The sequence below is a fragment of the Citrus clementina genome, unplaced genomic scaffold, assembly GCF_000493195.1.
Source record: "Citrus clementina cultivar Clemenules unplaced genomic scaffold, Citrus_clementina_v1.0 scaffold_6, whole genome shotgun sequence".
NCBI lineage: Eukaryota > Viridiplantae > Streptophyta > Magnoliopsida > Sapindales > Rutaceae > Citrus > Citrus x clementina.
The window spans coordinates 13,604,993-13,659,458 of record NW_006262139.1 but is presented as its reverse complement, the minus strand read 5'-3'; the positions used below and the strand labels follow the sequence as shown (position 1 = coordinate 13,659,458).

Below are 54,466 nucleotides of genomic sequence, written 5' to 3'. Positions count from 1 at the left end.
ACGAGACATGGGATCTATTTGACATGATGCTTGTCAATGGCACCAAAGTCATCAACTATGTGTATCAAAATTTGCAATTATGCCCGCATGAGACTCTGCGTGTGTGTGCGTGTGCTTCTACTGTTGCTTCCACTAATTTTCTCATTATACAAATCAAACAATTTGACTAATTAATTACTCTATTTGTACTTAATCTAGAAAGCCCAAAAAAAAAGCGTCATCACCCGTCCGCTTTTCTAAATGGAGCAAACATCCATTTCATGCCCTGCTGGCACTAATGAGTGGGTACGTGCACTCCACGCGTTTAGAAAACCGCGTGGGACGGTTTACAAAGTTGCGTTCGCTTTTTGATGATGAAAACCATGCACCCTGTTCCAACTTCGGTTCCCCGCTTTGTACTCAAAGTATGATTCAGGCTTCTCGTCTCGTCAATATGTCATCTCGCGGTAAATTCACGTTTCTTTTTCTATTTCTTTCTTTCTTTTTTTTGTCCCCTTTGATTTCGCTAATTAATGGGTAAACGAAGATAGATTAACTAATAAATGGAGGATTGAGCGACTGATGTGAGGAGTTGGTTGAATCTGGAAGCTTACCAAATCTCAACAGCTTCCATTTTCAGTGGAGGAATCCAAAGCTACTAATACCAGAAACGGTGCGTCTCACTTACTCAATCCACCGCAAGAAATTTTGCCCTAGGGACCATACGTATTATGCAAATATAATTATCATTCACTATAATAATTACTATTATAAGTAATTATGAAAATCAAAATCCTTCAATTTTCTTTGCTTTCAATTGTGTCTCGTGACGAAGTGGTTGATATCATTTAGAACTAATTATTGAAAGGATGAGCTTACCGTTCAAGTTGGTTTTGTGGCTTTGATCTTCAATTAATGCAGCCAACACATTTTGATGAAAATTCTTTAAGGCACACAATAAAAACTAATACGGATTGGGTGATTTTGGATGGTGAGTGGTGAAGTGGGGGTAGATTTCTCATTGATGATTTTGCTTTGAAGACATTGTTGTGGTTGTGCCATCCGTTAGGATTTAATATGTACATACATAGTAGTAATTACACAAAAATTATAATGTAGCTAATCAATTAAAACATGGCAGAAAAATTTAAGAGAAAGCCTTTAATACATTATAAGTAACATGACCAACTAATGATTATTCAACATGTTATTTAAATTTTAAATAATTACCGCTTGTATGGTAATTTTTAAAATAAATATATATATCACAGAAAATTCTTCGAAATATTTTAAAATTTCTTGAAAATTAGATATTAACGAAATGAAAACTAATGTCATGATACATGCCCGTGATTGAATTTGGAGTCAATGCCCATGAAGAAGAAGAAAAATGACGCACATGAAACCCAGAAAGAAAAGTTTGGAGCTCGCAAATTTATAATTCAAAGTCAAATAATTTGTTGCTTACTTGTAACGTTAGAAAATTTAAAAAAAAAAAAAAAAAAGGGGGGCATCTGAGGCATCCTTAAATATCACGAGATGATAAAGAAGCAATAAATAACATTAGAGGGTAATAAAAAATGGGCCCCATGAAGCAAAGCACGTGCATGGATGCATCAAAGTTCGTAGAGAGAGTAGGAGAGAGATGATATCAAAATTTCTGAAGAAGAAATAAAGGTCAAAAAGCAAATGCCAAACAAAAAGATATTATTATTGTTATTAATATTCTAATCTATAAATGTTAATTAAATTCACAGGAGATGGAAAGACGAGTGAATGTGTTGGAGGTTCAAAGCCCTCGGCGAAGGATCCGATGCACGCATCATCAATCTTCTCATTCATTCCTCTCAGCTCAAGCTGTTAAAACCGTTTTAATTCCTTTTTTGTTTTTCATTTCTCTCTCTCTCTCAAACCCCATCAATCAAATCATTAAAGAAACACAAAAAACATTGGTGATTTGAGATGATTTAGTCAATATACACATGCCATTGTTTTCATGCATGTTCTCAGAATTGGACCAAAAATTTTCTTGCTGTGATAGCGAGCATGTCAAATTCGGAGCTTTTTCTCCTCAAAGATGATGACCAAGATGGAGTAGTGCTGGAATTCGATATTCTGAAGAGCCGTGACGTTACGGCCGCGGCTGCCTCCTCAAATGATCAAGAATCGTCATCGACGTCGTCAGCTGATGAAAATATTGCAGTTGTTAAAGATGGTGGTCGAGACACAATAAAACAAGGCGTGTGTCAGCCGCAGAACCCGAGAAGACTAGGAGAATTCCATGCTGCAGCGGATGATGATGATGATGATGATTCGGGATTCAAGACTCCATCATCAATCGATAATCAAATCCCAGAGATCAAACAGTGCCCAACTGCACCAAGAAAACCGAAGCCGCCTCCAATTACTGCTACGTCAACGAAAAGAAAATTGTCATCTTCGTCTTCGTCAGCATCATCAGTTTCATCGAACGCACGGAGACGACGGCTGGATCTATCAGAGGAGGTGAATTCTTTGTTCCCCAAGCCCATTCTTGATGATTTACACCGGAAGATCAAGAAAGCTCGAAGAGATCATCATCACCATGATCAACAACATCAAGAGGACAAGGAAAATTAATCAATCAGGTTTTACTAGCTATAATAATTAATTAATTAATTAAAATTCTTGTATCCTATTGCATTCGCAATTCATGTTCATGATAATCTGTCGGATATCGGTCTAAGGACATTATGATATGATGGTGTAAAGTTAAAGGGGGGGAGGATTCAAATGTCAAGTACAGACCAAGAAAAAGATTGTTGCTGTACTCAGCTTCTTTTGTACTCAAGGCGTTATCATGCTAATGCTAGCTATGTAGCTTCATGTTCAATTTTAAAGAAGGGAATTTGTTCTCAAAGTGAGATGTGGAATCTTTCCATAGATTAGTGGTATATTAAAGCTTCAAGTTTATACTTTATTCTCTCTTCTTTGTTCTTAATGTCGTGTGTTTAGTAGTATTCTCTTTGGATTCCATTACGGAGGATTTGTCAGAAGAATAACAATGGTCAAGGAGTGCAGCAATAGCAGGAGTTGCAGGTAATTGGCATAGTTTACCTTTGGTTCCGTGTGGTGAAATTACTATATCACCCTTGCAAGGAAGCCACTTGTTTCGAGGTACCAACTTCTGGGTCACTTGAGTTTTTACATATATTTTCATATGTAACGAGATAGCTTGTCCTTCTGTAGCCGGTATGTCTCTGTCTAGTGGCTTACTTGTGAACGGTAGTCACTTCAACTTGTAAACCACCTGAGGTGTTAGATTTTGAGGTTCGAACTGCAATCGTAGGTGCTATTATGACCAATGTTTTACCTTAATTTGTAATATTGGAATTTGACACAATGTTATTATAGCCATTTCTATCAAGGTGTAGGATTTATTTTTGGGTAAAAGCTTATTTAATCCTGATATTTTAAAATTGATATCAATTTAATCATTATATTTTTAAAAATATCTCAAAACGTTCATGCTATAAAATTATTGACACCCCTAGCACTACTTTTTGTTTCTTTTAGTTGGCTTTTACAATATTATCTTCTTACAATAATATTTTTTTTTTGAACATTAATAAAAAAATAAATTATCAATTTAACCCCAAAAAATAAAATAGAGACAAATATATATTTATTAATTTTTGTGGAACATTCTACTAAGGAGTTAATATATTAATTTTTTAATGTCCAAAAAAATTAGTAATTTAATATTTTTACAATATTATTTTTTTGGACACATGTGACCTTCCACAAAAATTAATATATATTTTATTTTTATTTTATTTTAGGTTAAATTGATAATTTTATTTTATTTTTATTAATATTCAAAAAAATTATTGTAAGAGAGTAATATTATAAAAACATGTCAAAAGGAATAAAAAATAACGATAGGGGTGTCAATAATTTATCTACAAGTATATTTTGAGATACTTTTAAAAATATAAAATCTAAACAATGCAATAATCTAATAATATAAGACTCCCTCATTTTATACAAAAATATTGACATCTAAATTGAAAATTATATGGCGTTACAGTATAAGTAAAAAATTAAAAATATTTTTCAAATAACACAATAACAATATAATATTCATTACCATTTTACTTCATACAAATAGAAGGATTATGTCATTATTTGTTGAAAGTAAGAAGTGAAGGAGGGCTATTTATTACCCAATATATTTTAAGTGAAAAGGCAATTTTGGTGTGGGAGCCTTTGAATATCATATTTTGTTGTGACCGAATCCCTATAACTCCTTTCTACTTATAGGATATCCCTTATATTTTTGTACGTATGGACTTAGGTTTCCAAGAGAGGCAAACATCCCTCATGATGAGTTCTTTCAAATAGTGAGTGTAATAGGAATATATAAAAGATATTGTAAATGAATATTTATGGGAACTGCTAACCTATTGTCTCCTATACGAGAGGCCATACATGAGTTTCAGAACCGAAGAGGATCTAAAACCTATGCTTCTCGAGATGTATTAATTCCTTTTTTTTGCACGAATAAAGTTATTACATTTCCAAATAACTTTTAAAAAATGTTATAAAAGCTATAGAAAATTGATCTCAATACTCTTTAATTTAATCGAAGTACTATACACACAATCACACATCTACGTATGGTTAGGCTATTCTAAGTTTCTAACTTGAATTTTTAATTTAAAATATTGACACAAATTTCGCACTATTGGTTTCAAAGATCAAAGCTGAATGAATAGTCACTGTTAAATACTATTTGACAGCATTCAACTACGAATATTTGCATGAAATTTCATGAGAATGTTTCTTTTTACAACATTGTAAAAAAAACATTGCAAAAGAGTTTATAATGTTATAGAAGTCTACTAGGAAAGGCAATAGAGTGCCACGTGTAAACCAATGGAATGATTCCAGCATAATCTGAGATACCCTGCACAATCTGAGGTGCCCAGCATGACTTGGGGTACCCTGCACAATCTGAGGTGTCCGGCATGACTTGAGGTACCCCGTATAAATAGAGATACCTTGCACAATTAGAGGTATCTCACACAAATAGAGGTACCCCATATAATATGAGGTACCCCATACGAATAGAGGTATCCCATAAAAATAGAGGTACCCCGCGTAATAGGGGGTACCCCACGTAACTCGAGGTACCCGGCAAAGCGGATGTAAAAGAATCCACCGAAAATATCCGCCATGAGAAACGTCTCTACCTCTTAAAAGATATTATTTGATTTTTTCAGAATTAGGAATAAAAACCGCCGCCCTAAAATGAGGGACGGCCGCTTGCGGCCTCTGCCAAAAGTGAAGGACCCTGTCCCAAGGACAGTGGTCCCCAACCGCTTATCCGACAGCTACTGCAGAGGTACCCTAGACCACTCTCCAGCGCGAGCCACATTTCCAAAAGATGAGATACGCCGCGAACATGCAGATAACAGCCCAAAAATTATAAAGAGGTAAAAGGACGTTAGCCAAAAAGGGTACGCCACGTGGCAGCTGAGGTATTCCATATATAAAGGCGCCTAGGTTTCATTCTCCATCATGTTTTTTCACTCACCATTAACACTCACACTCCAAAAAGTAGGTTTTCTTGAACCTTAAACCCTAATTTACAGAGGACTAGCCAGCTCTCTTTACCATTAAAGCTTGAGTTTGCTAACTTGAGCGTCGGAGTGTGAACGCCGGGGTACCCTGGCTTCACCTCTAACCTCTATTTCACTGTTTTACAGGCGTGAAGCTCATTTTAAGGGACACCTCTCTTGTTTCTGACCTTCCACCATTGTTACCACTCTCTCTCCCCTTCTCACCTCCCCCGGATTTCAGATACACCGCACCGCACACAATAAACTAGTGAGGTACCTCATCTCCCCCAAAAATATAATTTTATTGTTCTAGATTGGTTTGACTTTTCCTACCCCAAAATCAGTTGAAAACACTTACATTAATTTTTAGTATCAATGATTTTTGTGTAAATAATTCGTATCACTATAGTATCACCAAAATAATGACACTATAATTTTAGTATTTAATGATACTATTTTTGTGTCATTAATTTATGTTACTATAATATCACCAAAATAATGACACAATAGTGTTAGTATTTAATGATATTATTTGCATGTTAGTGATTTATATCATTTTAAATATTTAGTGTGAGAATTTAGTGATATTATGTTGCTTTTGATTAATAGTATATTTTTATTTTTATTATATTTTTCCTATTTATTTTACAATTGAATAAAACTCAAAATATATTAAATATACAAAATCTCGCAACACAATTCACATAATAAAAATCTCAAATACATTACTTAAATTAACATAATTCAACTACACCACTATTTGGAAAAAAAAAGTACGAAATTAAGTTTTCCACAAGTTCTGAACAACAACAAAGTACTAAATTAAGTTTCAACAAACATTAACCAACAAGAATAAGCACAAGAATGTCACTGAATATCCATACATAGCTTCAATTGTTTTTCACCTACAAGTACATAAAATCAATTAGTACACCACAAAAATTAAGTCTTGGATATTTAGAAGCAAAAATACTCATAAATTAGTCATTAATTACCTCATAATTGTAGGTTGTAATTAACTTGGCAACATATGTAGTCCATTGATCACAAAGTCGCGAGAGCTCTTTCATGGTGTACTCATCAATTCCTTTGAACTTTAATTTCAAAACAATATGTTATTCACAAAAAATTAAATTGTAAACTATAGTTATTCACCTAATCTCTCCAACAATATACCATATACCCATTATTATAAGTACTTTTACTTACAACATATAAAATACATACAATATATGATAAAAACATAGCAATCAAGAAGCACACATTATGTTCAAGGTACAAGGTTCTTTTTGAGGTGATTTATTTTACAGTGCATTAAAAAAATATGATACAGTATTCTAAAAATTGTTTTTGATACTTACATTATTTTTAAGAATGTTCACATTTACAACAATATCTTAAATGTATTTCATCACGTAGTAGCCACATTCAAAGTTGCTGGATTGCCTCGCACACTACAAAATAAAAATTACATAATTTATTTTTTCTGAAATAAGCAATGGATATTTTGTTTTTGGTAAAATATCATCAAAGACTGCTAACAAAGCATAAAACCCTTTATCAGACCACCCATAGTTTCCTTTCACACTATAAAGTCTCATTAATCCAGATAGCTTTGAATGTTTTGCACCCGGATACAAAGGTTTTTCAGCATCTTCAAGCATTTCTTTAAAAGAACTAGAATCTTTATCACGATGCTCATAAGCATCTTCGACCATGTCAATTATGTCACTATAGTCATGACATCTAAATCTTTGATTATGTTAATGGTCTTGACACTTTGTAGATGTAGAAACAGGGTCAGTCTCACCATGCCAAGTCCAAACTCTATATTTTGTGAGAAAATCTTTTTCAAATAAATGGTCCTTCACTTGTGGAGCAGTATGAAACTCCATATTACAACAAAAGGTGCAAGGACATCTAATTGACATTCGGTTTTCAGCATTCAAAATGGCAAAATTTAAGAAATCAGTAACTCTAGGGACAACCTATTACAAGTTATCCAAGTTATGTCCATTTCAAATACTTTTACCTGTTTATATATTATATAGTGTCAGTTTAAGTTTAATAAAATTGCATGATTAATTTCAAATATTTAAAGTTATTATTATTATAGCTTCAATAATAAATTTGTAATTAAGGAAAACCACTTACAACTCCTATACTATAAATCAATGCATTACCATAAAGTATAATAATTTTCTAGTCTAGTTATATTAATTTGAAAACATTAATAATAACATATTTTTGTTTGTGAAAATTACATGGCTTATGTATTAATTTGAAAACATTCCACTTACAGGTAATCCCGATCAAGTTTAAATCACCAGAACGTCCTCTAATTGATGCTCCACCTATAAATTTAAGGAGATGAATTAGTAAGATTGACCTTAATGAGCCGAGCTAAATTTCTAAATAATGAAGTTTATTAAATAATGATGAATTAATAAAACTAGGATTTTAGGCCCTTTTATATAATAACCTTTAATATTGTGAATTTACCAAAATAAGTAAATTTGAGATATTATTTGATAATAAAATTATCCTAATCAAAATAAAAAATCCAAAACAAACGGTGTCCAAATCCGATATCTAAAAAAAAGTTAAAAATCCTAAAAGAAACAAAAAAAAAAGAAAATATCTTAAAACCAAAAAAACAACTAAGAAAGAAACAGAATTTCAGGCTCATGTTTGGACCAGAACTGATTAAACTGTTCTGGATTTGATTCGTCTCATCTCAAGCTCGAAACGGTATATTATATGTCTCAAACAGACACTTGTAGCCCAAGTTATGCCCTTTGAAAAGTACCTTACTCGCAACACGCAACCATCCTACATTACTATGTTTAAGCACAACTATATTGCCTAAGTGGAGTTAGAGACTGCAAACACTAATTTTACTAATAAAGATTACCTTTAATTCTATCTAATTTTGCACTATTACTAAAACTAATGCAACCAAACAAAAGCTAACCTTCAACGAACTACATGTTAGAGTTTGGTTAACAGTTCTGTGTAGTAAATTATTGAACTCCAACAAAGCAGGTTGTATACATACTAGGAGTATTCAAGTTTCATTTGGCACATAGTGAGCAAAATGGTCAGAAACGAAGTACTACTGTAATTGCCAACAACAACAACGATGTTGATAGAGCTCTGATTGCTTCAAAATACTGTTGAAGGGTGAATCAGAGGCTCGATTTTTGAAATAAGAGTTTAAATAGACTGTAATTATGTTTAGGGTTTGTTTTACGCCCTTACAAGGTTAGTGAATTTCGATTGATGAGATGAGAGAAAGAGGTTCGATTAAGATTTAGGCTAGTGTAGTGAACTACCAAGAATAAGTATAAGGGTATGTCGGCCAGCATAATGAACTAAGGAAAGAAATTTTTAGGTTAGGATTGATGAGATGAGGGAAAGAGGTTCGATTGAGATTTAGGCATATTGCTTTTGCTATTATATTTTTGTTTAAATTTTTAATGACAAAATTTGTATCTTAAGTTTATATGATTTAGTGGTTTGTGTTTCAAACATAAAAATTTTAAGTTAAAAGGTCTTAGGTTCGAGTTGGTAGATTTATAAATTATAATAAATTTTTTTAACCTTTGATACTTCAGTGTCAGTGATTTCTGACGTTTAATTTACTGACACACTAATATCAATAATTTATGATACTTATTTGTTAAAAATAAAAAATAGTATACATGTACACAATTACTGACACGTTTTACAAAGTGTTAGAAAATTAAGTGTCGGTGAATGTCATTTTTGTAGTAGTGCCTTTTTAGACCACCGTCAGTGGTGGAATCAAGATTTTGATTTGAGGTTGTCAAAATGTACTTCGTTAGAGGTTATTTTGCAACAAAAATTTGGAATTTAAATTACGTATTGTATTTATTTGAATTGGAACAATAAAAATAAAATAATATTATTAAATATTAAAATATATGAAATAAACTCAAAATAAATAAAACATGAAGAAGGTAAGTCTTCACGACTTTTGAAGAGATGAAGTAGATTAAACCTTTCATAGTTAGGGGTTGCTTAATTCTTAGTGTGGTTCTAATTTTTTCTTTTTACCTAATATTATAGGGGCTGCCTGGGCCACCCTAGGCATTAAGGTGGTTTCATCTTTGCGCAAAGATGCATATTTACTTGAAATTTCACGCAAAACATGAATATGTATCTACATTATAATTATAAAACAAATCTCACATCAATAGGTGTGCTTTAAAATAAAGAAATTTTTTAGTTTATCATAGTAATACATAAATACTAAGTTTAAAAACTACAAAATCATTGTAGAAACTAACATTACGTATAAATGGGTTCTATAACATCAAAGAGGGAAAAGTCGATAAACAGCAATATTTGATTAGACATGAATTTTAGATTATAAATTTTTTAGCATTTAGGATGAGAATAAAACAAATTCTAGGCATCAAGGCTCAGCAATATCTGAACTAAAAGATCTGTTTCAATTCATACACGCATGTAAAATTTTGTCTTTTTAAATATCTTCAATTTTAAAAATCTCTCATCACTATCATTTCTGAAATTCTATAAAACATCAAGATCAAGGATAGTTGAAGAGTCTTTTGTGATCTAATTTGCCCAAAAATGTCATCGCTGCTAGCATTTTATGCTATTTTTAATTTAAACCAAAGGCACATAGGTAGATCTGCAAAGATTCATCAAAAGGCATTAATAATCGCTGATATGCTTCATAGATTTCTTTTATTGATCCAACTTGTTGCCTATCAATAACTAAATCGCCTCAAAAATTAAAAATAAATAAAAATAAAACGTGCAAATGCGTTATGAAGAATCTGAAATAAAATATAATGAAAAAAATCATCAAACAAATCCATCAATGATTGATTTTGGACTAGACCCAGGCCAAGCCCAAATGCTAGATGGGCCCATGAGCCGGTATGAAACCAAAATGTAACAATATGAATAAGAGTGGGCCCACTAGAGTTACAAGCAATGACGCTGCAATGAGGAGAGTGGCGACTTCATGTCGACGCACATCTGACTAAAGACGTGAAGGCATGTAATAACGACCCCGCTGACCGTTTCTCATACCCTTGGAGACAAAAACACAAAAACAGATAACGGTAACCAACCCCCAATCCACCCGCCAGTCCCCCTCGTTTTTCTCTCTTCCTTCCAAAAACAAAAAAACACAAAATCGAAAAAAAAAAACATAATTCACAAAACACTTCCAGGAAACGCTTTTTTTTTTTTTTTTTTGCCCCTTTCTTATCCTTTCCATGTTAATAATAAAAAATCAATAACCAAATCAAAACCAGCAACCAGAAAAGAAAAGGAAAATGGAAAAAATGGAACGCAAGCGAACGCTTACAATGACGTGGGACGGCCTCGCCGACGTGGACGACGACGACGACCGATTTTTCGAAACCTTCGATCGAATCTCCACCGCCGTGCCTCTCGACTTGGCATCTTCCGACGACGACGACGACGAAGACTTCGAAGACTCCCGCATGTCGTTTGTCTCCGCGGTGTCGTCCGCTACTCATCTTCATAAGCACCCTACCAAAAAAGAGTTTCAAAACTTCGCCAGGTCAGCACCCGGTTCAATGTCCCCGGATTACGACGTCTGGATGCTGGCCCCCGGTTCGATCACCGAACGGCGGAAGAGACTTTTCCAGGACATGGGATTGTCTCGAGACAGGGAGCTTCTCAGCTTTAAAGTTGACGACAACAATGTCAATAACAATAACAATACTAACAGCCACCATGAAGCTCCTGCAAGCGTGTCAAAAAATAAAAATAATAATAATAATTGTAATATCAAAGAGAGTGAAGAGACAAAACGGCATAATTCAAATCTGAATCCAATAACACAATCACATTCAGAGTCTCCGGTGAAAAGAGAAAATTCTCCGACTCAAGAAAATTCTCCGGAGACGACGGTGGTGCTGGTACGGTCAAGATCAGACGGGGATATTGAATCTTTATGCATCGACAAAAAGAGAAAAGAGGAAATGATTGGCTTGATCTCGAAGCAGAGATTGACAAGAACGTCATCAATGATGCTGTTGCAGCATGCAAAGGTGTGTCCGTATCAAGAATCTGTAAGGGTGGCATCTAAGGACTCGTCAGGTAATAGCGTTCGTTCTGTCCGTAGGAGTGGGAATTTTGCGTCGATTTTATCCAGTAGTAGATTAGGTGCATTTTTCTTGATAAAGAATTTGGATACTGGGAAAGAGTTTATTGTTAATGAGTATAGTGAAAATGGGATGTGGAATAAGCTTAGTGATTTGCAAACTGGGAAGCAATTAACAATGGAGGAGTTTGAGAAATCTGTTGGCCATTCCCCCGTTGTTAAGGAACTAATGAGGAGGGAAAATGTGAATAGGATCAATGATTCTGCGAGAAAATTTAGCGCAAATTCGTATCTTTCCAAGAGTTTGAGGATGAGCAAGAGAAGGGGAGCTGCATTGTTGAAGAATATTAAAGGGGTGGCTCATTCTATGAGTGTTAAGGGAGATAAAGAATGCATTAATCCTAATCCATTGCTTGGAGACCAGAGGGAGCAGAAAGAGCAGAAACAGAACAAGAATGTTTCTAATAAATGGGTTAAAGTTAGGCAGTCTGGGAAATCTTACAAGGACTTGAGTGCTTTGCATTTGTGTCAAGAGATTCAGGCTCATGAGGGGTCTATATGGACAATTAAGTTCAGTTTGGATGCACGGTTTCTTGCTAGTGCAGGTGAAGATAGGGTAATTCATGTGTGGGAAGTGCAAGAATGTGAAGTTATGTCTATGAGTGAAGGGAATTTGACACCAATTCATCCTTCGTTGTGCAATTCATCAGATAAAGCAAGTTCATTGGATGGCTCATCGCCAAATCCTCCACCGGAGAAGAAGAAGAAGGGGAAACATTCTTCCCCTGATTATGTTCATGTGCCAGAAACTGTGTTTTCGCTATCTGATAAGCCTTTTTGCTCTTTCATAGGTCATTTAGATGATGTTTTGGATCTCTCCTGGTCTAGATCTCATGTTAGTTTCTCAACTCTATCGTGATTTCTTATTAGTCAGACCATTAATTTTGACACAAGTTATAGGCCAATTTCGATGGTTTTGCAGCTGCTGCTTTCATCTTCAATGGATAAAACTGTCAGGTTATGGGACATGGAAACCAAGAGCTGTCTAAAGTTGTTTGCACACAATGATTATGGTAAGGTTTTGTATTTTCCTTTTCAGACAAGCATTAGTAATATCAATTCAGCAATATAATTTCCATCTTTTTAGTCATTTCTGATGTGTGTTTTTGTTGCAGTAACTTGCATTCAATTCAATCCTATGGATGATGATTATTTCATAAGTGGTTCACTTGATGCAAAGGTGAGAATCTGGAGCATATCTGATCGGCTTGTCGTTGATTGGACAGATCTTCATGAAATGGTCACAGCTGCTTGTTACACTCCTGATGGCCAGGTTCGTGTACATTACTTTTTCAGTCTGCATTTTGCTTGAATTTACTTAGTGTAATGCTTTTGTACTGGAAAAAAGCTCAGTTCTGTTAAACTAAGTTGTAGTCTGTTCTCAAGTTCAACATCTCAATTCTGTTTTGATCTTATTTTATATTTGATGTTCCATGTTTCAATATGAAGAATGCTCTCATTGGTTCGCATAAAGGGAGTTGTCGACTATACAGCATAGAGGGTACGAGTTTCTCTGAGTGTTTTCTTTCTTGTTGCAATGTATTTTTGTTTAAAAATGAACATCATGTAAATGTGCATTTTATTTTGGAGAACAGATGGCAAACTACATCAATTAAATCAGGTTGATTTCCAGACCAAGAAGAAGTCTAGTACCAGAAAGATCACTGGTTTCCAGGTAATTCTTCTTTTTGCCTCCAATTTATCTTATTATTGTTTCTATTCATCTCCAAGGGATAAAGGCTATAAGTTTATATCTGAACAGTTCTCCCCAAGCAATCCATCTGAAGTTCTGGTCACTTCTGCTGATTCCCGTATTCGAATTTTGGATGGTTTAGACATTGTTCATAAATTCAGAGGTATCTTTTCAGAAATTGGAAGTACATGCTTGTTTTCTCTAATACATGGATGCAGTTTTTGGTCTCTTTCCCCATTAACAATGATGCATACGTTGTATCAAAACAGGTTTCCGAAATACCAGCAGTCAAATTTCAGCTGCATTCAATGCAGATGGAAAATATATTATAAGTGCAAGTGAAGATTCTCAAGTATATGTCTGGAAGCGTGAAGAACATCGAAATGCAAGCACAGGAAAAAGAGCTATTATCACTACCAGAAATCATGAACACTTCCAGTGCAAAGATGTGTCAGTAGCAATACCTTGGCCTGGTATGGTGAAGGGTGAGCCGCCACCAACGCCAGTCCAAACCAAAAAGCACGCAAAACGTATCAGCTCAAATCCTACTTCTGCTACTAGTTCACCAACCAAGGAAGGGAGCCCTGCAGGTCACAGTAGGCGACTATTGCCACCTCTTCCAAAGAAAACCAATAAAGTAGAGCGAGTTCCAAGTCCGCCAGAAGAAGAACTCTCTTTAATTTCTCATGATCCTGGGATTAGTGAATCATTCACTTCAAATTCTTCTTCAATAAGATCTGGTGATTCACCTTCCATATCCACCGCCTCGGAAACAAACTCAAATTCTTACTCCCCGAGGCAGGATGACCCAGCTTCCATTCTTCTAGCACAGATAGGAATTCTTCCTCATTTACAAATTGGTCTTCTTGGTTTGATGTTGGAAGTCATTCAAGCCATACAGTTCAAGCAACGGCTTGGGGCTTGGTAATTGTGACAGCCACTCTAGGAGGTGAAATCAAGACTTACCAAAATTTTGGAATACCCCGTAGGTTAGGCCGTCTGTGAGACATTGTAATGCTTACATGAGTAGGAATTGAGACAATTGCGGTAACTGCAGAAGTCTTATTTACATTTTGTAAATGCGAAATTTGCTTAACAGACTTTCTCTAGATTATACAGCTAATCTACCATCTAGTTTGAATGTAAACTAAAATTTTCTTTTGCCATCATGAACTGCAGCTGCATGAAATTCTGTCGATAAAAATACTTACCAAGACTTGTCTGTTGATCAAACAAACTGGAAAAATTGATGGAAAAAGAAAATAGAAATGCTAAGAAGTACTCAGGCAGATGTTTGTTCACTTATTTTAGATTTCAGCCAATGATTACAATATCTAACAGTTTATCTTACACGTCTACAATAATTATTTTGAAACTGGCGGTAAAAAAAATTCCTGAAATCAAGTACTATATTTAATAGAGTTAAATGAAACAGAAAAAGCATACAGAAGTATAAAATTATAAAGGTAGGAGTACATTGTTTTTCTTTTGAATGACAGTAACCTTCAAATATCAAGTTTTGCAAGTTGATTCAGTTGAAATTCCAGCTTTTCCTCGCTTTTCACATAAATGGAGGTAGGATTACCCATTGTTTTGGATATTTTGGCAGACCTTCCTTCCGATCAACAAGCTGCAGATCAAGATGCATTCAAAATGAGGAAGGAGAAAACACAACTCCAAAAAGAAAATGGTAGAATTTCTTCTTTGGGTTAAGGACGATAGCCGTTTCTTTGGATCCAGGTTGAAGAGGCAGAGTAAAACGTTGGCTTGAAGGGTAGAGTTTCTTGCCTGTTGAACAAGAAGTTGCCAAATCATATCAAGGAAAAAAGATTTCAAGCTTCATATATATTCATAAAAGATTTTGATAGAAGACAAACAAATATGTGACTGGTAGCATTTCGGATAATCAAACTAAATCAGAAACAAGTTCATTAGTTGATCAGCACAAGAACAGAGAAAGTGTTCAACATCAGACAATACCACCAGTGTTCAACATCAGACAATACCACCAGTAAAGTAAAAAATAACCATCAAATTGTTACATTTAATGATCTTTGCAAATGTGGTTCTGTCCTCCAAATCAAATTTCCATACTTAAAAGCTCAGTAAAATTTGAAATATCTTTATTACACTACTATTATTTAACTTTCATCTTCTAATCAATTTTGTAGGACAAGTTTTGAACAATAGCATCAAAACATAAGCGAAATTTTAAATGAACGAAAAATTCTTTCTTAGGTGCGGACGTTTCCACTCGGTACGTGTGATGAACTACATAGCTACATATTGGAGTTCGAAGTTCGTAACATTTTCTCAATTTTGTAGTCAGTTCCAAGATTTAGTTGCAACCCAATTTTATAAAATATGGATATTGACAGCTGAGAAATACTAGTAAGAGGTTAAACCCTTACATCGCCGATGTATGGCCTTCTGCAAATCACTCACTGTAGCCTGCAATGTAAAAGTAAAACAAACCCCAATTCATCAAATGTCGAGCAGAATCTTTTCAAGTAATCAGATTTAGGTTAGCAAGTGTACCGAATCTCGAAGCTGAAGCCCACCCTTGATAATTTAATGGAAAATGAGACTCTTCCCACAATAAGCACCGAACGGTGCGTTTTGGGTGCAATATAAACGGACCCATCTCACGTGACACACACATACGCACCACAACCCACGCGCAACGGATCTTCTCACGCGAGACTCACCGTTTCTCCATCTGCTCTCTCTGCTCTCACTGAAATCTATCTCACCATTTCTCCATCTGCTCATCCTCTCGCTTTCTCTTGCCGTGGGTCTCTCTTTGTTCTCCGTCCTCTCGTTCTCTCTCGCAGTGGGTCTCTCGACGTGGGTCTCTCGCCGTGGGTTTCTCCATTTGCTCTCTCTCTCTCTCTTCTCTGTCCTCTCTGTTCTCTCGCCGTCGATTCCCCCTCCGTTCTCACCGTCGATTGCATTTCTCGGCTTGCTTCAACTTTACTCTGTGGTGAATGTACCATTATTTGTCAATATAGGTGATGAAATATTGGTGTACACAAGAACTGGGCAATACATGACTCGTGCATAGGCTAGCTTATGGAGATCTCTTTCATCGGCAAAATGTTTGGTATACTTGTGATGTAATGGTAGCCTGTTGTATCTTCATTGATGCCAGAAATGTACATGAGCCTGAGATAGTTAAGGGGTTTCAAACCTTGGCTCTATGCAATAGTTAGTTCCATTTACATACATGTAGAAATATTAATCGATATAATTCTTCATTATCGAATCGACTTAGTTCAGAACTCAGTTGAGTAAGAGTTTCAATTTATCTGCTAGTGTTACGAATTTCCCTGTAATATAAGCTGAAATTCCAGTAATATCATTACGACTTATCAGTGTAAAAGAATTTCTATAATACGATAACTAGATAACTCATTTTCCAATCAGATAAACATATCTGTAGAACAAGCTTTTCTTAAGGCTGTGGTTTCCTAAGGCTGTTGGTCTAGCTTTTTAATCAGCGTGTCATATGATGTTCTGCTTGGAATTTTACCATGCTCATACATGAGCAATAAGAGCATGAGACATCGTGAGAGAGAGCCGACGGATTTCACATCGTGAGGGAGAGTCCACGAGTAGAACAGAAAATGGCCTTGGAGAATTAGCTACTGAGATATCTAGCCTGAGTGAGGAGTGGATTTGGTGTGAACGAGAGGGAGAGTGACGGTATTGTGTGAGATCTACTATGTGTGTATTGTGTTTGTGTGTTCAAACAGTAACTTTTTGTAGTGCACCCAAAACGCACCGTTTGGTGGTTATTGTGGTGCTTACTGTGGGCTGAATATCGGTGCTGTAATTTAATACTCGGAAGGGGGAGTTTTGGTCAGAGTTGGGCAAAGCTAATGGTGCCCACCTCGGATGTACTTGTATATGGCGGGAATTTGTGGGCATATGGCAGGGGGACCCTGCTCGTTTGATTTTTTTTTTTTATAATAAAAATGGCTTATGAAGGTGCCAAAATCCTCTTGATAACCGAGACAAGATTCAGGCCAGCTTGTTAATGTTGCAGCTTTTAAAATAATTGTTGTTAGTTGTGCTGTAGAAATAATCAGCTGTGAAGAGAATCAGTTAAGTGTTTGGTAAATTTTAATTTCAAAAGTACTGTGAATTTTGAAAGCAGTTATGAGTGTTTGGTAAATCTTATTGTTAAACTAGTATAAGAAAATAAATGACTAAAATGTACATAATGTAGGATAAAATTTACTTATACATATAAAAATGTACACGTACAATATCTCATTGAATCAAACAATTTGTTTTTCATAAAAATGTGGAATTGACATATTAACTTCTTGCCAAGCAGCATAAACGTAGCACTTTCTATAGCTTTGTGCCATGTATCTTTAGTTACACAAACTGTTCTTATGGAGAAAACGTTAATTATAATGAAAATTTATTAAAATATTGATTTTATTTTCAATTTAAATAAGGATAATTTCGGGTTTAAGTAATAATTGTAAGGATATTTATGAAATTATATTAAAGGATAAAATTGATTCTCAAAATCAGAATTTTAAAGTTACTCCTTCTCTGCTTTTCAAAATCAGCTGTAGTAGGAGTTGATTTTAGCAAAAGTGATTTTGATTTTTTTTTACCAAACACCAAAATTAACTTTTAGATTTTTAAAATCACTTTTAACCCTCCCAAAAGCAATCCTAAACAGGGCCTTAGTCCAATTAGGAAATTTCCTACCTTAACTTCGTGCATCCATATAATTATGTTTGGTTGGACAAATGGACATATCTAATAATTATGTTTGCTTGGACATATCTAAGATATATTTAAATGAAAAATATAGACCCAAAAAGAAAAATAACATTTTTTTTAATAGAACTGCATTAAACAACGTAATACTTTGCTAAAGACAAATAGTATGCATATCCTCATATGTAATTGGGATATATAATTTGTGAAATGACTTATGACGTGTTATCATTTGATAGATAAATAGATATATGATGTAATATTATTAAATTAATTAATAGCGATGGAAAATAAAATTAATTAACACTTACCTAATGTTAAGTAATGATTGGTAACACATCACTTGAGATGCAAACTATATAAAAAATTAATATTTACATAGTCTGCATCTCACATATCAATATATATATATATATATAGAGAGAGAGAGAGAGAGAGAGAGAGAGAGAGAGAGAATTAGTAAGATTCTAGATAACTATTTTCACATATCAATATTATTTTATTCTGAATTATCACTTAATATAAAAATTTCAAAATTATACTTGGAGTATCTATATAAAACTTGGCCTTGGTATTAACATCTTAATACAACAAAAGAGGTGTAGTAGGACTATTTTGTTAAGGTTCATTGATTTTGCTTCTTCACTATTCAATTTAGGTCAACATCCATTCATTATCTCTTTTCTTTTTTTGAAGTGAAAGTAAGGCTTTCAATTAATGGGAATCAGAGAATAACAACCTAATCTCTACTGAAAAAGTTCCCAGCCACACAACCAGCTTATCATAATTCAAAGCTACATTTGGTAAAGCATGAGCAGTTTTGTTGTAAGTTCATGAAACATGTTGGATTTGAGACTAGTTTAATCTCTTCAGACTATCTTGAATAGTGGTTATTTACCAAAAGATTTCTAACAAACAACCCTTTCTATTGCGAGCAAGATTAACCACTTCTTTGGAATCTGATTCAACGATCATTGGCTAACGCTTAACAATTTGAGCTACTTGAATGCCTAAATTAACTGCTTCAGCTTCCATATAAGCCACATCCCCTTTCAAACCAACCTTCTGGACTTCTGCTGCAATAGTTTCACCCCTGGAGTCTCTAATGATCACTCTTAATCCTACTGTCAGATTTGAACGTATAATGGCAGCATCAACATTCTCTTTAAACCACCAATTTGGGGGAGGCATCCATGCTTATTGATTGCAGCATCAACTCCTAGAGAGCACTTAACATGTCTTGTCAAGCTAAAAGTTTGATGTGCTGATAATATTCCGTTAACTTCCAAACTTTTAAAGCATATTTACACCCCATCAAAGCATGAAAGGTGTCTTCATTCTCCTTCTGACATCTCCAGCACACAGGCTCATTAATAGCTTTCCAAAGATTATAGGTTGTAGGTAGCAGATTTCGCGCTGCTCTCCATATGTACACCTTGATCTTTTCTGGAATTTCCTTAGACTAGATAACTTCCCAATGAGTTTTGGAGATATCTGAGCTATTTGTTGTCTCTGTGCACTTCAGTTTTAGAGCAATTTGATACCCACTCTTGACTATGTTATTACCATGCTTATCGTAGTGTCATATTAGTTGATTTGGCTGAGGGGACTTTGGGAGAGGAATGTTTAAAATCCTTGCAGCCTCATCTTCCATAAAAATCTGAGCAATAACCTCTTCCTTACACTATTGGTTCCTAATCAGGTCGGCTACCATAGAACAAGGGGGTAAAGTCTGTGGAGAGATTGGTTTTAGAGTTTCAGGCTTTGATATCATATTGCTTTTGTATATATACACTTGCTTTCCATCTCTAATTCTCCATCTTGATCCTTTATGAAGGATTTTTCTGCCCTACTAAATAATCCTCCACACAAACGAAGGTTTTGAGCCCAACTTTGCTTCCATGAAACTTGACTGCCTAAAATATCTTGCCTTTAAAATTTTGGTCATCAAAAGCTCTGGATTTTGCATAATCCTTCTTCCTTACTTAGCGATCAGAGCTTGATTAAAACTGGAGAATTCTCGAAAACCCAATCCTCCTTTGATTTTGGCTTGACACAGTCTTTCCCACCTTGCCCAATGGATGGTTTTCTGAATCACCCCACCAGAATCTAGCTATGGCTTTTTGGATGTCATCACAAATACTTTGAGGTACTTTGAATACATTCATTGCATATGTAGGTACGCCTTGAGCTATAGCTTTGATAAGCACCTCATTTCCCCCACACAAAAAGAATTTGTGTCGCCAACTGGACAGCCTGCTAAGGACTCTTAATATGATGTTATTAAAGAAGCTGATCTTCATTCTCCCCACCATGGAAGGTAAGCCAATATACTTCTAATGTTTGGAAGCTACACTAAGATTAAAAATATTTTGATCTCCTCCACCAGTCTCTGATTTGTGATGCTGCTAAAAATCATTTAGGATTTTTTGTAATTGAAAATCTGACCCGAAGCGTTGGTATACACATCAAAGATCTGTTTTAAGTTTTTGCAATCTTCATTAGAGGCCCTGGAGAAGATCAAGCTATCATCTGCAAAAAGAATGTGATAGACTGACAAATTTCTACTAAAGCTCAATCCATGAATTAACTTTTGTTTTTCAGCCACCATGAGCAAGTTTAAAAACGCCTCTGCACATATAATGAAAAGATAAGGTGATAACAAGCATCCTTGTCTTAATCCTCTTTGAGGATATATTAAGCCTTTAGGCACACCATTGATTAGCACTGAGAAACTCGCTGTGGAAATGCAATTCATCACCAGATTTACCCAATTTACAAAGAATCCTAGCTGCTGCATTGCCTTTTCTATAAAACTTCACTCAATTTTATCATAAGCTTTGCTAATGTCCAATTTTAAGGCTACCAAACCGTTTCTTTTTCTCCTGCTTTGCCCAATTTTGTTAAGACATTCATAGCTTATAATTACATTATCAGTGCTTAATCTATTCGAGATGAAGGCACTTTGGGTTGAGGAAATAATCTCATCTAGAATTTGCTTCAGTCTATTAGCCAAGATTTTTGTTAGAATCCTATAAATAACATTACAGAGGCTAATAAGTCTAAAGTTAGTTACCTTTGTAAGATTATGCACTTTTGGAATCAAAGCAATATAAGTGTGATTAAGAGGTGTTAGACTACCTCCCTCATTAAGAATGTGCAGGCAAGTAGTTTTCATTTTTTCTTTGACTAAGTTCCAGTGGTTTTGAAAAAAGGCTGTAGGTAGCCTATCCAGACTTGCTGCTTTAGTGGGACACATTTGAGCAATCGCTGTTGAGATCTCTTTAGTGAACTTCTGATCTAAGAAATTGTTCATCTCCTTTGTTACTCGTTGCGACAAATTTATTAGAGCTGCATTCAGTTGGGTTGGGGATGGATTAGTTGTAGTAAAAATATTTGTAAAGTATTCACAAAATAGTCTTTCTACATCCTCAATTTCTTCTTTCTAGATTCCTTGGTCATTCTCAAGCCCCATAATTTTATTTGTTCTCTTTCTCGTATAGGCTTTTGAATGAAAAAATTTAGTGTTCCGGTCCCCTTCTCTCAACCAATTGGCCCTCGATCTTTGTTTCTAGTGGATTTCCTCATCCAACAAGATGTTGTCAATCTGCCTTTCAGTTCTTCTTATCTCTTCCGCACTCTCATGATGGCTGGAATCTATAACTTCAATTCAGCCAAAGACTTCTTAGATTTCTTCTTAAACAACTCAACATGATTTCCCCAACTCCAATAATTGTTATCACTCCATTTTCATTTAATAATCTCCATACATTTATTTTAAGGGCCTAACATATCTTCGTAATGAGCTCTGTAAAAAGTCTTCTTCATATAGTTCCACCATTTTCCTTTCTTGACCAGTTTGATCAAAATCAAATGGTGATCGGAGCACCAAGACACTAAATTCACAACTGCTTTTTCCTGGAAATAATTACCCCACCCTTTATTACACAAAAAGCGATTTAATCTCTCCTCAACCAGATCTACCTCGAACCTCCTATTTGACCAAGTGAACATGTACCCAACAAACCCCAAATCCATCAACTCACACTCCCTGATGGCTTCTCTAAAATCAGCTATTATGCTTGCATGCTTCTCATTACCTCTTATTTTTTTCATTTAAGTTAAAAATTTCATTGAAATCCCCATGACAGTGCCATGATAAGGAGGATAATTCTGCTAACCTTTTCAATAACTTCCATGTGTGTTGTTTCTGGACTGATTTTGGGTGCCCATAAATGCCCGTGCATCTTCATAATCTCCCTTTCTCGCTATGAACAACAACATCAATATGATGAAGGCTGTATGATTTAACTTCAACCGTGACTTCAGAGCTCCAAAGTGTTGCTAGACCACCTTTTATCCCTTCTCTTCCGACTACAAAACAACTAGGAAAACATAATTGCTCATAATTTTTCCTCATTTGTGGCGTTGTCATTTTTGTCTTACTGAAGAGCAAAATTTGGGGTCTATGTTCACGGATAACTTCCTGAGCTTCTCGAAACATTCGGTCCTTCCCCAATCCCCGAATATTCCAATTTATAATCCTCATGGCTGTCGCTTGTCAGCGGGGCTGGTTTCTAGCCGCTGCCGATACTTCATCAACAACAAGTGGTACTTTCTCCATATCGTCACCTTCTTTATCCTCTAGTTGTAGTTTTGCTGTTACTGTGTTCTAGTTAAGAGCTCGTTAGAGAAGGAAAAGTTTCTTTTGGGCTTGCTCCTTTTATTCTTTTGGAGTTTGGGTTGTCCCAAATTAAGAAGCTCGCCAGCCTTTTCATTGTCATTTGCCCATATTTAATTCCTCCTCTTTCTTCACAATTGCGGGCTTGAGATTTCCACTTTCTCCTTTTGGGCCTACATTTATTTGTAGTAAGCCCATTATCTCCATCTTCTACTTCTGATTCCACCTGGACCATGTGAACTTGAGTCTTTTGTTGAAGGCCCATAATTTCCTTCTTTTTACAATTTGTCCAATTCAATTCCCGCTCCTCATTTCCCTCTTTCCTATTTTTTAAAAAATATTTTTTTCCTTTAATTCCTCTCCTAGATGTCTTGCTTCCCTCCATTTTCTTTCCTCAATCGTCTTTCTTCCCATTTTTGCCTCTTCCCCATGAACTGTGATGTTGACAGCTAGCTTTTCTTTTCCTAGACAGCTAGTAAAAGAATAACCAATAGGAAGAATTAAAAAGAAATAATAGCATTAAGATTTTTAAGGAGTAAGATTAACCATAGCTCAAGAGCACAATGTTTGTCCTGATTTTTCTGGCATTGCTACCATAAGACGTCAAGATCTTTTTTTTCTTCTTATTAGGGGCGAAAGCTAAAAACTTTAGTTACATGGGCTAGAGTGAATAATGTATACATAGTTTAGAGATATTTTTTAATTTCTATTAAGGTCATATCCCACTTTAGTCTCCATTAAAATCTGCCCCTGCTTTCTACTTCAAATAATAATTTTTTTAGTTTTTTAACGCGACTAGGCAGTAGAAAGAAGTTAGTGTTTTGAGATTAATAAAAAAAAAACGAAGGCAAAGAAATGAGGAAACTGATGAAGGGCTGAATGAACAATTGAACATAAAGCAGTGCTTGATTTGGAATTGCAAAGTGTAAGAGCGGGGACCCATTTGAAGGAGTTTAGAAACGCATGCCAATTTTACAATATGTTTCTAAAAATTAGAGATCCCTTTGTTATTGTCCCAGTTTGATTTGAAGCATCATTTAGGCGTTTTCCCCCCAAAATTCAAATTCTTAATTTAAAAATACGCCGAGTCTACTTGCCGCCCCTTGGGCCCTTTGACCTCACTCCTCACCGGTCTCACTGTCTCTCTAATGACATCACCAATCCCCTTCTCAATCGACGATAAAGACCTAGACGACGCCGCATTATGGGCCGTAATTGACTCCGCCGCCGCAGCCTCCGTCTCACGCTCCTCCGGGTCCGCCTCCAAATCACGCAAGCCCCTCGCCATCAGATACCCCAGCTACCGTTCCCCGCCGACGCCAATCTCCCGCCCTTCTCCGCCGCCAAACCCTAAACACCAGCACTATCGGCAGCAGCAATTACACTACTCCCCGAATTCCGACTCTCGCGGAGAGATCGTCAACGATCGGCCGCTCAAGGTGGCGAGAACGTGCTCATCAGAAGCCAGCGAGAGCAGTCCAATGGCTTTAGCGCACCGAACTCCGCCGAGTCCTGTGGCGTATGCGTCACCGGAGGCGTATTTATCCCCGGGAATTAATGGGAGGGTTGAGGGACACGACCAGGATGTTACGAGGCACAGTTTGTCTGGGAGATTTCCTACAGTTTCGCTGTTCAAGGAGTACCAAAACGCAGCCATGGCGGTAAATATTTTAATCTTGATTTTCAAATTTATTGATTGATTCAGTTGTTAATCTCTTAATTTGCCTTTAGCTCATGTTACTTTGAAACTACTTATTATTATTATTTTCTTTTTGGGAAATAGCAAGAAATGTGTTTGATACAAAGTCCATTAGTAGATTTGACTTCGTGAAAACTCTCGATTAAGCCCTTAAATTTTTGAAAAACGTTTGTTAGAGACTGAGAAGTGTTGAGGCCTATACATGGCTAATTGGTAAATATTAGCTAGCCCTTTAATGGTTGTACGTTGAAAATTAAGCAGAGCATATGAGTTACAAACATACCCCTAAACACTCCAGATTTTTCATAAAATCCGAATTACTTGGTATGTTTATTGTGTCTTGTCCTGTTGAATGAACAGATTTTGGAGAAGTCTGATTACACCATGATTTCTGGGAGCCCTTTCATTAAAAAATCGGGTATGTAGTTCAGGGTTCGGCAGCCTTATGCCTTTTTGTATTGAAAATGCATTGTTGAACGCAACATAGGGGGTGTTTATGTTGTATAGGTTGGAGGAAGATATCATTTTACTTCAATGTATCCTATGAGATCAAAGACAAGAGCATTGAATTTGATGAAAACCGCAATGTTCAGAGGGCTGAATTTGTGGTTCGGGCATATATGCAGTAAGTTCTTTTGGCAATAAAGCGGAGCATTGTGAAACAAATTGGCAGCACATTTGTTACAGTTTTGTAATGGTTATCTTCTACTTGTCTTTGTTGTTACCAGGGGAGGTAGGTTTTCAGATGGATGGGGTTCATGCGAACGGCGTGAGAAGAGATTTCTAAAACCAAATCATGATATCCCTAGTACAGCAGAAACCAGAGCAAAAAACAAAGCATGTCAGGTTGATCTTCTCCCCAGAGGTTCATTCCAAAATATTCTATTTGTGACATGACTTTCTTATGAATTACTCCTTGGTTCTGTAGTTGAACTATACATGTCTCTTTATGCATGTGCACACACTTGGTCAAGACACAAATCTCCCAAAGAGTTAGGTGATTCTGTTAGGCGAAACCTAACATCTTTTTTAATGGTGATGCGTCAATGAATTAAACGTGTCCTGAGCTAAACAAGGTAAGGCTAGGGCTAGGTCAGGTAATTATTGCCATCTCAGAATGATAAATTTTGTTTTGGATTGGTGGCTCTCAGTTATAAAAAATGTGGAGCTTGACAATTGAACAATCCTTGTTTGCTATATATATATATATTTTAACCCAGGTCCCTATTCTTGTCATTTTCATTATCTTTCGAGTCATGAATTATATTGTTAGATCTTTGTGCATTCCTGTTGGTCCCTCTATTAGCCATTGGTACCATTTATCACAACACTGTTTGCATAGAATTCAATGTCCTGATGTTTATGACATATATCACCAATTAGTTTTCTTGTTCTGAAAGTGAAAATATATATTTACATCACAGGACCTACTCGGAATTGGAGAGTATAGACCCGGTGTGAGCCAATGCCAGCGATGATAGTTACTCAAAGAATCCCAACTTGGCTATTCTGGTTCACTAAAATATTCTTCGAATTACATGATGATAACCTACAAGGCAATATAACACGTGAATTTCTTATTAACTTGTGAGCAAATTCGAGGGAAAAGAAAAGAACGAAACATAGAATGCTTCATGTATTTTTCTTTGACCATCTAAATGACTCTAAATCTGAACTGTAGTTATCTCCTTTTACCTGCTTTGTCATTTTTATTTGTGAACATTACTTTTTTATGTTCCTTACATTTGGTGACACCGGGATGGGATCAATTAGATGATTATCTCAAAAGGGCACGTGGGGAATGTTTGGCGCTTCATTATTGTTCAATTATTTAAAAATTAGACAGGATTGAATTACAACGTACAAAAATAGTGAACAAGGCTACGTGGTCCAAAACCAAAAGGAAAAGGCTTCCCTCGAAGTACAGGACGAAACAGTTGATATACAACGAGGCATATCTGTTTCCTTTTGGATTTTTAGGTCCTGTTCTTTAACAGTCTGTACCCTTTAGTATTTTAGTAACAAGTGTATTTACAATGACAATTAAGCCCAGTGCCTTTTTCAGAAGTAGCTGGCAAGTCCCAAATGAGCCCTTTTTTTTTTTTTTTTTTTTAAGTTTTAAATAACACATAAGCTATTGGTTGGAGTTTCTTTCGATCTTCGGTCTCCTGCTACCTTTAAGCGATATTTTTACGTGAATAAACCTTCTATTCACAAAACAATTGACATGATTGATTGCCTGATTTTCATCGACAATGATCATCTTACCGTGCTCTCAAACTTGGTTTTGAATTTGAGTCGACTTAACAATTATTTTAATTTATACTTCTCTCCTAATTCAATTAGGTAAGGATAGTAGCGAAGCCACTAAGAAATAAGTGAGGGCAATTAATTTTGTCTAGTTTAAAAATCTTAGAAGATATATTGATTTAGTGAGGGCAATTAATCTTGATTTAGTTAACTTATAAATCTGCCTCTGTTGAATTAATTGAATTTATTAAATTTAGGCTAAAAAATGTATAAAAAGTTTTAAATTAAAAAAATTAAGTTCAAATTTTATTTTAAAAATCACACAAATATTCACACATACAGATAATAATAAAATTTTGATATTATATATTGTCATAAATTTTGTCTCGACTGATTTGGTTTTATGACCAGCCAGTAGGTAAAGAATATATAATATTTTATCAGTTATGGGAACAAAGTCCCATCAGTTATTTTTATTGTGATTTGATATTAAAGAGAAAAATGGACCAAACAAAAAAAGGTTAAAAATTTTGGAAGCTTGATAGTACGGGGATAACGTAGTCATATTAGAAAAAGCTGTGGGCTTGAATCCTAGACGCTTCATATTCCCCTTTTCTCTCGCACCGGTACAAAACGATTCCACTTCCTCTCCTTCCCTGTGGCTGCTGACTGAACCAGAGATGCCTCAAAGAGCTGGTAACACGTCACTCTCACAATCGTTCTTTGCGTTTTAGTGTTTCGGGCTCTGCTCACTGCTCAGATTGCTGCTGCGTGTGAGAGATTTCTGACTCATTTTAAATGATCTTTATTCTCTGTAACGCTGTTTGCATTTCACTTTTCTTGATGCTAGAAATGACCGTTCCTTTGTCTGCAGCACCTTCACTGTTCTCTTAGTCAAATCAAACTCCTCCAAGTTCATGGCTCGGCAGGTACTCATCATATTCTTCTCTTTTATTTTGAAGGTTTATGAGTTTAAGGCTAAACCCATTTGTTGTTGTTATTATTATTATTATTATTAATGTAGGAAGATGGGTGGCCTCTTGGCCTGAGGCCACTTAATGCAAGAGTTGGGTTGGTGGGAAATCGCAATTTATCTGGTTCAGTTTCTTTCAACACTTTGCTTACTGGCTCTCCAAGCTCCTCTACACTTTCTTCTTCAGATCTTGATACAGAGGTCACTTCTTTCTTCTCAGTTGATGCCTCGGTTTTATTACTATGCATTTAAAAACTTTTAGCACGGAAGCGTAGATGCATTATGTTAGTCCAGGCATACAATTATTTCTTTGAGTAATACTATGCATGCATAGCTAGGATAACAATCAAATATTTAAACTTGTGTGATCAGTTAAATAAAATCGTGTAAAAACCTCTTGAGCAAGTCATCGAGCAGTTTGAATAGACTTTATTTGTACACCATTATTGTATTTTCATTCAAGTACTAGCTTTGGGTATGATGAGTACCAGATTCATTTCCTTATCTTTTGATTTTGTTTTCTTTAATCTTTAGTTAATTTCACGGAACAACAAAAGCAACTTAAAATCCCACTTTACTCTTTCCACATGGGCCGTCATGATGGTGTTTTTGACTGCACTTGTTACTTCCACTAAACCCTTTTAAAGATTGCAGATCTCTTTGTTTGAGTTAAAATATACAAATATGGTTGTCCTCACACTCAATGAGGTTCCATGAACTGAAAACAAGAAAGAGATGCCTACTGCCTCTTGGATCTCTCACTGATTAGAATGGTGAAAAAGGTTTCTTATCACGCATGCAAGTGAACCTAGGGTCCCAGAACATGGGCTAACAGATCAATGAATCTGTCATTGCTATTAATCTCTGATCAGTCTTCCTTTGTGCCTAAACTTTTGTTAATCAATTCAGATACTTATTTTGTTTGATATCAGTCCACTGGTTCCTTTTTCCGCGACAAGAGCATCACACTTGGGAGCCTTATTGGTGTTTCTAACATTCTGGAGCTCTCGCGAAGATCTACTAGGAGAAGACCAACGGATACCTTGAGAGACCAGAAGAATTACAAGCCTAGGCCTTGGTTGTTTTCGCTGTGCTCAAAACTAACTACGGATGCTGTGAACACTAACAACACGCCCTCTCTTGGTCACTTTCTTGAAGCGGAAAGGAGAGCTGCCAGCATTTGCAGGAGGAATCATAGCCCAGCAATCTATGGACCTAATGATTTTTCACCAGTTCTTCCAGTTACAAATCCAAATCCTTTATTTGTCGGTGACCGGGTTGCCCCTCATGCAAGTCCTTCATTAAGTGCAGATGGTGAGAGAAGATCTAATAGAGAACTACTGGAACACGGCGATGGATACGGAGCTCCATTATTGCTTTCATGTATGTGTGGTCAACTCATTAAATGATGCGTTTTCATTGAATATACCACACTCTTTCAGGAGAAGAATGTATTGCGTGGTTAAAATTTATAGATATCTTTGTTCATTTGTTTCATAGGGGCCAATTTTGCCAAAAGTTATGCCTTGAAACCTTCCTGATTAATATAGGCTTTTAAGCAATAATAAATTATTACTAAACTCAAAAAACTCTCATTCGAGATTTTTTTCCCCCTTCCAAAGATTCTTGGTGTTCTCTCTCTCCAATTCAAAATAACCCAGGTGTCTTTTTTCTAATATCATTAGCCATCTTAAGCAATTACATAAATCAAAGTAAACTTCTTCCTGTCTTTCTATCATTGTATGACTGGGATCCCAAACCCCAGAACTCTGGAACCTAAAAAAATCTTACTGGTTTAACCAACTAGTACTTACAGGAAACGGCAAACAATATTTGCCTCCTATTCCGAAAAACAGAGTGTTTTTCGATATAAAAGAGAGAAGACAAATGAGAAGGCAAATGTAGCTTAAGCTATTTCAATAAGCTAATATAGCAAACATTATTTTGTAACCAAGTAGTTCTAAGATTCATTAATCATGATTCGATAGGTTCCAAGTTGAGGCAGAACAAATGTGCGCATTTCAATTGGCAAATATATTTAATGAAATTAAAAGGAATGGCACAGATAGCAGTTTTGCTTATAAAATCTAAAATAATATTAAGAGCGGATTTCTCCAGCTTCTTCCACAAGAAATAGTGGATAAAAAAAGCATACTGTTTCCTCTTTTCTTTCTTTGTTCTTTTCCTTTTTTTTTCCTTCCTTTTTAATAGAGGAAATGGATCATACTCAAACATAGTTGAACAGCCATTGAGCATTTGGCCTCATTATTCTGTACAAACGTGCGGACTTGAAGCATGAAAATCCTAAACATTGTTGCTTCTTCAATCTAAAGAGCAGCATACTAGATTGACAGGATTCCACAGAAAAAACTTGCACAAGGACATTTTACTTGACTCTTGTATCTCACATGCTTAAAATTCAAATGGAGGAGGGTTGAAAAAGTTACCCAAATGAGCCATTTAAAGCAATCTGAATGTTACAACACTGCTGGTCCATCAACTAACATGGCAAGAAGGAGAATCCCTAGCATCCATGTGTAAAAGCTTATCACTTGCTTCATTGCATTCAGCTGCGACCCTTCCTGAACTTCTGCCAGCTATCTTCACAAATGAGCCCACGGCTGACAAACCCTTGAAGCTGCTGCTGCTTCCTTCGCTGGAATTCCAGGACTTCCTTGATATCCTGGGTTTTGAGGGACTAATGTCCAGTTCGGTAGCAGAGTTGATAATTCTGGCAGCAACTAGGTTGGCAATGCTGCAGCGGCAGAAGGGGCAAGCAGGGACCTCTGGGACAGCTGTTATGGTGTCAGGCTTCTTGTGGCAACACAGGGCTAGGGTGCAATGAGCACACATTTGATGCCCACATGGCTTTATCTCAATTGTGCAGAGATTTTCAAAGCATATGCAGCATAGCTCAACGTCACTTGCCTGCTTGAGAAAAATTTTCCGGTAAATACAAATGAAGAGATGAACATACCTATATTTTAACAAGATCAGTACTCTATGGTTTTCCACAAATCAGGGCCTTGAGGTTCATTTACCATCACATTTTATCTCACCTTGATATGGGAAAAAAATCATATTTTTAAAGTCATATCCTGGATCATTTCTATTACTATTAGAATTTAGACATATGTCACAATTCATACTTCAGAATACATAAGTTCAAATGGATAATTTAAGCTTAAAAGAATATCACCTCAGAGGTATTGTCATCGACCTCAGCATCAGAAGGTGAAGTTGATGGAACTGAGCAGATTGTCTCATTCAAAATGGCTTTCTCCCTCTCCTCATTTGTCTCCATTAAGGCCTTCTCCAGCAGCTCTTTGGCCTCTGGATTAAGATCAGTCATGTTCCGTAATTGCAGTGGCCAGACAAGAGGCTCTGCAGATGAAGGGTTCAGCAAGGCTGCACACGCTTGATGTTTGTACTTGAGAGCAATTGCATATGGTATTCTCCTGAAACACGTCATTTTTAGCTGAAATCAATACAAGACTTCTAAAGCCATCACATAAACAATACCACTAACATTTCAGGATTGATAGCAAAACTTACAACATTTTTATTTTGCCAAAAACAGGAAGACAGAAGACAAAGTGCCAAGAAAAATAAAGTTTCCCAATTTGCAATTCAAATTAGTTCTTCCAAAAATAGACTTGCAAACTGTACCATGGAAACAAGATACCAAAATGCAAAATTACACCAAAGGTCTTTCTCTACGGCCCATCTCACATAACTAATAGCAAAGCAAAGGGCTTTCTATCTCTTGCTGGGAAGACTCACCCAAATGCATCTGGCTGAACCCTATCAGCTCCCCAAGCAAGCAATTCCCGTATACACTCCAATGAACCTCCCCGAGCAGCAAAATGAAGTGGTGTGCTCCCTGGATATCTATATATATGCCTCCCATTAATCTAAATGAAGAAGTCACTCAACAAATAAATTAGACCTTATGATTGAAAAGTACCCATTTCCACCAGTTGATGAACAAGCAAGAGCTCCATTGTCTAAGAGGGTATGAACACATTCAGACCATCCTTGACGGGCAGCCAAGTGCAGTGGGGTAGCACCACTTTCGTCTCTTATGTTAACAAATCTTGAAAATCCCCTGCAACAGCTCTCATTCAGTCACACAATAATTATTGAGATTCAACTTTACACACACGCAGATGCAGAACAAGAAAGAGACCAAGTATTTGCTACAGGGCTTGTCCGGGCAGCAGTAAGTACTGCTTGCAGGCAATCTGAATGGCCATAGTAGGCAGCATAGTGTAGGCAAGTTCTTCCTTGAAGAGAATCAAAATTCAGAATCTAATAATTTACAGCACACCAAATGATCAGTTTCATCGAAAATTATCCAAGAAAAGCAAAGCCAAAATCAACGTAAATCGTTAAGAAGAAAACATACAAATGCTCCACTTTCAATGAGTTTTTTCACACAAGATAACTTCCCATTCATTGCAGCCACCATTAATGGGGTCTGAATAGGCCAATCACCAGCACAATCAACCCAAAACACAAGTAAAGCATACAATGTCAGAGACTAAAATGCATAACCAATAAAAACAGCAAGTAAAATGGAGATTTAACAACTGACACAAACATATAGGAAAACCAAGAATATTACCTGTTTATAGCGATTCAAGGCATCTGTATTGGTATATAAAAAGAACTGATCCAACAGCATTGACAGAACCTACCCATGATCCAGAAAAGCCAATAAAACAAAAACCCAGAAAATCCCATCAATATTTTCCCAAGAAAATTATAAAGAAACCACAAAAACAAGCAAATCAATCAAGTAAAGCAACAAACTCCTAAACTCACCTCCATCTGGCCATAAGCAGCAGCCAAATGCAATGCAGATTGCTTTCCATATCCACTAGTCATTCCCAAGACAGTTGGGTCAGCTTCCACCATAGCCTCAATCATCTGCAAGTCCCCATTCTCCACGGCAACAAACAATGCACTTTCACTTCGTTCCCTGCAACTCATTCTCTGACCCATGACCTCTCTTTAGCTCAATATCTTGCACTAAAGAAATGAGAGCTGCCCGGAGACTTTATTCACGCGCCACCACCACGTGACATCCGGCTCCCGCAGTGTGGCTGCTGCTTAATCTTATTGTAGTGGTGGCACTAAGCCAAAGGACTGATTCTTTTCGAATGTGAAATGCTATCCATTTAAGTGTGTAAATAATGCAACTACATTTGGCTAGTAGTTTGGTCCCGCGCCCGCCGAAATTTCGGGAAATAATCAAATCCTTTATTGCCATAATCATTAATAATGCAATCCCATGTTTAGATTCTTCTTTACAGCCTTTGATATTTTGTGTTTTTTTTTTTTCAAAGGTAATATCAAATCTTTCGGTCGGAGCAATTTGGTGATCAACTTTTACTTTTACTTTTTTTTTTTTCGTCCTCGTCACTCCAAAATTTAACGAGGGGGAAAAAATGAAAAAAAAAAAAAAGGCAATCTTTTAATTTAATCCCTTCTTTGTGGGACAGGAAATTGTTTTCCTTGGACTTTCTACTTATTGCTACAATCCAAGTCATCAACATGGATAGCTTTTTTGTCTCTTTTCTTCTTTGGTCAACTAATTACAACTAAAAAGAAAAAAAAACAATACAAAAAAAAAAGAAAATATTTGTGAGTCTAAATGCTTACTGTCACAGTTGAGTCAAAGTTCAACACATTGTAACAGCAATTCAAAGTTCAAAATAAAAATTTGATGTGGTTGGTTTAAAAAAAAAAAAACCAATATATTTTCTAATGTGATTGGCTCGGATACTTAAGAGATAATTTGAAAATCTGTGGCAATTACATGTGAGACCTCTACCATATTTTCAAGAAGGGATTAAACATTAATAAGTTTATGGAGACTTCAACTCAAATAAGATCAGAATCAGCCCGCCACTAGATAGTAAGGCTAAGTGGCAAATGGCAATAAGAGTCAATTTGAAATTTAAATAAATAAGAACATGTATGGATCTTTTAAGTCCCAGTCAAAATATATTGATTTTTAACGCATATATTCGAGAGAAATTTAAAACCTAAGGCATACAGTGAGTAATCTTAACATACAATTTTTATTTTATTTTATTTTATTGAGATTTGTAGCTTATCTTGAACTGCGAGCTGCTTTTCTTAATTACTGGATTCAATTGTAGTGGCTTAATGAATCTGCAGCTTACTGGTACTTCCAACAATTGATTTGTTTTTCTCCATGAGTGTTAGCAAATGATCTTTGCCTTTGCAGATTGCACTCGTATCAACTGGTTTGTATACTGAGGTAGGTAGAGGCCGAGATATCTGTTGGGTTTGCCAACAAAAGATTATCTTGCATGCAAAGAGCACTGCAAACTAATATTGAATTTTGCAAATGCGAAAGTGGAATAAGTTGTTAAGAAAGTGCTCCATATGTTTGAAGAATCTCAACATTTTGTAGATATTGGTCATAATGGGTAAACAAGACATGTCCCATGAATCATTTTAAATAATGTCGAATAATAATATTCAGCCTAAAGGATGACACATGGGTGACATAAATAGCAATCATACTCATGCCTTTTGACATTGTTGTGTTTAAGTTAAAAGCAATAGGAGTGTTAAAAAAGGGTTCCATGAGGTGTTGTTAATTAATATCGCCGAACTGTTTTACCATATTATGCTTCTTGTCTATTAGATATGCTGGAGTCCACTAGGTCGTATTGTTTAAATGATCAAGATTGTAATGTTTGTGATGTGATATTTCGAACTATATGGGATTTACCCAAAATCCTACTATTATAACTACTTTGTTTGCAGTGATTGATTGATTGATATGTTGATGTTTGTCAAGCTACTAATTCTTGTGGCTTCGGCTGGAACTATGGGTATATTTTTGGACAAGAAGAATTATGCAGTCAATTATGGTTCTATAGGGTGCCAATGTGCCATTGTAGCAGCATTATATACACGATAAGATTGTGCGAGAAAGTTCAGAATTCCAGCCATCATAATCGCATTATAAATTCTCCAGGTTGGTTGCTGAATCCACTTGTGAGGCTACCAACTTGGGGGAATTGGAATTTTTGTTATGGGTTTAGGGTTTTGGTGGTTCAGCATCGTGCGAATTTGGGATTTGGGAATTAAGAGAGTCATGTTCCGATCTTAAATAAATGAGTAAATGAATTTGATTATCTTTCAATCGCTCACTTTATTTTTGAAAATCACATTGTTTTTATTTTTATTCAAAAGATTACAAAAGCTCGAAAAAATGATGTTGTTATCAGTATTTAACATAGTAATACGACCATTTCATTTACGGAAACCAAAAGCACAAATTCAATCAAAATTCATATTCCTTTAAAGTTCCAGTTGTAGCAATGACATCTGCTTTCTCCAATATTTACTTCTACAAAGTAAAAACATGGCTTCTCTTTAGCATTGCTTCCTGTTATCTATTCCTTTTCTCTCTCCACCTTCATCCAATTGAACCTCTTGGGTTGACCCTTTTTTTTGCCACCAGCCTCCAAACCGCTTAAGCCAGCTCCCCTTTTGTTACTGCTACGTACACGTGGAAGGGTTTTAGCGGCCACCTTGTCATTTCACGGCCTGTAATATAGGCGAAATCAGCTATTATGCTCATTCGTATGGTTTTTGACAATTATATTTATGTGTGTTCTTTTGGTTGATGTACAGGTGTGATGTTTGTCTCGTTAAAATTTCGGAAAATTATTTTTCATTAAGATGATAAGCTAAATCATTTGAATCAGTTGAAATAATATTTTTATGATTTATGCAGCGGGTTGATATAAGGATATCTTTTCGGAAGTATTCCTGCCATTCAAGGGCTCACAATCTGCTGAATGAAATATAATGAATGCCACTCTGTTTCTTGTACCTTGTATGTCTCCATTGATATTTCAGTTTTCATACAATAATGAATTGTCAGTATCGCGGAAAGAAAATGGTGAATTTTTTCAGATTTTTTTTAAAAAAAAATAGATTTTTTTTTCTTAAAAAAAAGACTTCTTGAAGCAAATTAATATTTTGCATCTCCAACCTCATCAGGAGACTTTGGCATCATTATCAAATTTAACTCCACCTCATTGGCAAATTTTGGCATCATTATCAAATTTATCTAGTTAGTACCTGAATCTATTCTTCTTAAGCATCTTGGAGGTGTTCTTCCACATCATTGATAGACTTTGGTATTAGTTGGCATTCTAATCTAACTTTTTTTTAGTATACCCTTATATCTTATATTAATTTTTTTCTATGGAAATAAATTCACTCTAAGAAATTTTAATAAGAACATTATTTTATTGTTCCTTTAATCAACTAAACTCATAAAAGAAAAATTATCTGAGGCCTAAATATATGTAATTTAACATAATTATGGTTAATTCATTTGTTTGATATGAATGTTTAAAACCTAAACATTAGTTGTGAGTTTATAATGTCACACTCTTTTTATTTTGTTATATCTTTCTAAACAGATTTGATCACTTGAATATCTTTACAGTCATATATAGTCGTTTGAGTCCATTTTAAACATACTAAAATTAATTGGGTGAAATTGCATTTTCAAGTCAAGAAACTAACATTTGTCACAAAAAATCACTATTGTATTTTAAGCTGTTTTTCTATTATAAATTGTAATTCAATTTAGTAAGGTTGGTTAATTAAGAAAATGCTATTTTTGTTATAAGCTTTCTTTAGTTTTGTGGTGTTGTATCTTTGTTGCTGCAAGGAGTGAAATAAATTCAATTATATTTGATAAATATGATTTTTAAAATTGTAATTTTCAAAAAAGTTATATTGATAAACAAGTTCTTTCATTAAAACGAAAAACATTACGGAACAAAATTAAGAAAAAGTTAATATCAAACAAAACTTCAGCTTTTGGGTCAAGATTTTTAATAAAGAAATTGTCATAGTTAAAAAGTCTTGCATTTGAACGACATGTACTTACTAGCAGGAATGGATTAGCTATGGTCCCCAAATAATCATGTTTTGTATGAAAATTACTTAAAAAAAAGTTAAGAATAAAAGATTATTACATTCAATTAGAATCATATTATATGAATTTGTATAAAAAATTTAAATTAAAGTTATTCTCCTCCCACCTGCCCTCTCTCCGGCGTAACCGTTCGGCATAACCACCACCCCTATCATCTATTTTCTTTAGCATCAATCCATCACCTCCACCAAGATATGATGAGTTTTCATATTGGATTGTTAAATTTTATGAAATAAAGTAGGTTTGGTTTTTATTGATGATATTGGTTTTGCTTTGTGCGATAATCTAAGTTTTTTTTTTAATTTGGGATTTAATTAAGAATAAGTATTTGGTTCATATTACACTTAAAAGTATTTTATAAATATTAATTATTACAATTTAAAAATTAAGTTGATTATCTTATAATTATGAGAAGAAAAATATGTTACACTTTTATTATTTTAATCAAAATTAATATATAAAAAATTAAAAATCACATTTACCGTACACTAGCATTGTTAATTCGTAGTTATAACCTTTTTTATTTCTTTTTCTTACGCAATTTTAAGTTGGGGTTTGGGGTATATGAATAATTCCAATTTTAAACCCTAATAAACTATAAAACCCCATAAAAAAGTCGAAGTTGCTATTACTGAACTGAAGGATTGGGGGAAAACGGAAGATGATGATTCGCAATCAAAGCCGTCTGATATCAACCGGATCGTATCTCGTGAGGCAATTATGTAGCACGCCAACGGAAACAGTTTCGCAAAGGATAGCGGCGCCGACGCCGTTTCCGACCGGAAATGAAGATAAACTGTACAAGAGGCTGTCGGCTCTCGGAGCCACCGGAGGCAGCGTGACCGGGGCGCTAAATGCGTACATAATGGAGGGTAAAACCGTCAGAAAAGATATGCTCGAATATTGCGTCCGGAGCCTCCGCAAATTTGGCCGCTACCGTCATGCACTTGAGGTCTTCCATTCCTTCCTTGTCCTCGATAATATATAAATTTAAAATTTCTCTTTGCTAGATTGTTTTTTTTTCCTAAGATTTATATTCTTTTTGAATTTATTTTTTTGTTGTTCTCAGAATTAAATGCCTCAGCCGAAAGATTCTGTCTTTTATATGAATGTATTGTGTACTTGTATATTTTGTGTTGTATAATTTGTTTTGATGATTGTGTTTAATTTTTTTAATCTTTTTTAACAACAATGCAGGTCATTGAATGGATGGAGAGTCGGAAAATACATTTCTCTTACACTGACTTTGCAGTATATCTAGATCTTACGGCAAAAACCAAAGGGATAGCTGCTGCTGAAGAGTACTTCAATAGCCTCTCAGAATATGCAAAGAATAGATACACTTATGGAGCACTTCTGAATTGCTATTGCAAGGAACTTATGACGGAAAGGGCATTGGCTCTGTTTGAGAAGATGGATGAACTGAAGTTTCTGGGAAATACTGTAGCTTTTAATAATCTCAGCACTATGTATTTGAGATTGGGCCAGCCAGAGAAGGTGCGTCCTCTGGTGAACCAAATGAAGCAAAGGAACATTTCTCTAGACAACCTTACTTATATTGTCTGGATGCAGAGCTACTCTCATTTAAATGACATTGATGGGGTAGAGAGAGTTTTTTATGAAATGTGCAATGAATGCGAAGATAAATGCCGTTGGACGACGTATAGTAACTTGGCGTCAATTTATGTCAAGGCTGAACTTTTTGAGAAAGCTGAGTTAGCTCTCAAGAAACTAGAGGAGATGAAGCCTCGTGATCGTAAAGCTTACCATTTTCTAATTAGTTTGTATTGTAATACTTCTAATCTTGATGCGGTCAATCGTGTATGGGGCATCCTGAAGTCGACTTTTCCCCCGACAAATACGAGCTCTCTGGTCCTGCTTCAAGCTCTTGCTAAACTCAATGCTATCGACATCTTGAAACAATGCTTTGAGGAGTGGGAGTCCCGTTGCTCCAGTTATGATATGAGGTTGGCAGATGTCATTATACGTGCTTATTTACAAAAGGATATGTATGAGGAAGCTGCATTGATCTTTAATAATGCTAAGAAAAGGGCTAATGCCAGCGCCCGATTTTTCAAGTCTCGGGAGTCTTTCATGATTTACTATCTGAGGTCTCGTCAGCTGGATTTGGCTCTAAATGAAATGGAAGCAGCTTTGTCTGAAGCCAAGCAATTTCACTGGCGCCCAATGCAAGTAACAGTTGATACATTTTTTAGGTTCTTTGAGGAAGAGAAAGATGTTGATGGGGCAGAGGAGTTCTGCAAGGTCTTGAAATCACTTAATTGTCTTGATTTCAGTGCCTACAGTTTGTTGATAAAGACTTATATAGCTGCTGGAAAGTTGGCCTCAGACATGCGGCAGAGGTTGGAGGATGATGATATTGAAATAACTGATGAGCTTGAGGACTTGCTTGTAAAGGTATGCCCTCCTTAGGTTAGGTTTGGAGTGTGAACCAAATCCCTAAAATTCGATCTATTGTTATTTGATGTGTATTTTACATTCAGTAATTTTCATCATTTAATTGTAACTAGCAATTGGAAACCGATCATGTCTTAACAAATGCAAATTAAGACTCTCTGTTAGCGACTGTTTCATCAATTCACTTTTTATTACTCTATTGTGGTGCGCTAGTGATATTAAATTTATCTTCCAAAAATATGAAAACCTCAAAAATGAAGGGAAAATGTATAGCGTGTTGATGAAACTTTTGTCTTTTTAACTGTAAATGGAGATAAACGGATGTTTTTATACTTTTAAAGGGTAAACTAACCATCGTAATTCTAAGTAGGGGTCAATTAAAGTTCACCCTAAAGGAAATACAATGTATTGGGTAAGAGAATAATCTGAACGGCTGCAGTGCATTGTTCAACTAGAAGTTTAATCGTCTCATTGAAGACATTATATTGGGAATGTGAGAAAACTGAGATCAAATACAATTCCAGTAGCGGACGAGCAGAGTCTCCAAAGTGCCTGAAGTTTGAGAAAACTAAACGTGTGCGTGTATTCAAACAAAGATAGATCATCAATGATTACCATAACAACTTACGACTGGTAAATCAGTCATTAAAACACAGACTTTTATCTTATACTCCACATGAAAATTCCGTGTAATCAGTCATACAACATATAATTAGATTATAGCGAAGCCTTCAAAGTAGAAATTTGAAACAAAAATGACGAACTGGTAACCATATGGTATCAGATAAATTACACATAAGCTTGGACCATTCAGTAAGTGGCTGATACAAGATGATGCCCAGTGCCCCAATAATCTGTTCAAAATGTCCCTTCCACAGGCTTGGCTGATATACAAGAACAATCATGTGGAGCGAAAGAATCAAGAAATGTAGAAAAGCTTCTCATTTAGATCCCGAATTGGTGCAGTTGTGATGTAAAGTTCAAATCCTTGGTTGTAATGTTTTCCTCTTGTGGTCCAATCTTCAATACTGTCCAGCTTATCGATATCCTCTGCTTGAATCACATGGCCCTTTATAATACGAGCGAAAAAGCATTCCCCTTAAGTGCCCTCTTTGACTGCAAATAGTTCGTACTTCATCAAGGACAATTGTGGCTGAAATGTGTTATGCCGAGCTCAGATTAGCATTTGATAGCATAAAATTCTCAGAATTCAATGCAGCAAGCTTGAGCAAACCAAAAGTCGGCAACCTATCCACTCAATTTAAGATGTTAGAGTTCATGATTCATTATCTTTAACAACAGCAAGCATTGAACTGTTGATATATGTTACATAACGTGACCCCAAGACAAGTCAAAACTCAAAACACTTATCAGCATTCACAACAAAACTAAGTCAAGCTCAAGCCATGTCCGAGCTTGAAGTTTCTCGTTCAGATAAGACAAAGAAAAAGCACCTTCCAGTTCAAAAGATGAGGATCAAACCAACGATTCAAATCCCAACTCAACAACTCATAACAAGTCCTCTGAGTTCATGATCAAACCCCAAAACGTCACTCCCCCTACAGACACGTCTCCATGGCCAATCATCTTTCAAAAACTACGACCGCCTCAATGTACGAACCGGACACTACACGCCTCTCCCCTCCGGTTATTCCCCTCTCAAGCGGCCGCTCGCCGATTGCTCAGTAAAGTGCCTAATGTAGCGAAAGAGTATGCTTTAACTGGGGCTGTGTTTCAGAGGCTCACTTTGATTTCGTGTAACGCCAAATTTCCATTATTTTAAACAGAAATTCGGTTTTTACTAGAAATCATATACGGCACTATAACCCTTATTAATAAGGATGTTAAAAACATAAATAGGATTATTGATGGAGTAATTTTGGAAAAAAATTACTTTTTTTAAATTTAATACATTTCTTAATACTCACTATAAATTCATACTTTTTTTTTTCTCTTTTGCTCATTACTCTCTTACTAGGAGTGGCAAAAGGTCGGCCAAGCCTAAGCCTGACCTGATCAAAAAAATTTGAAGCTCAACCATTTTATAGTTAGGCTCGGGTCGGGCTCGGCCCGACTCTACTGAAATAGGTTTCATATTATTTTAATGTTAAACTATTTTTTAATAATTTATTTTATATTCATATTATTTTAATGTTTTCTTCCGTACATGCACCTTAATTCAATAATTTAGGCAACTCAAATTTGTCAATATCTTATAATTTTATGACCATATCCCAAATTCATTAATATTATTTTTTAATTTTTGTTCTCTTTCTATTATAATACCATGCATATAAAAAAAAAAGAACTATTTTTTCTAATTTAAAATAATTAACAACGCAAAGGCAAAATGTACAATACAATTAATCACAAAATAATTCACAAAACAACCAACTAATAGGAATAATTTTTTAAATTCAATTCCATAATCCTACATTAAAAACACACAATGCAATTAAATTAAAAAAGCACAATTCAATTCCACAACTATTTCAACTATACACAATTCAATTCAACAGCCCAATATAAAAAAAAAAAAAACTCATGTCTTATACAAATAAAAACACACAATTTAATTCCACAACCAAACATTAAAAAAAAAAAAAGAATTACTCCAACACTTGCGAGCCACTTTCATCTTCATCCACAAATTCCTCTACAGTAAAAATTTCACTTTCGAGAATTTTACCTGTAAACAAAAAAGAAAAAAAAGTGAGAAAATAATTTAAGTTTTAAAATTATTACTAAACCAATTATTTAAATATTTTGTACATTATTTGTATTCATACCTTTGGAATTTGTCCATAACCAATATTGAGTGCACATAAGCGCTTCCAATGTCGTAGGATGAAGTCTACTCCGATGTGATCAAGACTCTACCTCCAGTGCTAAACGCAGATTCAGATGCAACGGTTGTATATCTTAGCCATTTGAGCCAAAATAGGGTATTTGCCTTGGTTCACCTTCCACTAATTCAGAATATCAAAGTCTGGAGTGGATTTGACTAAAGACTCTTCTAAGTACCTCTCAAGGTCAGACTCCGATACCATGATCTCACTATTTTGGCTTCCAAATGCCTCAAACTTACTTATATCAAAAAATTTATGGTCGTTTCCTACATTAAAATTAAAGCAAACATCGGCCGAAGAAGATTCACCAACAACCGCATCACTCACATTCCCATTCTTACCTTCATAAAACTTAACCAAATCGTTACTTAAATTGCGTACCCTTTGAATCTCATTTGCAGCACCCTCACCATAAAGTTGTGGAAAATAATAATTAACCAATTGCATCTTAAATCTCGGATCAAGAATAACCGCCATCACCAAAATTCTATAAATTTAGGCCCAATATTTATCAAATTTCATAATCATTTGACCAGCCGTTTCTCTAACCACAGACACATCATAAAGTTCTCATTCATTCAGATTAATCCTCATTTCACATATCATTGGAAAAAAAAGATTAGATGTGGGATATTGTGTACTTGAAAATAACTCTGTCATAGAGTAAAACAGTAGCAAATATTCCAACATCTTTTCAGCCATCCCCCATTCCTCATCTGTTGGCACAGAGGTGTAGTGTTTGTCGCGCTGCTGCAATCTAAAAAAGATAGTTTTATATTTCACAGCAACATCAAGCATAACATATGTAGAATTCCATCTAATTACACAATCAAGCACCAACTTTTTCTCACACTTAACTTGTAATTTTCGCGTAGCCATCTCAAAAGTTTCTACCCTCTTTAGTGTGCATGTCCAATAAGCCACACTATCCCTAATCTTTTTAATCCACTCCTCAATCACTTTCATCCCCTCCTTCACAATTATGTTTAAAATATGAGCCACACACCTTATATGAAAAAAAAATCCCCACCCATTACATTTAAAAAATGCTTCAGAAAGAAATTCAGTGGTATGTGGAGCCAGCAAATATAAGAACCTATTAATTACCAAAAAAATTAAATTTCATAAGTAATTAAATTGAATTAGAAATAAGTAAACATAATATCGAACCGGCAAATATATTAACCTATTTATTACCAAAAAACTAAATTTTAGAATTAATTAAATTCAATTAGAAATAAGTAAACATAATATCGAATCGGCAAATATATTAACCTATTTATTACCAAAAAATTAAATTTTAGAATTAATTAAATTGAATTAAAAATAAATTAACATAATATTGACTTTGCAAATATATTAACCTATTCATTACCAAAAAACTAAATTTTAGAATTAATTAAATTGAATTAAAAATAAATATCAATTGATAAGAAAAGTACCTTAAAATTCGACTTTATAACTGCCAAGACTTATCCAAAAAATGTCCCGTAACAATCATGTACCCCTTCTTTTGATTATTCGCAGTCCACATGTCTGTAGGAATTGCCACCCTATTATCATTATTCTCCAACAAAGCCATTGCTTTTGCCTTTTCAGTTTGATACAATTTAAGAATCTCACTCTTTAATGTGTTTATACTCAAATTCTTCACCAAAGGGTTGGCATAGGATATCAAATCTCTAAATGCATCATATTCCACAAAATTAAGTGGTAGCTCATGCTTTACAACCAAGGTTGCTATCTTTTGCCAAGCAACAATTGGATCAAATTATGTCGTCTCAACACAACTTGTTCCATCATCTTTCCTCGTCACGCTAAGAGTTTTTTGTAAGCTATTAGAAACTGAGGGAATACCATTTGCCTTACATTTTTTCAAATGTCTATCCAAATGATTTCACTTCACCTTCAATTCACCATCAATGTTTACCTTGGTAAAGTGTCCCCAAACATAAGAAGGTTCTTGCACACCTCGCTTTTTCTATTACTACTTTGTTGTACCCCATCATCATCATGGGATGCCTCTTCAACTCCTTCAACTTCTTGGACCCATTTGAGAGGAATGGCATCATTTCTATTCTCTTCGCCAACATGAAAATCCTCACTTGAATTTGATTTTCGTGCATCCGAATTGACATTATGACCTAAATTAAATGTGTAACAAGTTTAAATTAATTTATAGACTTAAAATATGATTGAACTTATAAATTTTAAGTTAATTTATAAACTCAAAATATGATTAAACTTAATTTACAATTACAACATAATAATTAATATTTACAACCTTATATAATAGCTATATTTAGCTAAAATATAATATTTATAGTAACTACATAATCATCATGAATATAATTAGCTAAAATTATAAATAAATTTATAAGCTTTAATAAAAAAATTAATTAATATTTATGAAATTATAAACTTAAGATATAATTAAACTTAATTTACAAATTACAATTATAACATAATAATTAAATAAACCCAATATATAGCCTTATATTTAGCCACAATATAATATTTACAGTAACTACATACTTAATTAATTAACATGAATATATTTAGCTAAAATTATAAATTCAATTATAAGCTTATATGAAAAAATTAATTAATATTTATAAAATTAAAATTACCAAAGCTAAATAGCTAATGCCGGCGGCAGAATGTGTGCGTTGGTTGGCAAGCAGACACGGCAGGACGGCGACAAAGGGCGGCTGCCGGATGGTTCATATCGCGATGTCGCACATCTGATTGTGATTGAAGATGGAGCAGGCTACATGTTGCAGGCACCAGGCGAGAGCGAGACAAATGGTTGGCGTGCAGCAGACGGTCACGATGCTGGCTGATGGGACAACGGCTGAGTGGCTGACTTAAGGTTTTGTCACTGTAAGTGTATGTGGTGTATGCGATTTATTGAAGTCTGAAGAGTGAAATGTGCGTGTGTGATCTATGTTGTGTGCGTGTGTGATGCAAATGTGATATGTGTTGTGTGTGTGTGTGTGATGTTGTGATGTGTCATGTGTGCATGTGTAAAACTTATGGTTTGTTTTTTAAATAGGGTCGGGTTGGTTTAAGCCCGACCTTGGCCCAAAATTTGTTCGGACCTAAGAATTTTGACCCGAACCCAACCCGAGACCTTAAAATTCGGGTCAAAGCCCTAAAAATTAGGGTCAAATCAGTCCGGTCAAAAATAGGGTCTTACTGATTCCTTAAAATTTAAACCCTTACTTAGGAGAGAATCTTAACGGTTGGTAAGTTTTACTCTCCCTATTCTCCATCAGTTTTCTTATCACTCTATTAAGAGTTTGTTGACATGGTTTCAGATTATTACAGACCATTATGCATGATTTAGGATGTGTTTAAGTTTTGTTTAGGGATTTGATTTATTGTTGAGTCTTGTTAATCAAACCTTGATGCAATAAACACACTGGACAATTATGGACAACATGAATATTTTAAATTTAAACACATATTTTATCAAAAATTCTTAAGAAGAACTTATCTTTCTAAAAGCTAGACATGTAGGGTTTATTGAACAAATTTTGTTTTATAAGATTTGATTTTGTTTTCAATTTTATATGTATTTCGAAATAGACACTGCTGCATTATAAAACTGCGACTTTAGCAAAATGACAATCTTCAAAAAATTATTTGTAGTACCAAATTGATTCAAAAAAATTCTGAAATTTTAAACAGAGATTGATATGTTTGTCTAGTATTCCCAGTTTTAATTTCATAATTTTATGATTAATTTATGATTTTATAAAAATTTTGGAATCTGTTCTATTCAGTTAAGGCACTGTGAAATAGTTTCAAATTTGTCAAGAAACAAATAGTTTTGAAAATGTTTTTGGCATAAGATCTTCTTGAAAATTTTACATGAGATACCCATGTATGTCTAGAATAGTTCTTAGAATATTATGTCATTTTGAATTTTAGATTAAGAGTTAAAATTTTGACAATTAGACTTGTACGAATATGAATTGGAAAATCAGGTTTTTAGAATAAGTTCTTAATATTTACATCTTGTATTTGTTTAAAGTGTTGGAGGTGGTTGAGCCTCTTAAAGGCTTAAAAGTGTGTTAGATCAATTCTTTTATCGAGTTAAGTAACTTCATTCCTAATGTACTGGATATGAATAATTATTTTGATATTATTATAAGTATAAGCGTTTTTATACTAATTAAAAGATTAATTGATTTTCATAACAAATTTAGTTTATGTACATGTTTTCAAATTTGAAAAATTATGTTATTTCTATTTCTATTTTTTAATTATGCTATTTCTATTTTTATTTTTTAACAAACTATTATAAATGCTTTTAAATATGTAATTTATTTTGTTACATGATTACCTTTTATGATTTTGTTTATAAAATATATATTTTGTTAGTTTATAAAATCTAAAGTGAGCTACTTGATTATGACCCGAATCGGCATTTAGTTGTTTTTTGGATTTCTTGCTGAGGCGAGTACTTATGTGAGATGTTGTGTAAATTTTATTGTACTCACAAGCGCATGAATCTATTATAATATAAATTTATGGTGACAAATATCAATCCCATGAAAATGTACGTTGGGTAGTGATGAGATGTGACAACTCACACTTGTCGTAATGAGCCTAGGGGCCATCGTAAGGCAAGAAGTCGGGTTATCAGTCATATCTTCGCAAAAAAATTTATTTAAGAGAGCGGATATACAATCCAAGTGACATTATAGCAGACATACTATAAGAGTACGATATTTACTTATCATATCAGCAGACATATCAGGCTAGAGAATTTGCTCTTGAGGTGATACAAGGAAGTTTATCGGAATCGTATAATTTACTCCCGAAGTACTCTCATGTATTGGAGAAGGAAAATGAAGATACACTAACTGGTCTAAAGTTGGATGGAAACAATTATATTGGGGTGATGCTGCGACGAAAACAATTAAATAACTTGCAGCAATTCCAAATTCAATAATAGCATTATAACTGAGTTGAATATGTACTCACATCACGAATCCAATGTGGCATTGATGGTCTGAAATCCTTCATACTATCCCAATATGGCTTGTCTTTTTCACGCGTGCTCGGTTTAAGTGTTTGTTTAACAATCGCCTAGGCATAAAGTAACCCAAATTTATTGTTAGGCAAATAATCTTTTATTTAATAAATACCCACGACAAAAAATAAAATAATATGTGCTACTTACAAGACGCTTGTTGTCGTTGAAAAACTTATACACCTCAGTATAACATATTGTAGAAGATAAAATGCCTTTTCATTTCAATATGCGAGGAGCCTTCTTATTTGTTTAGATAGCCCAATTTTCCCTAAAAAAACCATCACTTACTTCAAACAGTCAGGCTTGTAGCAAACGAAGATACAAAGTCAAGAAAAAAGAAAAAAGATGTTAATCATTGTTAAGTACAAGACAAAGTAACCATATTTGACTTTTCAACGCAATTGAAGGGCAGAAGCCATAAAGATTGTACTTAACCTCTTTGAGAGTGCTATCTTGGAAAGCCTCTAATTTTTTGTTCAGTGTAGTGTCCAAGTTGTCATATACGGTTTTCCAGGATGAACAACCCCATGGAAGACTTTTAAAGTACTTAAGATCATCGACATTGTTTAGCAATGATGAATTCGCATGTGTTCATCTTTTCTTCCATTGAGTACTCTATACGCAAAGTAATATAATGCAATCTTTGGCGCATCAAAGTCGTCCATATCATTAAAGTTTAAATCCTCAAATTTTTCATCTAATTGTTTAAGATTTGCCCCTATATCACCGTCAAAGTACAAATCACACAACATGTGGTTTGTCTCAAGCTTTACGTTTCTATGTATATTGTATACCCCCATAGCAAGGTTCGGTAACTAAGCACCACTCACTGATCGATAATCGCGCTAGTTGGCCATCAAATTCAAACCACAGTCAATCGTCATCACTTTCATTATGCGCTACTTGCCTCAGCAGCGCATTGTGCATGATCATGCCACTAAACACATACATATTCATCTTTGTGAAATGTCCAAATACATTATTCTTGAATAATCTAAATTGTCGTCTTGTTAACTTTGTTTTGATAGCTTCCATTACATTTCCAAACTTTGAAATATTAGTAATGTAGAAATTTTCTTTGTACCTGGTTCCCTCTTTAAAGCGGGCGGATTACGCTTTGCCCGTGACTTCTTCGCCATTTTATCTGTAGCAAAATTCAAATTTTATTTATTTTAACATTCGTTAATCGAAGGGAAAATAGATGCTTGTTGCACAAAAATATAAACATGTAGTTGCTGGATGATTGAGGGGTTGCTGGAAATTTGGGCGATGTGCGCTAGTCACCCAAAATTCCAATAACGTTGCTTCTGAAATTTTGGGTGATGGACGCCCATCACCCAAAATTTCAGAAGCAACGTTGTTGGAAGTTTGGGCGACAGGTGCCCATCGCCCAAAATTTCAAAAGCAACATTGTTGGAAGTTTGGGCGATGGGTGCCTGCCTTCTCACAATTGCCCAAAATTCTAGCAACAGCGTTGGTTCTCGCCTGTCGCTCAAAATACTAACAACAACATTGCTTCTTATTTGGGCAACAAGCACCCATCACCCGGGCGATAGACTAATTCTAGCAACCTGAGCCTCGCACGATAACGCACCCTGTCGCCTGAAAACACTTGCAATGCGATAATCCCCCCAAGCCACCATCAACTCATAATATCTTAATCTATAAAAAATGAGACAAAAAAAAGTCTGAAAGGCATTTAATCGAACATTTAACGTGTCATTGGTAATGTAAAAACTTAACACAAAACTATATTCCCCAAATGCTCATCTATCATGAAATATACACCCAACTACATTCAATTGATGATTTAATGTTACAGAAAAGAAAAAAAAATACATTGCTTTGATGTGAAAATCTCGAGATGTAGCCGTCACCCAATCACTGCATAAAACCATCGTCCAATCGCTGGAAATGTTGTTGCATCTTATCAGAATTGATGTTATCATCAAAAGCCCGTCGAGTCACCGTCGATCTAGCTGAAGAGGCACTGACGGTAGAGGATGATCAAGCCACCGACAGTTTTAAGAATGAAGAGAGAGTGAGGTGCTAGTTTCAAAGGCAAGGGTTGTTTGGTAAAAAAAAATTAATTGGCTACTAATGATAGAAAAACCTAAGGTGGCTACTTGTGAAAATGCCCAAAATCTTTAGGCTATTTTTCTTTAAACCTAATTTGGAATTTCTATGTCTAAAATAGAAGATCTCAACCATAATCTAGATTTGCTAGAAGATAAAAGAAAATAAGCATTGATCCATTTGGAAGCAAGCAAACCAAGTTAGTTTTCAACAAAAAAGTCAAACACAGATAATTTCACCTGGGAAGTTTAGTTCTCAGGAAAACCTTCCATAACAACCAAGAATCTAGTTCTGGAAAGCTAGGTCTAAATTGGGACGCCCTTCAAGATTGGCGAAGTCAGATCAAGAGGCTCTATAGGCTCTCGGACATAGAAGGGAAAAAACTACCAAGGCCTTCGAATGTTATCAATTTACGCATCTACTATGTATAAAACTCCCAAGTAATCTATGACTAAAACCAGAATAGCTGTAAACATATGCTATATATCATCAAAACAATGATCTTGGGAAATGAATATTCTTATATTTGCATGATTGAAATGATAGATTTAATCTATTTTTTTAGATTAAACCTATCTATTAATTAATTCCTTATTCATGGCCATTAAATTAAAAGGTTTAATCCATGATTAACCTATAGCTCCATCAGCTGAAAAGTTAATTAGAAAATTAACTTCCTATCCTCTGGTTATACTTAAAATTAAAAGGTCGATCCTTGATTAGCCTCAAAGCTTAGTCTCAAAATTTATAAGCTAGTACCTATAATCAAAGATTGAGCACAAAAATCAAGCCAACAAGATTAACAAAGACTTGAATTCAAAGATGCAGAAATTGGAATAGAAGCTACAATAGAGGGAAAAACCTCAGCTTGAGCAGCTTCGATATTCAAAGGAGCAATTGATGAAGTTTTTTTGATATCGTCTCTTTTTCTTTTAATTTTGAAACTTCATAATCTACCTTCTTAGAAGAATTCTCTGACCATTGAGATTTACACTTGTGGTGAGCTGTTTGATAATCATTTTCATGCATTTTTTTTTACTTCTTGCTCAATTTTCATCATCTTTGTCGAAATCGCTAAATCTTCTAAGATAATTATGATAACTATCCTCTTTTTCTTCGATTATATTTATGTTTACTCATATTTAACTATTTTCTTTGATATATCTCTGTAGTATCAAGATCTCTGTTTAGATTTAAAAAGGGGGTTATTTAAATATTTAGAACCATAAGAGATACTTGCTCAAGTGGCCTAAATTGTTGACACATATGTTAGCAAGTGTCTAACTAAAAGTTAAATCACATTAAGCATTGTATTATATTTTATTTTAAAATATAAGACAACGGGGCGCTTACTGTTAGTGAAAAAATATGACTAGTTTAAATTGAGGTTATTATTTGAATTTTAATGGATAATATCTATTTTTTTATAATAAGATTAATGATGCAGGGATTAAAATCTGACAGGTGTAATTTAACAAGATATTGATACCTATAAAATATATAAAATGGACGGAGATTATAACAGTAAGAAGGTGGCAAAAAACAGAGAACACCAGAAGAAAATGAAAGCAAAGCCAAGGCGCATGGATGCAGAACAAGAAATTGAAGGAACAAAGCAAGACAAGTAGCAAAAAAGCTAAAGAAGCCAAGCGACAAAGACATTAACGAAGCCAAGCCGCATAGAAGCCAAGGCAGCAAAGAGGTTAAAGAAGCTAAGAGAAGCCGAAGAACACAAACAGAGGAAATACAAGACAAGAGAAAAAGTCTAGGAAGAAGAAGACAACAAGCTTATTTGTTTACATCAATAAGAGTTATTTGAGGAGGGTTGTTATGCCATTGGAAGTGTTGTTAAATAGTTATAAGAGATTGGTGGTGAATGGTTCTGCTATGAATGCGATTTGTTATGCGGTGATGTTGATGATTTCGGGGTTGTGCTTATGACCACTAAAGGGAAAACCATTGCACTAGGGATTAGAGAAATGACTACTGTGGTGATGGCAACCTGTGATCATGGTATTGTGACAAAGATTAAGAGGTTGTGATGGATAGAGATACTTATCCGAGGAAATGGGGTTTGAGGCCAAGATCGTCAATGCAGAGGAGGTTGACTGCAAATGGGAAATTGGATAAGCATATAAAACCAAATGAGAATACTCCACATGAATGGATGAGGAATTTAGTTTTCCCAACTGGTAAACATTCTATGGTTGCATGTTTAATCAGGTACTTTGTTGTCTAGTTTCATGTCTTTAGAGTGCTTTTGAAGAAGGGACATGTAAAATGTTGTCTGAATAGTCATGTAAATGTTGTACATGTCAACAATGGTAGCACTTGCAAAAGTTGGGGATTGAAAATCAACATTCAAAGATTTGAATGTTGACATTCAAATTTTTGAATGAAGAAATTTAAGAAAAAAAATTATTTTATAGCCATTTTTTGCTATAAAAGGGGAGGTTCTCTATAAGTTTTAAGCATCCCCAAAATCCATTTTCTTGTTAAAGAAAGAGAGCTGAGGGCTTTGTGAAGTCTTTTAGAGTTTAGTGAGGAAATTTGGTGTATCTGTGGCTTGAGTAAGAGAAAATTATTTTTGAGAGTGTGGTTGTAATAATTTTCCACATCGTAAATATTTTTCTCTGGTTGTCTTGTGACAACAGCCTTGTGTTTTCTCTAGATTTGGAGTTTTCCATGTAAATCTTGTGTTGTGTTATTGGTGTATTCTCCATTTAATTTTTTTCTGATACTTTGTTGCTTGACAAAGTGCTTAGAGTGATCTTGGGAGAAAGCTCAAATTCCTAACAGTGGTATCAGAGCCACTGATTGAGGTTTTAGTGTCGGGACTGTTCACGTAGACGGTATTGTTCACGTATATGATATTATTCATGTATACAGTGCCGTTCACGTAAAGCAGTGAGAGCCAATCTAAATAGTTCGTGGTGAAGAGCAAAGGTTGATCTGTAGAGCAAATATGTCAAGATTGAAATTTTCAAGTCTGGTAAAATTTGAAATAGAAAAATTTGATGGGAAAATTAACTGTGGCTTGTGGATTCAAGTTAATGATGTGTTGATTCAATCTGGGTTACACAAAGGCATTGAAGGGGAAGTCATCCTCTGCTTCCACTAGTGGCTCTAGAAAAGCTAGTATAAGTGATGAAGATTGGGAAGAGTTTGATGATAGATCTGCAAGTGCCATACGACTGTGTTTAGTAAAAAATGTTCTTGCAAATGTAGGAAATATTCCTACAGCAAAAGATCTTTAGGAGAGGCTAGAAAAGTTATATCAGACAAAGAGCATCTCAAATCGATTGTACCTGAAGGAGTGATTTCACACGCTGCAAATGGTTGGAGGTACAAAAATATTTGATCACTTTAGTGTTCTCAATGGTATTGTGTCAGAACTAGAAGTCATTGGGGTTAAATTTAAAGATGAGGACAAGGCGCTTAGGTTGTTGTGGTCACTTCCAACTTCCTACAAACCTCTGTTACCTACTTTGATGTATGGGAAGGAGAGAGTGGATCTTGAAGAAGTTATTAGTACTTTACTCTCAAAAGAAAGAAGATTGAGTGGTGAAAGTAATGAAACTACAAATGTCTCGACTTTGGCAGTTGTGGGGAATTGGAAAAAAGATAAATATAAGAAAAAAGGAGTCTGCTGGGGGTGTGGACAATCAGGGCATCTAAAAAGAGACTGTCATAGGAGAAATGGGGCAAGATCGGCAAGTGGCTCCAGATCAAATACTGGTAGCATTGCTAGTGGTAAGTCTCTCATCATCGTAGGAGACGATGGTCCATTGTAAAATGGATTATGATGACATCCTCATGGTATACCACTAGTACCATGAAAGGGGATGTGTTACTGCTAGCGGGTCCATAAGATTTGCACACGAGGCATGATTGGCATTGATGTAGGGTGTGTGGTAGAATTTATACCGATGGCTGACGAACTTTCAAGAAAGCCAACATGGAAGTTGCACCATAAATTTCAATATGATATTTCGACATGACCGATGTAAAATTCTTAGAATTTGTAATTAATTTTAAGTGGTATACTCTTTATGGTGGAGTATGATAATTCTCTATGTTGAGGATTATGACTAAGGTAAGACAATAAGGATGGTGTGGGGATTGATTTATTCTCAATCAAATCTCTAAGTGGGAGAAATCTCAACGATAGCAGCACTTACCAAAGTTGGGGATTGAAAATTAACATTCAAAAATTGTATGTTGACATTCAAATCTTTGAATGAAGAAATTTAAGAAAAAAAAATTATTTTATAGCCATTTTTGATTATAAAAGGGGAGGTTCTCCAGAAATTTCAAGCATCCCCAAAATCCATTTTCTTCTGAAAGAAAGAGAGCTGAGGGTTTTGTGAAGTTTTCTAGAATTTAGTGAGAAATTGGGTGTATTTGGGGCTTGGGTAAGAGAAAATTATTTCTAAGAGTGTGGTTGTAATAATTTTTCCACATAGTGAATATTTTTCTCTGTTTGTCTTCTGACAACGGCCGTGATTTTTCTTCTCCAAATTTAGAGTTTTTCACGTAAATCTTGTGTTGTGTGATTGGAATATTTTCCATTTAATTTTTCTGTTAATTTGTTGCTTGACAAATTACTTGCAGTGATCTTGGGAGAAAGCTCAATTTCCTAACAGTACTATTGTTTGCACTCATCACCTATCGTCCTAACTCTCTACAGGTTTCGTTTTCTCGGATAAAGCAGGACATGCACGGATGTTGTGATCCTTATGAATCAAATGTTTGAGAAATCATATGTGCATTGTATCAGATTCATTATATCTACAATGTGGATTAATTTCACTGTTTTAGTCGCAACTTCCCAAATTATAAATTGGACTGGTTTCATACCAGTTTAGTTTTTCTGCAGCTTTAAACCATTCGGTGGAATTTGCTTTGCACTTTGATACAAGTTCACTATATATGAAGTCAGCATCGGATTGTGGAAAATTATAAGAGCACTGCATTATCTGGTAAATTATTTTTGTTCATAGATTTTTTTTTCTTTATATGATTTCTGATAAATTTAGCTTCGTATTCTAATTTGTGTTCATATAAGTTTATTTGTAGGACAGGTTATCTACCCATCCAATTATGTAATCTCGTTGAGAGAGTAGGTTATCTCCCGGGCTATGGCAGCTTGAGTGGCGCCCGATATTATGCAGCAATATATTTGCTTCTTGTCTTGATTTTTTAGTACATCTTGGACACCCGCGGTTTATGTGCTGCCAAACTTTGCACTAGCA

The 54,466-nt window shown here is 35.0% G+C and overlaps 6 protein-coding genes across 8 annotated transcripts; 5 read left to right on the top strand and 1 right to left on the bottom strand.

Moving 5' to 3' along the window:
- The first annotated feature begins 1,741 nt into the window (after positions 1 to 1,741).
- Positions 1,742 to 3,368, top strand: LOC112097252. The gene has a single exon (XM_024182240.1). It carries the CDS (start codon positions 2,026 to 2,028, stop codon positions 2,596 to 2,598), a length of 573 nt encoding a protein of 190 aa, XP_024038008.1. The 5' UTR covers positions 1,742 to 2,025; the 3' UTR covers positions 2,599 to 3,368.
- Positions 3,369 to 10,914: 7,546 nt separating this feature from the next.
- LOC18039074 (WD repeat-containing protein 44) lies at positions 10,915 to 14,508 on the top strand. The gene is made up of 8 exons (XM_024182192.1): positions 10,915 to 12,610; positions 12,698 to 12,788; positions 12,891 to 13,048; positions 13,225 to 13,276; positions 13,371 to 13,450; positions 13,538 to 13,631; positions 13,738 to 14,253; positions 14,304 to 14,508. The coding sequence occupies exons 1-8, from the start codon at positions 10,919 to 10,921 to the stop codon at positions 14,471 to 14,473; spliced, it is 2,853 nt and encodes a 950-aa protein (XP_024037960.1). The 5' UTR covers positions 10,915 to 10,918; the 3' UTR covers positions 14,474 to 14,508.
- A 9,460-nt stretch (positions 14,509 to 23,968) lies between these two features.
- On the top strand, positions 23,969 to 26,285 carry LOC18040058 (the record flags this gene model as incomplete). Its single annotated transcript, XM_006429008.2, has 5 exons — positions 23,969 to 24,553; positions 24,952 to 25,009; positions 25,099 to 25,216; positions 25,320 to 25,437; positions 26,016 to 26,285. Coding segments are annotated over 5 exons (933 nt in total), but the record flags the coding sequence as incomplete, so codon positions are not given.
- A 1,089-nt stretch (positions 26,286 to 27,374) lies between these two features.
- LOC18040057 (uncharacterized protein At3g17950) lies at positions 27,375 to 29,422 on the top strand. 3 transcript variants are annotated; one of them, XM_024182042.1, is made up of 4 exons: positions 27,375 to 27,537; positions 27,716 to 27,770; positions 27,866 to 28,015; positions 28,747 to 29,422. In XM_024182042.1, exons 2-4 carry the CDS (start codon positions 27,759 to 27,761, stop codon positions 29,221 to 29,223), a joined length of 639 nt encoding a protein of 212 aa, XP_024037810.1. In that variant the 5' UTR covers positions 27,375 to 27,537; positions 27,716 to 27,758; the 3' UTR covers positions 29,224 to 29,422. The 3 variants fall into 3 exon arrangements, with proteins under 3 accessions (XP_024037810.1, XP_024037812.1, XP_006429069.1); XM_024182044.1 differs by having other exon boundaries at positions 27,692 to 27,770; XM_006429006.2 differs by having other exon boundaries at positions 27,375 to 27,614.
- Positions 29,423 to 30,294: 872 nt separating this feature from the next.
- On the bottom strand, positions 30,295 to 32,957 carry LOC18039830 (putative E3 ubiquitin-protein ligase XBAT31). The gene is made up of 8 exons (XM_006429005.2): positions 32,642 to 32,957; positions 32,442 to 32,510; positions 32,223 to 32,294; positions 32,004 to 32,125; positions 31,782 to 31,922; positions 31,598 to 31,705; positions 31,014 to 31,272; positions 30,295 to 30,742 (listed from the first exon to the last, which is right to left on the bottom strand). Exons 1-8 carry the CDS (start codon positions 32,819 to 32,821, stop codon positions 30,311 to 30,313), a joined length of 1,383 nt encoding a protein of 460 aa, XP_006429068.2. The 5' UTR covers positions 32,822 to 32,957; the 3' UTR covers positions 30,295 to 30,310.
- Positions 32,958 to 37,385: 4,428 nt separating this feature from the next.
- Positions 37,386 to 39,435, top strand: LOC18039829 (pentatricopeptide repeat-containing protein At1g02370, mitochondrial). The gene is made up of 2 exons (XM_006429004.2): positions 37,386 to 37,773; positions 38,019 to 39,435. Exons 1-2 carry the CDS (start codon positions 37,483 to 37,485, stop codon positions 39,252 to 39,254), a joined length of 1,527 nt encoding a protein of 508 aa, XP_006429067.1. The 5' UTR covers positions 37,386 to 37,482; the 3' UTR covers positions 39,255 to 39,435.
- The last annotated feature ends 15,031 nt before the right edge of the window (positions 39,436 to 54,466 follow it).

Coding starts and splice junctions, on each gene's coding strand:
- LOC112097252 (XM_024182240.1), top strand. CDS start 2,026: ATGTCAAATTCGGAGCTTTTTCTCCTCAAAGATGATGACCAAGATGGA.
- LOC18039074 (XM_024182192.1), top strand. CDS start 10,919: ATGGAAAAAATGGAACGCAAGCGAACGCTTACAATGACGTGGGACGGC. Junction 12,611..12,697: donor TCTCCTGGTCTAGATCTCAT/GTTAGTTTCTCA, acceptor ATGGTTTTGCAG/CTGCTGCTTTCATCTTCAAT. Junction 13,451..13,537: donor GAAAGATCACTGGTTTCCAG/GTAATTCTTCTT, acceptor ATATCTGAACAG/TTCTCCCCAAGCAATCCATC.
- LOC18040057 (XM_024182042.1), top strand. Junction 28,016..28,746: donor CTTCAGATCTTGATACAGAG/GTCACTTCTTTC, acceptor GTTTGATATCAG/TCCACTGGTTCCTTTTTCCG.
- LOC18039830 (XM_006429005.2), bottom strand. CDS start 32,821: ATGGGTCAGAGAATGAGTTGCAGGGAACGAAGTGAAAGTGCATTGTTT. Junction 31,923..32,003: donor AGCCCTGTAGCAAATACTTG/GTCTCTTTCTTG, acceptor GAGCTGTTGCAG/GGGATTTTCAAGATTTGTTA. Junction 31,273..31,597: donor GTTCAGCCAGATGCATTTGG/GTGAGTCTTCCC, acceptor GACGTGTTTCAG/GAGAATACCATATGCAATTG.
- LOC18039829 (XM_006429004.2), top strand. CDS start 37,483: ATGATGATTCGCAATCAAAGCCGTCTGATATCAACCGGATCGTATCTC. Junction 37,774..38,018: donor GCTACCGTCATGCACTTGAG/GTCTTCCATTCC, acceptor ACAACAATGCAG/GTCATTGAATGGATGGAGAG.